General features: G+C 36.7%; 3 protein-coding genes across 4 annotated transcripts; 2 read left to right on the plus strand and 1 right to left on the minus strand.

Moving 5' to 3' along the window:
• Window positions 1-17,322: 17,322 nt before the first annotated feature.
• On the plus strand, window positions 17,323-22,445 carry LOC108681134. The gene is made up of 4 exons (XM_018170127.2): window positions 17,323-18,558; window positions 20,724-20,978; window positions 21,635-21,788; window positions 22,059-22,445. The coding sequence occupies exons 1-4, from the start codon at window positions 17,524-17,526 to the stop codon at window positions 22,181-22,183; spliced, it is 1,569 nt and encodes a 522-aa protein (XP_018025616.1). The 5' UTR covers window positions 17,323-17,523; the 3' UTR covers window positions 22,184-22,445.
• An 8,929-nt stretch (window positions 22,446-31,374) lies between these two features.
• Window positions 31,375-49,890, minus strand: LOC108681169. 2 transcript variants are annotated; one of them, XM_018170171.2, is made up of 12 exons: window positions 49,675-49,889; window positions 41,259-41,396; window positions 38,770-38,904; window positions 38,274-38,344; window positions 37,911-37,979; window positions 36,814-36,850; window positions 36,247-36,307; window positions 35,630-35,688; window positions 33,817-34,252; window positions 33,495-33,573; window positions 32,987-33,103; window positions 31,375-32,492 (listed from the first exon to the last, which is right to left on the minus strand). In XM_018170171.2, exons 1-12 carry the CDS (start codon window positions 49,676-49,678, stop codon window positions 32,013-32,015), a joined length of 1,686 nt encoding a protein of 561 aa, XP_018025660.1. In that variant the 5' UTR covers window positions 49,679-49,889; the 3' UTR covers window positions 31,375-32,012. The 2 variants fall into 2 exon arrangements, with proteins under 2 accessions (XP_018025660.1, XP_018025661.1); XM_018170172.2 differs by lacking the exons at window positions 37,911-37,979; window positions 38,274-38,344; window positions 38,770-38,904 and having other exon boundaries at window positions 49,675-49,890.
• A 601-nt stretch (window positions 49,891-50,491) lies between these two features.
• LOC108681158 lies at window positions 50,492-53,528 on the plus strand. Its single transcript, XM_018170156.2, has 5 exons — window positions 50,492-50,814; window positions 50,955-51,181; window positions 51,471-51,552; window positions 52,099-52,297; window positions 53,313-53,528. Exons 1-5 carry the CDS (start codon window positions 50,772-50,774, stop codon window positions 53,509-53,511), a joined length of 750 nt encoding a protein of 249 aa, XP_018025645.1. The 5' UTR covers window positions 50,492-50,771; the 3' UTR covers window positions 53,512-53,528.
• The last annotated feature ends 2,787 nt before the right edge of the window (window positions 53,529-56,315 follow it).

Consider the following 56,315-nt stretch of genomic DNA (forward strand, 5'->3'; position numbering starts at 1 on the left):
AGCCGCTATTATGTGTGTTTATGTCAATATATCATGTGAATAATTTACCTTCATTTACATTGAAGTTATTAGTTAGTTAGAAGGAAATTTGTAAATAATTTAGCTTGGGATACATTTTACCAAACTTCGTTCGTACCAGTAGTAATTTTTTCATGTGTGTTTATGTCAATATATCATTTGAATAATTTACCTTCATTTACATTGAAGGTATTAGTTAGTTTGAAGAAAAATTGTAAATATAATTTAGCTTTGGGATACACTTTACCGAACTTTTTATGTACCGAACTTTTTTATGTGACAGTAAAAATGTTTTGTTGCAAAGGTCATCAGTGTTTGCGTTTTCATTGTTCATTAATTTAATTATTAAGCGATGGTTCAGATAATCATGACTCTAAAATTAAGAAAATCGAAAAACATTCATGGAATGTGAATGCACAGTAAGAAGTATGACCGGTCTGTTAAAACAATCCGAGCATAAAATGATACGTTTACTCTAAAAACGTAAAAGTTAATAATCATAATTGCCTTAAAAAACTATTATTTTGAAACATAATATCTAAAGAACGAGAAGCTTGTAAAGTAATTTGTAGGTGATACATAAGCAGTTGTTTGTGCATAAATGACAAACAGAGAAAAATGCAGAATTTAACATAAAATTTGACCGAACAAATTAAAAGCTTTGGAATCCATCCTTGCCTTCTACTACCTGCCCTTATTGTAGCTTCAATAATTATCAAGAGGGCTCGGCTGATGACATTTTGAATTAATTGCGATCATCGAGAACAATTATGATTTTTGTGCCTTCCTCCATCGTTTTTAAAGCTCCACTGACATGTGTCACAGGGAAATTTTTGCCTAAGTTTGCGATCGATTTCGACGTGTGGTCGACCACAAGCGACGACTATACCGCGCGTGGTCCAAGACTCAAATGTCGACTACATCTTTTTCTTCCAATTCATCCTGTCCTCAAAACGCTCTTTCTGAATCGTTAAATAAGTATTTTATTTTTAAATCTTCCACTATGATTCAGAACTAAATAAGCATCAGAAAAATTGACCGAAGAATGTCAGTTCGTGCGACATTTTAGAGCGTCCATTAAAATTGTGACAGCCATTGTCAGCTGTGACCAACATTTGCTGGATTCATTGAAATAAATCAAAAGATTTTAATATTTTTTCGAGACGTATTTCGCTCGATCAAACCATCATATTTTTGAGAAGTGAAAAGTCATCGAGCATAACCAGTAAATATCAACTAGTCACTCATAATTTCACACAACAATCTCGTGAAATTTCAGAATAGATTTCGGAATCGAAAGGTTATGATACTAATAATCAGGGAGTACGTCCAACTAAAATACAACAAAGTCAAGTAATTATATAATTTTTCTTGTTTACAATCATTCTATAATAGACATCAGTTAGTTATTACTCACTCGCTTTATTTGTACTTCAGGTACACACGGCAGGACTCATTCAAGCAGTATTTGAGCTTCAAATGAAGAATTCATTGAGCACACAACAGTGGAGTACAAGGTTTCAATTATTCCTATTGAGGAGACGAAACAGACAAACGTTCATCCATATTTTATCGCAGGTAAATCACCACTGGTCACTGTGTCCACAATTTCTGGCACCGGAGATCTCGGTTTCAATCACGAGTCAGTTCAAAGATCACGAGTCTTAATCGGTGTCTTTGTTCCTTCACAATTAGATACCGGATGCGACCTTTGAAACGACCAAATTGAGGCTTTGCCACACCAATCGTTACTTCATCGTAAGTTTAGATGATGTTTATCGTAAGCAAAGTACAGACTTCGAGGAATAATGCGAGGAAAACATGAGCGAACACAAAAGTCAAGCTAGATAATCTGAAATTATAGCAAAATTATATGTATTTTTGTACTTTCATTCTCTATTTACATTTCAAGTATCATGGACGTGATCGGAAAATCACATTTTCAGCAGCATTGCATTATTAAAAAAGGAAATTATTCCTCTTTCCCTGGAACCCAATGAAAATCTCTTCCTCTACACTTGAGTGTTACTGAAGGAAATTTTGCTGCTGTTGTTCCTCAGTTTCCACTCCACCTCGCGAGGGCACACGTGCGTTAAGCAGTAAGCCTCTTACAAAGAGCGCTAGCAGCAACAGCGTTAAAAACCAATGATACGCCACTTAATATGTAAATAATAAAAACTCCCTCACCACTTATATTCGCTCCTCCTCTGGCTGGTGAACTGAAAACGGTGAAGAGAGAAGGGCCGAGGCGCTGCCTTCAATAGGATTGCTTATCGGTGAATTGTGTTCGTTGACTAATCCTCAGGCTTAGCTACCCGAGCTCCATGGGATGACTTACAGAAAGGAACGCATAGAAAGTTTGGTGCAGACAAACAATGAACGATGGATGTGTGAAAATATTTTGCAATGCAGTCCCTCTACCTTAATTTTTAAAAAAATCTTCGTTTTCAATTAATATGACCTCGCCCAAGACAAACACGCTAAAAATCATTTGAATGGGGCGTATTCAAGTTGAACTGTTAAAAATTCAACTTGAACTCTCTCTGAGTACGTACTGAGATTTATAATATAATATAATATAATATAATATAATATAATATAATATAATATAATATAATAGTCAGCTCTGATATGGCGCATTAATTGCAATAATACATAATCTTTGTCATATTAAATTTATAATCCTAGAAATTTTCGTGCCGTGGACATTTGTTCTCGAATGCTATCAAATTTCATCTCAGCACTGTTACGGTTTCAAGGAAAATGGTTTTGCAGAATCTCGGCCCTAACATTTAACCCTCGCGTGAGCTACCCTCACAATGCCGTGTTATTTCAAAGGTTTGAAAGGGCTTTAATTTATGTAAAGAAAAGCACAGGATTAGTGTTGCAGTGTGGAGACTTGTGTTGATAGGACCCAGGGGACGGATACAGTGAATTTTTTACGCTGATTTTTAAATACGGACCTAAATAAAGATATTCTGCTCAGAATTTTTCTACATTTACTCAATATTATAGTGATTTCGAACTCGTATGTCAAAAATACAACGAGAACCATTCTGTTATTTTTTAAACGAGATTCCCTCATACTTATAGACTTGTTTTTTATTCGAATAATCAGAGATGTAATTTTATATTCATTTTTTCATCAATCAATTATCGTGCGCATTTCATTCCATTTGAGTTTTATTTTATTATTGAACTTATAAGATCAGAGCTGTGATGATGATGTTAACATTTTTATCTTGCATTTTGGGGAGAAACTGTTTCTTTCGCTGAAATATCAAGTTTGTCACTTCGAGCAGCAGGCAAAAATCTTCCATTCTCAAAATGCATAAAGTAGTGCCATTTAACAATGGAATGGCTCGTTTCTATTTTCAGAAAATGGTGCTCTAACCAAAAACAATTTATTTATATATAGTCTCTGTATTTTAAGTTTAGGATGATACTTTTTTCTAGTTATTTAATTTAAGTTAACTTTATCTCCCTAGATCCAGTACTGAAGAGCTCATTTGATGAGGGTAGAGGACGCATCTGAAGTGCCGCAAGTGCAACCGTTTAGCTGCTGACGAGCGCTGTGTTCCAGTGTTGTTACAGCGCGCGGCAGCCGCACGTGTGCAAACATCGAGCCTGCGCCGCCCCTCTGCACCCGGCCTCTGCCTGGCCAGTGTTGGCCTTGGCTGACGAACTGGCCGACAGACGTTGGACTGACGCACACTGAACCGACGGACGTTTGACCGACGGATACTGTCCCGACAAACGTTTGGTCGGCCGACAATGCTACGACAGACGTTTGACCGACGTACGGACGCTACAGTTGCTAACGTTTGGCCGACGGACACTGCAGCGACAAACGTTTGGTCGGCCGACAATGCTACTACAGACGTTTGACCGTCGTACGAACACTGCAGTGGCTGACGCTTGGCCGACGGACAGTGCATCGATAGACGTTGGACTGACAAACACCGCCTTATCAGAAAATTCGTTCATCGGATGCAACATCAATAGAAGACAGCCAACAGATTTTACACCGACAGTCATTTCATTAAACTCCGATTTGAGCAGTACCTGTTATAAATGCAGTTGCAAAATAACCTTGACTTAATTCCGTATAATGGACAAAAATATTCTGTATAAGCAACACATACCGATGTGTAGCACATCGCAAAACATATTCTGTATACATCCTTGCAGCAAGCAACACGTATTCTGTATAAGCAACACATACCGATGCCATATGAAATTATTATTTGCTGAATTGTAAGTTATCTCATCAGTAAATGTTTAAAAATCTTTCCCATAATAATGTTCTTAATTTTAATGATGTTCAGCAAACTATAAAATAAATTTGCACTCGCATGAAAGTTGCGAGTAAGCGCCGAATTCAAAAAATAAAATCGTAAAAAATATTATAATTTCTATTTGACATTAATGTAAGACCATTTTTAGTAGCAATAAACAACGATGATTGGACAAACAAATTTTATGTCAGGTAACCTTAATTACCCTATAAGTAAAACTTCACGTATCAGCTCATACAAAAAAAAATCATCAGATCATACAAAATTAGAAAATGCACAAAAAATTTCAATTTTTTAAATCTCAAAAAGATCAAATTTCAAAACGTTCAGATTTCAAGAAATTTAAATTAAAAAAAAATTCAAATTTCAAAAAGCTCATATTTAAAAAAAAGTTCAAGTTTCAAAGTCGCTTACTTGAAAGCCGGTTGCAATACCATTTCAAAACTCTAAATTATAATCATTTTTAATCATTTAGAGAACTGCTACATTCAAGGTTTCGTCTGCAGCAGCCAGGATACTCTCATGGGCGCCTTGTAGCTGCCGCTGTTACATCTAACATTGAGTTGCTGCAACGACCTGTGCTTATCATTTACCCTTTAACTTTAAGTTATATTGATATGATCAGCCTTAAGCTAGGATATCTTTCCAGAAAGGCTCGAAGTTCTTCGTAGTTTTAAATATTGCTCGAAGCAGTTACAAAATTTTCTTTCTATTCACATACACAGTTCGAGCTAAAATCGTTTCTGATGCCTGAATTCTTCACTTTCTCATAGCTTTTGCTATTATAGCAGCGGAATATATTTTAGCAAAACATCGCCGGTTGGAATAACTCGTTTTCAATTTTTTTTGCTCATAAGGGGGAAGAAATAAAACTGTACTATAAAACTGTACTGTACATTTTGTAATGTTTAATTTTGAGAAATCTAGTATAGTTCACAGGACAATTAATTTAAATCTCGTGATAGCGTTCTCCTAGATGATCATAAAAGCAGAAACTTTGCAGAAAAAATTGCATGATAACATTAAAATTTTCAGAAACGGATGGGTAAGCGGACTTTGACGATGTGCTCTACTTCTTTTTTGCAACTATAGTTTTATTTCTGTCACAAAAACTTTGTGTCAACTGTGTAAAGTTTATATTACATTAGTATACTATATGCAGCTAGACAATGAGCACTAAGTCTCTCTGTCGGCGCTAATTTTCTATAAAACGCTATTTTTGTCCATAAAGTTATTAGTCAAATGTGTCAGTGATAAGGAATATTTTTATAGTTGTAAGATGGCATAAAAATTATACCTGGACAAACATATGATGAAGTCCAGTCAATATCAGTGTGACGAATTTGAGACAATATTCACATCAGACCTTATATAGAAATTTAAACGACATGGAATATGAACCTGACACGAAAAGATTGGGAGGATAACCTGTTCTAAATTGTGTTTACTGATATTTCATACTGATTTCACTGACAAAAATTTGTATTCAAATATACTCGTTGCAGCAGACACGAAAATGTGGAATTGAGATTGAGAGCTTTTATCGGATCTTAATACACTCTTCAGCTGCGAATATAAGATTAAAAATTCCCAACGATCTCTTTAGAATTATTGCAAAAGCTAATTAATGAATTATTTTGCAATTCAGAGGGCTCTCATCATCATAGGAACAGACTCCAGCAAAACTGATAAAATGTCGGACTTGACAAAAGTCTGACTATATTATTTTGAAAGTACTTCATATTCATTGAAATTTAAACCTAAAGCTCAATTTTATCGGTCATAACAACAAAAAATCTCATGCAAAGCTTATATATGAAATTGCAACCAAACATAGTATCTAACTCGGAAATCTGGGATAATGACATGAAAGTTTCAAATTCTTTATTCTTCTGCGAAACTTGCATGATTCCAAAATTTAGGATAAATATGTGAACATTAAGTAATAGTTATTGACAGTTTATGTCGTTATCGGAGCAGGTGCCACTATTAAGGCACTCGACGCACCATATCAAGAGGATGAACAGCTGCTGGCGCTGAAGCTCAAGTGTTCGAAGCATCGATCAGATCCCGATCTTGTAGTAACCTCTGATCTATTGAAGATCTTCCGTCTTTAACAAGATGATAACCTGACATGCGCACTCTAGTTTGTGATCGAATGACAAATGTTCTATTATATAAATTTAATACGGAATCATCCGATCTGTCATGATACGCTCGATCATTCCTGGAGATGTTGTTTTGAATATACTCAGCCGATGCTATTATGTCGATTTTCTAAACTGGGCATTACTTATTATTTAAACAGTAGCTGAATTATTTATTGCAACTTCCAGCTTGTGATTATTCCTAGAAAGAACCAGAAAGTAGGTTTAATATCGAAGTATATGTTTATTGTTTGGAAATATTCCTGAAAACCAAATATTCATTTGAAATAGTATATCCAAGTAAGGTAAGATGCCCCTGGGATTGGGCGCTTGATTCTTATTAGTAGAAAAAAATTATACGTCATTTTACATCAGTCCGTATATGTATTCACGTAGATAGTTGATAGTACACTTAGATAGTACATTAGTACTATAATATAGTAGTACTATATTGATAGGTATAATTCAAGTTTTCATGTAAATGAAACTTTGGGTATTGCGAAAAAAATTTCGTATGGATTATACTGTCGAGACGAAGAGAAGTCTTCAATTTATACAGGATGCCAAACTCGGTCAGCATGCATTTGCGAAGCGAATTAGCGCGTAATTGGAAAGAGAGAGTAAATTAAATCAGGCAAGTAGCCAACTGAAATAACTTAAATCTTAATAGAATCATAGCGTGTGCTACGCTAATTGAGTTCAAATGATACGCCAGTTTTACCTAGTAGTAAATGAATGATTAGTAAATTTTACACTTGGGCGTTTATCCTTAATGTTTGCCAATTACCAATTTGTTTTTTCGTCCCAATTTTTCCGTATAATAAATTGATCGAAATTGGTCACATAAATATTTGTGTCTGACATGAGGCTGCATTTTTAGGGCTATGATGTAACCGTATAATTGCGAGGAGGTATAAAGGCATAGATTTTTAGGAGAAGAGTTATTTATCAAAGGGCCTGGTGATGAACTTAGGAGATAATAATCACGTGATAACGACACTCATAAGCTCGCGATAAGGGAACGATGTAGCGATGCTCCTGGCCATCTTTATCGGCACACTTATTTGGCTTTGATAAGAATAAGCACGAGCGATGATACGACACGCTTCTGGCACGGGTTACTCCTCAATGGCACCAATTATGAATTGTTTATTTATTGTAAGACGTTACAACAGACAAAATTATTCGAAGCTGTAATTGATCTTGTTCTGAGCCTGATATGTTATTAATAATACGTTTAACATCCAGAAGAATTGTACTATAATTGTAATGTGGATTTTTACTAAGTCTATAATTGGTACGATTATTTTCTTCTTCATTTCTAACTTTAAGAAAACATATGATATTTATTCATTGTAGTGACGGTCTATGAAAAGTCCTTCCGATTAATATTAAGAACTATTATATGATAATTTGTATACAAATTTGATAATAACACAATCAAAATTTGGCTAAGAATGATATTTTATGAATTGTAATGACCTTTCACACTATGGCTGCTGATAATGAAAGTTTGCTATTTTCCCAAAAACTTTCTAATAATTTTGAATTTATATCTTAATAACGACGTTTTTTTTAATTTTAGCAACCATTTTCGACATTTATTTCAGTTTTGAAACAATAAGACAAATTTTAACCCTCGAGTTCGATAACACCCTTTAGATAATGTGAACGAAAGTTGTTCATGTAGTAAGACGAAGGAAAACTTCCACTCAATCGGAACGTTGTATAAAGTGATTTATATATAGGTATAGGATTGGCTAATTATTTATTGAATCCAATTTATCTAATATAGAGTGTCAGAGCGAGACTATACCCTGATTTGGTTAGGTTATTATAATTAATTATTTAATCATTTGAATAAATTATATATAAAAGAAAATTTGTCTGAGAACACGGAAAATTTCATTTGCCAGTTATTGGAGAAATTTTTTTAGCGAAGGAAATAATGAGAAATAAAAATAGAATTTTTTTAGGAAATAATGCACTAGGGCCAGTTTGGCTATAAGCCTCCATGAACTTATCAGCGAAACAAGTATTCGCATCAGGGAGTCATGGTCGGTAATCTCTACCGTCCGTCATAAAGCACTCATGGTCGTCAAAATCCTCCTCTCTCACTGAGTACCGTGACAGAATCTTCGAGCGTTCACAGTGTTCCGTTGTCTCTTCTGTCAGGACTTCTAATTTAAATATCTTGAGGACCATGCTTATCTTATCTTCCAATTATGGAAACTGCAAATCCATCGCATTGTTTTCCAGAGATAGCGCACCATAACTAAATTGGTTTAGATAAAACTGCTCTCGAAGCTGACAAAATCAGTCAGCCTCAAAATTTATTTCAGTTTTGAATGAAAAATAGAAACATGAGCGTAGTTATTGAAAAGCTCTCATTCAATAAATGGCTTGGCATTTGAAAATGAATAATATTACCCAGACACGTTGGGAGTCAAATCTGGAAAATGTTCTCCATGTTTTCGTTGTTTGGTGTGTCCTGCGTAATAATTTTAAAAGCCAAAACTTTTATTTTAATTCATATACCTTGCTCAATGTATACTGCTTACCTTGTAAATTAAATAAATGCCTTAATATAGCAGATAATTATTGGCTTTATACGCATATATGAGCCAGAACAACTGCACTAGTTTTGTGTCTGTGTAGCTTTCTTCCGTCCTACAGCTTGCATGTATAACGCAACTACACCGCGGGTCCCGTAATCATGCTCCGGGACAATAATGAGTTGAAAGCCCCTTCACCTCCAACAAAAGATTATTGGTTGTTCATAAGAATCTGATTGCGGTGGAGTAGAGGAGCTAGTCACGGCCATCGATTGTGTACTTCCTGTGGTACAAACACCTGCGCTGGGAAGGGTGCGTTTCTTGCTCGGCGGACGACGTACGGCATTGATTGCGTCGATTGCGTCGCCGTCGCGTAACTTCAATGACAAGCGCACCTGTGTTAGCCGAACCAATTATTTTGTACTGATATTATGTATTGAAATTTGCAATCTAGAAGATTTTAACGAGTGGTTTCTGTTCCTGATTAATTCAAGGGATTTATTATTGAAATGATGTTAAGCTGAGTTGTCTTGAATATTTCACTCTTTGATTACATCGACTGAATACTCGTATGTACAGACAGTTTTAAATTCATTCAACAAAATAGTTTCCATACAGGATAAGAGGTAATGGGTCATATACATCGTGACTATTAGACAATTTTACGACTTCTCAATGAGCTGCGTAATGTAACTGAGCTTCAGAGCGATGATCTACCACGATTGCTCTGATATACCATCAGAGCAAGGATCTTCTAACATGGATGTTAGCAGCACTGATCCGACCTACTCACATTATTCTGTTCTATCATAGTGGCTCTGATTTATCATCAGTGTAATAAACAACTATCAGAGCAATCTCTACTATGTCTGCAATATGATGCACCATTTTAGTAATAATCTACTATGGCTGTTCTGATCTACCATGGTAGTTTCAATCTACCATCATTATTCTGATCTACCACCAGAACAATAATGGTAAACGCTGCGTAGAATTAAGCACTTCCCGATCTCTTTGCGTAAGGATTGTAACATAATAATAATATTTCAAAATTCCTGGATACTTGAGAAAGAAGTCACATAAACTGATTGAAATCATGTACTACATGACATATTGTCCTGACATTGCAGCTCAATTATTTTTATATCAGAACATTATAGAGTGAAACTCATCAATTGATGTAATAAGCGATAAGGTATCCTGAATTATTTCGAGGGCTTAGATAGCACAGACCCGATGACTCTGATAAATTCAATATCAAATGACCACTGAACTCCCGTTTTGACACTCGGAAGTGGGGAAATCCCGCTTATAAAGCATGATGCGTTGTGGTGGGATTTTCCCCTCGACTTTATGGTGATAATTGTGAACGATCAATATTTAGACGGAAGTTTTATCTTTATGCTTACTGGGATAGAGTCGTTTTTGTAGCGGATCGAGATTTAAACATTTTGATGCGATAAATCTTATTTAGAGAGATCGTTTACCCTGCACAGATTAATTCGATTCAAGTTGGATTGTTTTAATATTTGGTTGGAGAAGTTAGTTCGGAGCTTCAATATGAAGACAAATTATTGAATGAAAATTAATTAAACTCGAGATCAGAATTATAAAATCTTAGGGAAGTAAAATCTAAAAGTTATTTATTTCGAGAAATTCGTCCATTTATCTCCAAATAATCTGAAGAAGTTAAGCCTTAATTGTTGGTTTATTTTGTTCGTATAATTGAGTGCTTTGATGCAATTTTTTCAAAATAAATGATAAAATCATAAAATCGTGTTTCGTATTGTCGTCCGTTTGAACAAAGATGTCCCCATCACATGCGGTTTGTTTCGTCACGCGCGGTCGTCACGCAAGCGCAACACGCACGCAGTGTTCACACCCGCCTGCCTCAATGGGGCGTAATTAACCGCGATGTGTCGTACATATGAACGGCCTAGGGAGATGGCATGTGCTCGCATGGATAAAGTATGAGAGGAAATTGGAAATATAAAGTATAACATGAAGAAGAAATGTAGAAGTGACCGAGGAAGAAGTAAAAGGAAGAAGAAGAAATGTAGAAGTGATCGAGGCAGAATCAAATAAATGTGTAAAATGATAATGAAAATTCAAAATTTATAGCGTTATTGGGAAAAATACACAGGAAAATATTTCATGAAGAAATTATTTATAAAAAAGAGTGAATTCTTTTAATAGTTAAAAGTATTAGGTATTTAAAATGAAGTAGTAATTTCTTTAATGACAAGATCACCAAGAAAAACTATTTTTTACTTGCAGATTTGAACTTAATGATTTAAAAAAGCGAGTTGCGATATTCTGGCATACTACTTTGCATTCAATTTTATGACATTTTATTTCAACAATTGAAATTATTTACGTTCATGTTACTGATGTCTCAGATATAAGTTCCATCTTCATGCTCAGTGATACTGAGTCCTTCATAAATGACCTCGAGTTAAATATTCAGATGCGCTAAATTAGAACCATTTAAGCCGAATAAGAAGAGATTCGACCATTCACGTCGAATCAGTTAATTTATTAGAGAATCTTCACGTTTTAAAGGTTAATGAAGATAATGTTAATGGTTGTGACTGCTATCTCAGACCCTGAGAATTTTCCAGCACAAAAAAGCCGTTCAGTTGTGCACCCTAATACAAGCTTCAATTGTATACTCCCTGGCTTTATATCCTCGTAGTGTTATGACTTCATAAAGAACCATCAGGGCTTTATATCCTCGTAGTGTTATGACTTCATAAAGAACCATCAGGGCTTTATATCCTCGTAGTGTTATGACTTCATAAAGAACCATCAAAAGTCGATGTTTGTATTCATGCCACTGACAGCAATTAGTCAGCGATTTCACGGTGGCAGGCTGACTTGCCACGTGCCTTATTCAATGCTTGCCTATATAGCGTCCCTATGTGGTCTCCATAATAAAGACGACCAATGATTTTCACTTAATTATGCATTAAATCAGTGTGAGCAGCTTAACTTCGTTCGAAAAAATTAATACCTGCCTTTATAGATAAACATTTATGCATTCACTTTTATGAGAAGAACTCGAATATTTTCATAGAATATCTCATGCACACTGGCTTGCATTCGGTTAGAGATGCGTTATGTACAACTTGTAATATACCTTTAATTTCAATGACCCCTATTGAAAAATATGTAATGCATGCAACGTAAAGGAAAACTATTCGGAGTATTGATAATGCTATAATAAACTACTATCCAAAATTGATTTAAAGAAGACTATTTCCCAGACAATTCCTTGGATAAATATACTTTAAAAATACCCTAAAAGAGCCTTTCGTCTTCTTAAATGTTTATGTGACGTTGCAAAAATGGCATTAAGTTCTTGCCGGGATAATTTTAAAATTACCTAATGTACTCACTTTTTGAATAACTCACTCATTTTACTCACAAATTATGAATATAATGAAACAAATTATAGTGATTAGTTGGATAGCTAAAGTGTCTATATAATAAGTAAATAACGTGGATATACAAATGCCTCCCACAAGAGTGCTTCTCAATTTCAAACACATCAACAACCCGCAGTAGACAATTTCAGCATCTCTGTTTTCAAGTTTTTACTCCCTTGAAGATCTAATGGGGTTATCATCATATTAATCAAAGGGCAGCAATAAATCATTGGCGAGGGCTCACCCCTACCCAGTTCTCGAGCGTGGAGAATGGCAAGGCAGCTTCCATTCTGCCGATTGCGGTGGAAAAAGGGACAGATCGTATCGCTGGAGTATTGAGAGCGTGCGGCTGAAGAGGTTTATCGCCGCTTGAGTATTGGGAGCGCGGGGCTGAAGAGATCTATCGCCACTTGAGTATTGAGAGCGCGCGGTTGAAGAGATCTATCGCCGCTTGAGTATTGAGAGCGCGGGACTGAAGAGATCTATCGCCGCTTGAGTATTGAGAGCGCGGGGCTGAAGAAATCTATCGCTGCTTGAGTATTGCGATCAAACGTTTCTGAGAAGAGAGAGTTGAGTTGCATGGGTATTGAGGTTCATAGCTGAAGTGATCGAGCACGTTTCGAGTCTGATCTGTGTGCGCAAATTTTTTTCATAAAAACTTGTATTGAGAGAATATTTAATTAAAATTGTTCACGTAATTCAGAGATGGCACGACGTTGGTTATGTGAAAAAAATAAATCCCAAGTATATTATAAAACATATGATGTTAATTGAGTGACGAGGCTTCTCTGAAAGTAAAGCTAAGATCAGGAATATAATTAACAGACTGCATTACTGTCTAAATATAGGGTTATGTTTATTGCGCTTTCGCAAAAACACGAAAACGCTCAGTTATTAAATTAATGTAACAAATCTAAGTTGATTGAGATTAATATAGGTTAAAAGTAAGAGACTTAAATGTTGAAATGATCGAGCTTCTCTCTATAAATCATACAGTGCCGTCAATCGAGTTGTAAATGTACTTCATCACGCAACTTCGGTAGCTCTTCAGAGATCGATTACGCTATTGAAGTTCATCTCAGCGGGATGAATTGAAAATTTCCGCGCTTGAAACCTGCCCCCGATGTTCACTTATAACCAGCACGTGTTCCCACTCATATCAATTGAAAAATTATCTTTACTCATACGCCTGAATATTTAGTTAGAAGAAATTGTTGTGGTTCTTGAGATTTGTGACAGAATTTAATTACTTCAGTTAGACAAAATTTGGTTCCTCACAGTGAAAAATATTATTTCAAATTAAGTTGTTATGAGATCTTCCCTTTAAAAGTATTTGTACCAATGTTTACGCTTCCACTCAGCTGCGGCTGCTTATAATTACTTTTAATTACGCCCGACTTTACCAAAATGCATCTTACAAAATTGACTGGGACTGACCAACGAGAATGTGAAACATCCGAGCTCGTCGAGTGCAAGTAAAAAAGGTTGCGCACGTCACCTGATGACGACATGCGGTCGGATGGGCAGAAAACGAAGCGCTTTTGTAGACCTCAAGCCGCGCCAAATGGGACACTTTGCTTTTGTCCGAGTGGTATTTGATCCTGTGAAGCGCTCACGCCACAATAAAACATGAAGGCGCAGATCTTCATGATAGGGAATTAAAATGTCATCAAGCCGCAAGGGGCCACAAATTCACGGCTAAAAAAGAACCCAACAGATGCTGGCCGCAGATATTGTGCCCTGACTTTGAAATCAATTCAACTTACGTTGATCATTAGGTAGCAGAGTTTTGGGTATGAAACGAGAGAAATTGGATATCCTAATGATTATATATTTATTTGCCTCTGAACTTTCACAGAAAAATGAAATTCGATAGTAGCCCAATAAATTAGGCTAATCACAATTAATTTATTTCTACGAAAAATTTGTAAAATTTAGACAAGTCGCCCCCTGTTTTGTAGAGAAGCTATTGGTAATAATAATTAATAATCGCAATAATCATTTCAACACTGAATGAGGAAATTTCGACCGTTTGAGAATATCTGTTAATTTATCTGGCACAAAATCTCCGCAGCTCAGCAAGAAACTAATTTAATATTTACCTCGACTGATATCGGTACATATTTTTATCACGTTATAAATTCATTGTAATGAAGAACCTGTATGTTATTATTATTCGCAATAAATAATAAATTTAACTCAAAATATTTGGTAGATTTCTATGCAATTTTCGGAGCTCAAACCGTCGCTCCGCCCTGGAATAACTGTGGGCGGAGTTTTCTTGAGGCAACGAAGAGTACTCTATGAAAGTTGCCGACCAACTAATGCTCACGAACGCTAACTTTAAATCATACGAAGTGAAAAGTAAAAGTTAAAATTAATGCGAAGAAAAATAAACAACTACAGTAGAAGAGAAGGAATTCTATATTAGTATTATCATCTGAACTGCCGTTATTCCATTTGCCTGCCTACATTGCCATGTGTCGCTTGCGTTCAAAAGTCGTTCACGGTACAAACAAAACCTGCACAGAACCAAAGAATGTTAATAAAATAAATTAGTCTGTGACGTTTTAATCAATCTAATTATTAATAATGACACTAACTCACCGAATTTTGTAGATGTTTCATTAATGCCAAGCCTCCAAACTGCATCAAAAACGCCGGTCGATAGACAACCTCCGCGGCGTACGGGGCGGCCGGAGGCTGCGGGCACAAACGTGTTGTTGTAGGTCCGTTGTTGAGCATTTGTGATTAGTGCGCGGTGCTGGGTGGACGTGTCCGAAGGAAGCTCCTGGATTGGCCACTACTGAAACGAACTCGTGTCTGGTCACATTTATTCATCCGGGAATAATATTTTATGAACAGTTCATGGTAGAGAATTAGAGTTTAATAGTTGCCATGGAACATCGTTCTTGTTCGAAATTTTCGCATTTTATCAATGCGTTTTACATTACGCACTAGAATTATTATTTTTCCAACCATTGAAATTCAACGCGTGTGTCTTACCCTATTTGGGTTCTTTCGTTGAACACGTACAAAAAAATTGCCATGTGCATGAGCTTCATGCATGCGATGCACTCGTATTATTGCTTTCAAAAATATACTCATACAAAAAGAATTAAATATTTGACAAATACGATATCTTGCTTGACCTCTGAGCATGAGTAAACTTTATCAATTTCTGTACTCGTGTTGAACAGTTCAATTTGATTCAACCAGCAGTTCAATTGAAACCTAAGCAGTATAATTCAAATCATCTATATTTTTTGCTGCAGACTAAAGCGAACTAAAGGACTCCAAATAGACGAATCCTGGGGATCTGTATTTGTACTTAATGGAACATTATCAATTTTATAAATAAATTTAATGACTTTTTTAAGCCACTTGATTGAAACATTCCATCACGATGATTTTATTACAGCAGGTCATTAGTTATTAAAAAAAATATTGTCTATATCTGTGCCATTGTACTGATGCATTCAAGTTAGACCATATTTTTGCAGCTGGCCATTTGCAATAAATAACTTGAAAAATAATTTTGTTTACAAAACTTGAGAAGTGTATGGGCTTTTCATTTCAGGGCTTTAATCAACCTGAGGCATTTGTGTGGAGTTAAACGTTTTTGCTTAATGTCCATTTAAATGAATCATAATTTCTTTGTGATGATATTTCAATAAAATGGATTTTTTTGTTCAAGTAAAATTGTGGTTGTTTATTCAATACAAGTTTTTATTGCTGTTATTTTCAAGGAGTTCACCTATGCCATTGCAAATCATATTTAAATTGTATTTCAATCATTTTTCCACATCAACACTGACCAGAATAAAAAAAATGTAACTCAGTACTCACTGCAGTGAGTGACAGAGAGCGCATTTTCTCGTCGACGAAAACTTGAGGTCACGGACGGACGGACGGACAGAAGGACAGACAGACGGACATGGCGAGCATAATAGTGCATTTTTTCCATAAATGAGAAAATGCACTAAAAAGGCAATCTTAATCTTGGATAATAGCTAAAGTGGCACCAAAGCTACCTTAAAATTATTTTTTATTTGCTGCTCCAGAGAACAATTAATTTTTAAATCGTAAGATTGAACAAGTATAAAAATGTTTTGTTGGCTGCTACAGAGAACGCCTCCCGTTCGACCGCTGCTCATCTACCGGAAACGACGACTGTTGGCGCGTGCCACGGAAGCATGCATGACATTCATCATCAAAGACGCATATATTATTTTTATTTAACATTTTTATTAGTCTACATTAGTACACAAAAAGGTTGAGATTGTTGAATTTGATATGTATAATGCATGTATAGATAACTGAAACAACAATTGAAGAAGTTTCCAAACTTACCTTGATTTGTTTTGCATGGTAATTAGATTATCAGTGGGGAGACTGATAGCAGTGCACTAATAGACCGTTTGACATCAATTATCTCACATTATATACAAATAAAAATCGCTCTATCGAGTCCCTCAATCTCTAAGGCTGAGAAATTAACATATGCGAGGCGGAGATAGTGACCCAGGGCTCTTCTGAGATATACTCGTGCGTCAGTATTGTAGCTCGAAAATGGCTCATGTTAATTGTATCGCCTTCTCTATATCATTTGTGACCCTTAAATTTTCGAAGGCTATATAGGTAATGTAGAGTGATGCAGCGAAATTGATTGATAATAAATAAACATTCTTTGCAGATTCCTGCAGGGGAGCATTTATGAAAATATTTTCATGACTCATCTTTTTAGATTAATAAATTTAAGGTTTTAGTTAACTCAAAGTTTGGCATTTTTTATTGTATTTTCATTATGCTATTTGTAATGAAATGTTATCAATAAATTCATATTTCCAGATCATATTAATGGTAAAGAATTTCAACAGATATCCTAAAATGATGTAATTCGTTTCAACAGAACGAATTGCCAAGTAGACTTTCATTTCGATGCAGTTGAAATTTTAAAGACATATTGAATGAAATTAAGTAGGCACTGAACGCTAACAACTTCAACGTCAGATTATTTTTAAAGATATTATTTCGTTTTACTGAAGAACTTTTCAATTGGAAATTCTGTGTTAAAATGAAAAGAGATTTACAACAAGTCTGGGTGAGCCCCACGAAGCAGTCCCCTGATAAAGCTGATAAATTCCTTAACCATGGAGACAATATCTCCCGCCATCACAACAGATTAGGCTCCAAGAATTCTCCAATAAAATCGAGCGAGGTTAAAAGTTCTGATGACCATATGACCTCAAATTTTCACAAGGAGTATGAGAAGCAAAATTTAACTTGGCAGGAAACGAGTCGACGATCGACGGCGTTGAGGATTAATTCAACGGATGACAATCTTATTCACGTTAGAGGCCAAGACCAACCGAGTAAACTACAAGAAAGGAATTGCTCGCGACCAGGGAACAATTCATTCAAATGTGGCCTTTACGACGACGATTACAACTGGAATGGAAGAAGACCTGACAGTCAAATCGAAGCTCGAACCACAGCGACAACTCCTCCAACGCCACCAACAGTCCTTGATCAATTCAACCACTCTGTTTCTCCTTACAAGTTTGACATCCAGCAAGTGCCTCAGTATCCATCGCCTTGCACTCCTCAACGTCAAAACAGCGGATCGTTCCAGCCATCCCAACAGATTGTTCCAAGTCTGGATAATGGCCTGGAAATACATGCCACTCCTCCGAGGCCTTCAACGCCAACACACTCAAATCCCAATGTTCCTCTCACGGTACCTCCAACTCCTCCATACCACAACGATATTCCACAAAATTCTAACATTTCATATCCACCGCTTTACTCCGAGTACAACAATTATTCTTGTGCGAGTGCTCAACCTCCAGCAGGTAATCAAAATCATTCACGGGAACCTGAGCCTCCAAGCCAGCATTCATACCACCCGAACAGCGAAGGCTATGTTTACTCGTCAACCCAAACAGCCTACCCCAGTGGCTGCACGGTCGTGCGGGACAACTTCAGACAAAACTCCATCCCCGAGGAAGATACCGGCACCTATGCCCAGATTATGGGTGGTGGTGGAAGTCTGGAGTCCGGCGTTGAATGGACGTGGAGCTACCCCATCAGAAATGCTACTACTGAGCAGGTCTGTTTCATATTTTATGGAAATCTCTAAGAGCTGTGTTTAGATTTGATCAATATTGTAGAATTTTATTCAGTTGACAACACGAAAAGGACAAAAATTTACGAACCGAAAAGAGATCAAGAATTTTGACAAACATATAAAGTGCGTCTGAGACTGTGGCCGTAAGAAAATCCTCCTTGAACCCTAATTGTTTGGCCAAAAGGTATTTAAAGAAGAAATTTCTCAAATTTTATTCCATTTGCATAGCAGCTCAGGTGACCCGAAACTCACTTAATTTTTCAAAATTCTTATTATCAACATCAGCCCAATCATTTTTCTGAGATATGCTTCCAATTTTATTTCTAGATCAAATTATGTATCTTAGCTGTAACCCAGCCCACTCGAAATTCAGTCCCCTCTCGGAAGCACTTGAACGCCACCCTCCATAACACAGTGTTCCCTAACTGCTCCTAATGTGTACTCAATTGACCCTCGCGCTCTCCTCCCCTCATACGAGTAGGGATCTCTTCGTTCCCAACGGCCCAATCGTCTCATAGTCCAGCAACAGCACCTAGTGAATTATACTGTGAATAAATTGCGGCTGAAACAGGGGCATATACAGAGATTTATAAAATAATTTCTAATAATTACTAATTGAAACTGAATCAATTTCATCATATTTATTTTGTTTAACTTAAAAAATAAGCATGACGCTAAATAAACTGAAACGCTCCAGACGCTAATTAACCTAACTCTTCATCGGCGAGTGATGCATATGGTATATAAATAAGCTTTACGGTTGTACCCATATTACCTTGAAATCTTAGTATGATAAAATATTTCATCAGTTTGAGGCAAATATTTATGAATTGCGACGATGTCAACACATAATTCACTGAATATTCTGGCCATGCAGCAACAATATGACCTTCTCATTGCTGTAATTTTGTTGTTGGAAAGTTGTTTTGGTGTTTTTTATAACAATTGATTAACTTTCAAATTATAAAATGTTAACTTACAAGACCGAAAATATTGGTTTTATACAAATGTAAAACTATTTTTGTGTGATCTAATAGTCATTATTAGATTTCAATAAACAGAAAATAATGCAAACTCCAGATTTTTCAATCAAAAAGAGTTGTTTATCTAGTTTTAACAAGCTTTGTATTCTATTCCTAGTTGTGAAGTCAATATTAAAAAAATACTTTGAAAATTCGAGCATCAAATTGTAGATGCAAAAGAGATGACGCGCTACATAAGTCTACGGTACCATATGGTCAGATTTCATTAACTCGACCCGGCTGAGTGAGTCGAATACGATATTGCCGAGTCATCAAACTCTTATTGGATATCTTGTAGGTTGAGAAAAGCCATAATAAATGAGGAGAGTAATTACTGTTGGATAAATTTCAATTGAAATTGATTCACTGCGTTTCAGTTATTTATTTACTCTGAAAAGCTTCTTGTCTTACCTATCACATTCATTTAACTGCCTCATTTTTTAGAGTGTTTCCTATGAATCTGCTGGAGTTTCTTCATGTTAATCACGAAGCATTCAAATTGGCCGGTCCAAAATCATCATATGATATCACCTCGCCAATAGTTTGATAATTCATCAGATTTATGCTCTGTGTGATGTCAAAAAATCTTTACAATAAAAAAATAAATATTTAAAAATATTGTAATTCAATTACAAAAGTAATGATGTATTCGTAACAAATAAAAGCAACAATATGATTCAGATAAAATAGTTTTTATTCGCCAAGAATACAAAAGCAAAGAAAATCCCAAGAGCATTCATCATATCTGCATAGGAAATTTTTGGAAACCGGCGCCATCATTAGTTTAGAAATTAAAGAGAATCCTTCTGGATACAACCACGAGGAAAAATCCCCAGAGTAAATTTTTTATTTGGTCACATACGAGATTTTAAAAGTATAAATATTATCTCACTATTTATACGTGAGATCTCAATTAACAGTCATGATGAATTCTAAAACAAATATGCAGCGCCATAAGAAATCAAAATTTTTTTCATATCGTCGTATATGAGTAGTGAATTCGAAAACAAATATGAAGCGCCATAAGAAATCAAAATTTTTTTCATATTGTAGTATATATGAGTAGAAATATATAAATATTATCGTGTACCACGGAATCATCATTATTTATTTAATTTCTGGCAGGCAATCACTTCGCAGAATTCAACGGGCGCCACCAGCAAAAGAAACAGCGGCCGCCTGAAGCGCAAGCGTCTGGATAACGGCTACGCTGGATCGTTCGGACTGAGCAGCGGCAGCGAGTCGCTGGGCGGCAGTACGGTGAGGCAGCGACATGCTGCCAACATGCGCGAGCGACGCCGTATGGCTAACATCAACGATGCCTTCGAGGGGCTCAGAGAACATATCCCCACCATGCCCTACGAGAAGCGTCTCAGCAAGGTGAGACGTTTTATTAGTTTTATTCAGCATTTATTGATGCTTAACAAATCAAATTTGAAGACCGTATCGAAGCAAGGTTGCTGTAACAGCAACGATGGATTTAACAGAAGCTCATCCCTGCTGTAGCTTCCTGGTCGCGTCGTCTATCAATTTGAGAAACAAGAGATGATGTTTTAGTTGTACGATAAATTTTAATTAAGTTTTTTAGTAAGCTTCTATTTAACGGCAATCAGCTCTGGACGATAAAAATCCCTTTATTACAACACTTCTCTATAACTTCACTTCTTGTTTGTTTGTCTGCTACAAATCTTATAATAAATATTTAACGCACTTCTACCTGTCAAATCAATCTGAAATTTTGCACAATTGCGTAAAGTTGCAAATAATGCTTGAATCAATTGGCAGAATAAATAATTTTACAAAAATTTGTACTTTAAATATAAATGAAAATTATTTAAATTTTTCATATTTAAAATTCAAACGGTCTTGACGGTCATTACTATTTAAAAGTAAAAAAAAATCATTGTTCATTAGTCACATCGGAGACACTGGCTTCTTTAGAAGTGTTGTCTTTAAAAAGTAATTTTTAAACGCATATTATTTTTCATTTTCTCTGGCAAAGTAATTCGAGCAAAAATGTTTACTGATGACTGCAGGTTGACACGCTGCGCCTAGCCATCAGCTACATTCAACACCTGAGCGGGCTGGTGACGGAGTGCGACGGCGGTCTCAGCGCCGGCAGCGACTGTGATGCCGGCGGCGCCCATCACTCAGTTAATAAAGTTTTCGTCAAGACCTCCAGTATTTTAGGTGGGTACTGAGCAGATGTCATACTGAGTTACTGGACGACTAAAAATGCACCTAAAGGATATATCTTTACTTACGTACTTGCCAACTTCATATGATCAGTTATGAAGTAAAACGATCAGACCGAGAACACCTCAAAATGAAACTGTCATATTAGAAAATCATTTGGGAGGTTGTATAAAAGCAAAGTTATCCTGATCAGATGAAAATCTGTCACAATCTTGTATTAAATATTTACCAGTAAAATTATCTCTTAATACTCTTGACCCTAAGGAGAGTGTGACGAAGATTTCGGAGGCAGTGGAGTGACGCAACTGTCGTGGGCTTGTCAGGACCAGTCGGTGGTGTCGGGCCGAGTGGCAGCTCCGGTGTGGACCCCCATGGACACGCCTTCATAGTCGCGCTATCCGATTGCACTTAGTTCGAAATTCTGCATAATTCTTTACTGCACAATTGACCGGATTTGCGTCTGATGGATCAAATTATGCACAATTTTTTACTGCATAATTGACCGGATTTGCGGCTGATGGATCAAAATTATGCACAATTTTTTACTGCATAATTGACCGGATTTGCGGCTAATGGATAACAGCCGAACGATGTCGATTGAAATAATCAATTGAATATGAAAAATGTATCAAAATTTCATTATTGTAGATTTTATGATCATTCTGTTTTTCGAAAATTAATTTTTCGAATCTAAGAATCGGATATAAATCGAGACAATTGATCTAAATATTAGATAACACCAATATAGTGACTTGAGATATCTGCCTTTTTGAAAATGTGCACGGAAATATTTGTTTCAAACCAAATACTTTAAAATGTTGAAGCATATATGAGATGTATAACAGAGTATCAAACACATAAATTTATCTTATATTAAAAGATGGCATTAAATATTGTTTAATGTTGTCATGAGGAGGTTTTCCATAAATTCACTTGTGCCTTCACGCCTACATGATCTGAACAACATTCACGTCGAGCTATCGCAATTCTTTAACAAGCTCCATTGAGTTCAAAATAATTTCCCTGAATATAAATTACTCATATGAAACTCCTAGATCAGAATCATACAGTATGAATATACTTAATTATTGTCGTTGATTTCACAGCTGCCTTGTTAAATTACTGTTGTGGCATGATCGTGTTCACCGACTGCTTGGCACGACTAACGATTATTGCGAATTACTTGCGAATTTGATCTCGATGTCATACAGCTTCTTCATCACTAACAATCAAATTTTTTTTGTGGATCATGAAATTGATATACCATGTAAAATCGTGCTGATCCCTTTCTTCCTAAGCGTACAGAATGCAGATGTCAGGCGCTATCATATTATGAAATCGAAAAATATAAATCGAAAGACAATTATATCATTAATTTAAATCACCGTCTTTCCAAAATAGAAATGATTTATACCAGGTGTACAAAAATTCTAACATGTGAATAGAATATTGTTCGTAACGCAGTTTGACCCAAAATAGATCATGAAAAGAGATATCTGTTCATCTTAAATTATTTAATGTGCCTTATAAACTCCGAGATTCTTTCATTCCCTCATTGAAAACGGAGCTTAGTCATGCACAAGTTCAAATGACATATAAAGCTAGAAATATGCAAAGACCAATCAGATTAGAAATATTTAATATGTAGTTAGGTTATCTTCATGCTCAAATAAATGTACCTCGTTAAGTGATCATTTCATGATGTGTAGGATTTCGATGACGGATACAAAAATCCAAATTGATAGCATTATTAGGCTGAGAGAATGTAAATAGTAAATACGCAAATGAAGTTTATATAAACTAGTCGGGAAGCTGCTCAAATATTGCCTCGCACGTAAGTTTTTTGTAGGTGTTGAGAATCTATTTTAAATATTAGCTTATTGATGAGCCTCCCACGCGGGCCGGGTCACCCATAATACACTTTTAATTAATTTTGTGTTTTTTATCCTTCACGTACGTTTGGGTGCCCATAGATACAAGTGTACATTTTTTCCATGTGTACACCGGTAACATTAATATGTTACCAGTCATATGTTACCTTTTGGGAAATGCACCTCTTACCAAATTTTTAGATTTTTTCATCTTCTTATAGCAAATGGACCGATTATCAGTACAGCAAAAGGGTTGTTTCAGAAACCACTTGAATGCGTGTTATCAAAAGATATAATGGTCATAGAAAAAAATAACCAATTTAAATTTAGGTTGACTTGATGTTCAATTTATTTGTTTGATAAAGGCATGCAATCAATCATTAAATTTGCGGATAAAGGAAGCTCAACCTGACACCACCGTAATGAAAGTGGAATTTCAAAAGTTGATCAGGACTTAAGCATACATTTCACACTTTATTGCGAATTTAAAGCTGAAGCCATTCTTAGTTTACCTGTACTAAAATGTGACCAATCTTCAATTGTCTATGCGTCAGGTAAATGTGAACTACTCCGAAAATATTATAGTCGATGAATAATTATTATTAGGAACAGATGGAACACTAAGATTATGTAGAATGCTATCCCAGACGAAAGAAAAATCGAATGATTTTAATTGATGTATCAGAGGCCAGCTGATGTTTTAAGGCCTCTCCATTAAAACTAATGATTTCAGCACCTACTAATAGCCAGCGGCATACATGTCCGTCCTAGTTTAAGTGCACGCACGTGCTACCCACTACTAGCCTCCGCGTGGTCATTATTCTCAAGAAAAGACAAGCAATCGATATTGAAGAAGAAACGCAGACAATTCATAACGCCCAGGGAAACCACGCAGGACGCACGCGAAGGCATGATTCGTTTACGCTTAGCGAGACTGCTAATGCTATTCCTACGGCGTTCCCGAAGCTGGTGAAAGTTCGGTCACGCTCTGGGTCTTGCTGGGAGGCAGGGGTGAAAAGTAACACGTCAGGTGTGAGCCAAGTACTATTCATGACGTCACGCTCGACGCCTCACGATGCTCCTCTATTAACGGATGCGCAGATCAATGGTAACGATTTATTGATCTTCTTCAACACCTAAGGATCTATATCATACTCTTATGGATTCCGATAAAAGAGAAAAATTACGCGGTAGATCGTCCCAAACCGCTAATTTGAAGGCCAATTCTAGGTAATTTTACTTGGGGGAAGGAGTGACATCCTGCATTTTCATTGTGGAGGTGTATCTTCGAACTAATATTTCTGTACAGAAAGATATTAATACACAGTTTCAATGTTATTCGTACATATGCTCTTCAAAATATGGTTAAATTCTAATCATTAATTTCCTTTCAATTTTACATAAAGATTGTAATTTACGACAATTCTTTTTCTAGCGCTTACGCTTGAATTACAAGGCATCACTTCGTTACGGAGGAGCATGGAGGTTGAGTTTATAACCCAATTAGTCAATGAGCTTTGGCTTTGTCAAGTCAAAAAGGTACCCAATCACACATATAATTTAACTACTAGCTTCTTTCGATTTTTGAATAGTATTTAGTCATGTTAGTTCCAGGTTCCAGGCGAAATTTCATGCCGGAGACTTGGACGTAAACTCGAAATATTTTTAAAAACACCCGAAAAAAGTTTGTAACAGGTAAGTCTAAATTTCGACCGTTGCAAAAATTAATCATATTAAAACAAATAACTGTTATGTATTAATGCTCAATTCCTAATTAATGTGAGCGTATATATCATTCGATAGTCTTCTGTGGGGATTCAGAAATAAGAACGATTGAAAGTGTTAAGTGATTAAAGAATTACAATGAAACTGACGGCAAAACGTAAACGATTTGCGAATATACACACCGAGTTAACAAAGTTTTATGATATAAGCATGAACGAAGAGACGGAAAATTAAACTGAAAAGCGAAAAGCGTTCCTGCCTTTGTTGGTATAGAAAATTTACCAAGGCCAGCAGATATTGAAGAAGCAAATATTATAGCACTCTTTCTCACATTTTTTGGGGGAAAATGTTGTTATTAACTCACATTCAATCCTGGACAAAAGGAATAATTCGCATGAGCTAGATTAGATGTAAGAATACCATCACGAAGTGTAATAAGTTAAAACTGGCGCCTCCGTTAATTAAGGCAGATGTTGCGGCCGGAGCTTCACTCGAGCAACCTCGCATGTGTCACATCACGCACTTTCAAAAACCCTTAACTCGTTCTCGAGCAAATGGTCGGCATTAATCGTACAAGACAGGCTTCTTCATGAGCTATTACGCCGAACTATCAATTTGACGCAGGAAACAAAAGGTCTAAGTGCATTAACAAGAAATTATAAGCTGGGTAGCACGGGCGTGGTGGAAGGGTTTCACGTCAGTGATGGACTGGGATCGGTATCGGTAAATTTCGGCCCAAAATGTGCGCTGGCGCGCGAAGAAACTAAATGTGCACGAGAGTTTCGTTTACCTGGAGGCTCATAACCACGTCCCAGCCGCTCGTGCTACCGTTTAATGGGCTTCTGTAACGCTCGTGCTGATTAATTGCATCCAGGATTCTCCAAAAATATTAAATCCTTGGGTGGCCTTTGATCGCAGAAATTACCCGAGTTATCAGGCAACGTTAATTGTGGAATAGTTGTTGGATACAAAGTGTATAATAGAAATTAAACTGATTTGGTTTTTGATTCGACTTTATAATTTGTGAATTGTCATCGTGAATTGAGAAACATTTTGGAAGTTTAAAAAATGCGAGCAAGCTTGACATAGTTAGACATTCATAGTTTTTTCCGATCATAAATCAAGTGACGGACCCAAATGCGCGATTTTCAGCCCTGCACGCTATTGTTACTACACTCAAATTTTGATAGTAGATTTCAAAATCTACTGCATTCAAATTTTATCGACTTTCATTGATAAGGGAGTTTTTGATACAATTTCTAGACTATTTCACTCCACTATTAACTTGAATGAAATCAACTTCTCCACTATCATATACAGTGGGGGGAAATATATATTCGTACACTTGAAAAATCGTATTTTAATGTATGTAAGTACACAAACTTAACAGGAAAAGTGATTTAAATTATGTATAGAGACGCATAGTATTCAAAAATACTATCTAAAGAAATTAAATCTCAATGCAACAAAAAACAATGCAACATGTTCACTTTTCGGGTGAAAAAAGTATTCGTACAAAACAATAAATCAATTAAAATAATGCGGATTTATTGTTTTGTACGAATACTTTTTTCACCCGAAAAGTGAACATGTTGCATTGTTTTTTGTTGCATTGAGATTTAATTTCTTTAGATAGTATTTTTGAATACTATGCGTCTCTATACATAATTTAAATCACTTTTCCTGTTAAGTTTGTGTACTTACATACATTAAAATACGATTTTTCAAGTGTACGAATATTTATTTCCCCCCACTGTAGAATAGAAGTGATAATGGACAAGTTTTTTAATGTTGTCACAAAACGCAATTTTACGTTCAAGTTGTTACAAATCAGGACTTTTGTTTTCAGTAGATAATTTTCTCACGAAAATATGATTAATGAATCCAGACAACGTTAATTCATACAATATCAGCGGACGGAATTCAATAATACGAAATATTACCATTTTTGGTGCGAATGAAATGAAACGCAAGCAACGGATTCCTTAGATTACTTTGGTTTTAGCTTATGGGTAAATTTTGTACGATTCGTACCTTCTTGGTTTTCAGAAAATTGGCAAATTAGTAAATTAGCCCCTTCCTCTATCAATAATTATGGCAAGGAATTACTGATTTTTAAAACTTTTTGAAGAATTTAGCAAAACCTAAGGGAGAAGGTGCCCTTCTGCTTAGAGCGAATAAATTATAAAAACATAATAATAATAATACATGATTGCATTAACAAATGAACAATAACTTTATTATTATTAATGTCATAAGTAAACATAAAATGTTCAGTTTACCCAAAAATAAATAAAAACAACACAACTGGCTCCGATAATGAGAAATGATAACTGGAAATGCAATTCATAATATTAAACAGTTTTAGAGCTCCTGACATCAGACGTACGCCTCGAATTTTAGCCTGCCATCTGACCAAGTGTCAAAACTCACTCACTCCCGGCCAGCTGTTCACGCACAAAGTTTTTATTAAGAGGACGATAATCTGGCAAAAAATTGACTCCCTGAAACAGTTAAGAAATTGAATCTTGTTTCTGAAAGAATAATGAAAGTGATATAAGCTAAAATCATTTTGAATTATTATTAATTGATTAATAATATAGTATCAACATATCTATCAATTATTATTTAATTATTCCATGCCTGAAATGTAAAATTAACGTATCTAATTTTATTCATCACTTGAGTATAGTCAATCAATTAATAATTCATCACAGTTTTGATGCATTAGAGTGACAAATATATGCAGGACAAGCATTACGGCTACGAACGTTCGCAAACAAGGGCATTGGTGGAAAACATTTGCTAAACAAGCATTCAGGCAGCGACAATATTAGCAAAACAATCATTCTGGCGTCGACTCTTTGCATTACAAATAAAATCGGTTCATATTTACCAACTTAATACTGCATAATTGTCGGGGTCCTCTTCCCACTAAAAGTGGAGCATACATGGTGGCTACCCAGTTCAAAGTCAAGCGGGCCAGAGTTTATCTGAACTGAGGAGGCAGCAAGGAATTGGTCCAATGCTGAGTGACTTGCAAATGGCGATAAAAAAAATACATACAAACGCGGCTTTGTTTGACAAGCGGATAGCTGCACAAGGAGTGATTTACATTTAAATCACGGCAGATGGAGTTCCGAGGATTAATGCATGAAAAATATTCATGAGGACGTAGAATAAAATAGAAGTGTCTGCACCGAATAAATAGGCCCATGGCCTGTTGCCTATTCTTGTACTTTTCGTGACTTGATTCACAAGGGATCCGGCCTTTGGAACACGATCTTTCCATAGCTGACGATTGATTGAGATATCTGCTGAACTTATTGCCTGGTCCGTAAGTTGCTAGGCATTTCATGACTGAACATATGCTCCTGCATAGCTTCGTCTAGTCTTTTCTTGAAGGCGTTCAGACTCGGAGCGTCAACGACGCTCTCAGGGATGCTATAACATGATCATGCTATAGAACAAACATGACCAAATAGATCATGTTAAAATGACCTCAAAGATTGCTTACAAAAAATTCTGGACCATGACCCAATTTCCGGCCATGCATTGCCTATATCTATCAGCACAAGATATTCTTTGTTGTAATTATGTACCTACAGGAGCATTCCTCTAAAGCCACCCGCTCTACACTATTTGTAGCTCATATATATATCATGGGAATTACCACTCTCGTAGTTCTGTTTCTGTGATGCGGATTACAGTATAAGTTGCAATGGACCAAAGCAGCGTCTGCGTTGAGAGTTTTTCATAAGTTCTAAGTTACAAGGAATTGCAGAGAGACGCACGTTTGGGCAGCATCAGGATGACCGATTCGAATCTGAAAAAATTCCCCCCGCAAAATACTGATATTATCTACTTATATTTCAAATTTGAATAAAATCTGTTCATAATTGAAGGAGTTATGAGTGCCACAGTTGAAAATGAAGTTAGGTTTTGCATTCGAGCTCGCAGGCGAGTTCGCTGAAGTGTCGAATCGGTATCAGGGTGGACGGCAACAAGCTAAGCAGCTATGTAAGCAGAGGTTCATGGGTGTGCTTCCAGACTTTCCAGTTTGCAACCGTTGCTTTTCAGAAGAGCGATGTCCTGTGATTACGTTTCCTTTAGTATTCCAAAAGAGGTTTTCCGATTTCACGAGCTGCACTTAAACTTCCGAGCAAAAACATTGAACGGATATATGCAGGCATTTATCACGTATCACGTTGACTGTCATATCATGACATGATGACATCAAGTGACAGATGTTTGTAAAACATTTAGGAGGAATATGGAGCTGTATGGAATATGGAGCTGTTGGGCAAAGTTGAGCCTGATGGTGTTGAATTGACAGATTTTGCATGGAATCTTCGTTTTTTAAATTTAATGTCATATAACAGACTATTACGCAGTAAAACCGGCAAATTAGTAGACTTTGGTAGTGGTTTTTGGTAAAAAGATCATTGACAAGCCAAACGAGCGACTTGCTTCAACTGCATACGTTTTCCATCAATTTTTCACCGCAGCTATGCGTGCTCGTTCATTGAACAAGATCTACACAGTACGCAAAACACTTCTTTCATATCATAAAACTGTTGGAGAGCTTGCAAAACCCATATTTAAACTATTAACGATCACAAAAACCTCCTATTACCTTTAGCAATCGAAATCTGACCATTTAAATAAAATTATGAGCAAATACCAAAAAATATAACTCAGTACTCACTGCAGTGAGTGACAGAGAGCGCATTTTCTCATGGACGAAAACGTGGTCACGGACGGACGGACATACAGACGGACGGACATGACGAGCACAATAGCGCCTTTTTTAGATGAAATATCAGAAATATCAGAGAAAGTAGTACAGCTTCTTCTGAAATGAATTAACCATATTGGCATTAGTTTTATGTTGGCATGGTTATTTTCATTTCACATGTAAAATTATTGAGCGTATTTTATTATTCATCCACTTGATAAAAATTCATCCAATTAAATTTGCGACTTTTATTGTAATCTCCGCCTGCCGAAAGTCTAACTTATCGTACAATTTAAGGATACCAAAGAAAAATATAAAAAATCATCTAGCTGTAGCTGAATGACTTCAAGCGTGCGGTTAAAATAAAATTGGCTAACTTTAATGTGATAAAATATTATCAAGCTAATGATCTTCCCCAATGATATAGTTACTCCAGCGATTAAAATATTGATAGACAGGCGAACATATTTTTTATTTGATGCGTTTTTCCATGGTTACATTATCGATTGCGATGCGAGGTAAGGGTGAGGATAAGATTGGCAGTGGATAACTCACCTCTCGAAGAAATGGGTCCACCAAAGGCTTACTCCTTGATAAAGCTGGTCTCAAGTGTTCATGTTCTATTAAAAAAGAATGGATTTCAAAACGTGTATTATCATCGAAGTGGAGCGAAGATTATTTGAACGCCGATTTCGCCTTAACAATAGTTGCACACGAAGACTCCATGAGGAGCCTGGCTAAGCTGATGGGTAGGATTTATTAACAAATAATGACAGGAATTGTTTCGAGCTCCAACAGTAGGCCTTAAAAAACCGCAAGTCCAGCGTTCAATTCTTCGGGATTTGTCAGCTGTGAGAATTTTAGCTCTGGATTTCAAACTAATGCATTTCGAAACTAATGCGCTTATTACTTGGCTCGTTATCATCCTTTTCAACGAATAAATTTGCGAGTTCTTCTGTCAGGGCGCTCATGTATGTTCTTTGAACCGGCGTTAGACAAGGAAATTTTATTTAATTGTTACCATGACCGTATTACCGTGTCGATGAACCATCATACACAAATTTTGAAATCAATCGAATGCTGAAGTCAGAATCTTCTTCAAAATGAACTCCGACGGTTATGACTTCTACAACGTACAATGAACGAATTCTCGGATTATCCAAAGGACTCTCGGATTATCAAAAGTGTAGCCCAGCGAAGATAGAATAGATATTATGGTACAATAAAGGATAATGAAAATTGCATCGATTACTTGAACTATAATGCAGCTATAAATAAGAGACAATGCTTCATCCTCCGATTCAAAGTATTATAACGGAAAATTATACGTCCTACAAGATATTAAACTGAGACTATCTATTCTCTTATTTTGAAGTGGCAACAGCAATCCTCATACTAATTAACTAAATACACTTATAGCTTCAATCATCTTCAGATCGCGATGAGGTCAGATAAATCAATCGAGTCAGTTGCACTGATATTTAGTTTCCAACAATGGTATTGAGCGATCAAACAATTTCTAACTGTCATTTTACAAAAAAAAAAAAACTTTGCAAGCAAATACCAGTGCCAGCTGTGAAATCGTCAATAACGTTACACATAAAACGGTGAAATTTTTTATCCACTGGGACATTCCTGAACAGAACTGTCTCGCATTGAAAGAAAGCCTTTCATAAAAGTTCTGGTTAATACAGGTCTATCTACTTTCAGCATTCTGCAACCGACGTGCAGGTGGATACGAGAGAAAGGATCAAACTTTTCCCAATGATGGGTAATGCATGTCCTAGGTACACCAAGATACACGCCAGTCTACGTTGAGATTGAATTTTAACTTTACTTATTACAACTAAGAAATTTCGCAAGAGGTGGTTGTATATTGGTATTTTAGCGAGCTGCATAAGGACCAGTTCCCTGGGCGGGGAAGCCGCGGTTCCGGTCAGCGTTGTAGTTCGAGGGATGATTCCATCCATGTGCTCCAAGCTCAGTGCCCCGCGCGTCGCTGGGATAAGGTTGATAGCCATGAGGAGTGTGAGCAGCAGGACCGACAGCATGTGCACGAGGATCATAATGAGGGCCTGGATCGCGAGTTGGGACAGGACCTGGACCCTGAGGGGGGTAACGCCCTAAGCCCCCAGCATAGGGATCAATAGGTGGTGCCAGTCCGTTCCTTTCTGTCTGCCAGGAAGGAGCTGTAGAATAGCCTGTAGTTGGCCGAGGAGTTTCGCCGCCGATTGGCCGGGGAGTTGCCACTGCGGCGGCTGCAGCAGCGGCAGAAGAACCAGGCGTTTGCTGGTTGTTCAGGAGCTTAAGGCCAACTTTTAGAGCCTTCAAAGTGTTCAGCTTCAACTCTGCTTCCATCAGCAACTGCACGAATATATAAATAATCTAATTAGATACCTGAGCGGACAATATAGCATCTGATAAGCACAGAAATTAAAGTTTTGCTACGCATTAGTTTTCAAGTTGTATAATAATACACGTATCGTCCTTACCTTACCTTTTAAAACAAGAATATTCAAGATGTGTTTATGTTATTGGCAACTTTCGATGTTTCGCACACATTTGATATAATCCACGCACAATGCAATACGTAAATATTGAAAAAAGCGTACATTACGAATTTTCCAGTTTTAATCGGGTAATTTTACACGAATTTAACGTACCGCAACCATCAAATAAATGAAGATGTTTAGATACAAGGAATTTTAGATCAGTTATCCCAAAAAAGTTTTGTCATAATTTCTGTCATAATAATTTTTTTGTCATAATTTTCCTACATAATTGCAGTGAGCAGCAGAACGCTCACAATAAAAACGAACTTCTATCCAACAAACGTGCGACAGGAGAGAGCATCTCACCTCAGCAATTTTCTTCTCGCCCTTCTTCATGTTGTACTCGCGCAAGGCGCTGGCGAGAGACGTGATCACGTTCAAGGCGAGGTCCGAGTCATCCTCGTCTTTGATGTAGCACGAGGCCTGCAAGCAGAAAACATTAAAAATAAACATTCTAGTCATGCATTACAATTAATACATTCGGGTGAATGCCGTAGAATAATAGATTAATGGTGAATCTGAACGTCCAATCTTCTGTACCGTATTCGTGAATATGGGAGAAAATGCTAATTAGTATTGAATAAAATAGAGATAATAGAATATAAGAATAAGTAAAATTGTCTGGAATAGTTGAACAATCCCTAGTTTCCGAAAATTTTTCTAACTGAGGTTACTTCAGAAACGCTTTCAATAAAAAAAGTATGATAAATCGTGAATAGTAGGCAAGCAGACAACAAGAAATTGAAGAAACCAACATTTATCAATGAAAACCATGAGCGGTATAAATAAAATTACATTTCATGAGAAAACTAACCAGTTTGGTGAGCAGGAGCCCTGCCGTGCCACCGCTCAGCTTATCGGTAGGAACTGCAATACGAGTGGATACCCCGGGACTGCAAACAAAGAAATACATGCAACATAAATCTTTTCTGAATGGTTGACGAGATAACATCCGACAGTAAACTGGTACGACGAAGATAAACAATAATATTTACCAAAAGTACAATAACGCGAAGGCGTGTAAGGTTTTGTGATTTATTTAAGTCACAGAAACTTCTACAGAGGTAGAATACTTATTGAAATACAAGGTCTACCGTTTATCATTGACAGCCAGCAACAAGAATATCACGCATCACCTTTGCTCACGGTGAACGGGGACATCTCGTCTCTCAACAGGTGCTCTGGGTGGCACGTGAGCCTCACGACGTGGCTCAACATCGTAGCCAGGTCCATTTCTCCCCATATATTCAGGGTCGGGACGACGAGGTTCAGCATCAAAGCCAGGACCATTTCTCTTGAAATGTTCTTCGTCAGGACGACGAGGCCCAGCATCATAACCAGGACCATTTCTTCGGAAATGCTCATTCTCTGGATAGCGTGGTGGGCTGTATCGTCTGTTTGGCGGACCAAAATCATCTCTATAATATCCATCCCGTTCATCAAAGACAGTCACCGGACCAGTGGGCAGGACGCAGCTGTCACGTGGATTACCTCGCCGCCGCGGGGCTCTGCCGCGGACTGGTCCTCGGAAACGTTCCCCACGACCTCGACGGCCGCCGTCCACAGGAGACCCTAAACAAATAAAATAAAGATGATGTTGACCAACAGAGCATACAAGTTCGTAACGAGCAACATCATAGATTTTCACTAATCCATCATCATACAACTTCATTGAAATTTCGGGTAAATTACGAGCATTAGCAGGGCGATGAACTCAGTCGGAAACAGCGAATTAACAAGTCTTACAATTAACATAGTCATATAAAAATATCGAAACAAAGAAAATTTCCTTTTGAAAATTTTCAGCTCAAGTATTGCGCAAAATAACGAAAAGCGCAGTAAAGACGAAGGCAGATAAGAGGCCGCTTTACCGCGATCCACCGTCTATGGGATTTATTCCCATATTCCCAAGTCTTCGAGCATTAACTTCCCGCATAAATAAGATAGAAGTCTGAAATTTCGTATACAATTGAAAGAAAAAATTTGCATTCGAAAAATTTTCATGGGAAATTAGTTTCGCACGTCGATGCTCGTGAAGAAATGCTTGCTGTTGCAAGTGCGAGGGTTTTACTATTTATCTCAAATTTACCGGTATACCATGCATTTCTAAATCAGAACCCATTTAGAAGAGAAATAAACCTGAACCTATCGTTAATTGAAATTCCCGTGTATTAATAAAAAAGATGGGATCAGTTTTCATTATTTAAAGGGGATCAGGGAATGTGCATATAGTCGGTCTAAAACCGTCTGCTGCCGGCCGATGGCCGATTTTTGAGGTGGACGGGAGCTTACTCACGGGGAAAAAGTGAAAATAGATGGCCAGCGGTTGGCTAGTACAAAAAAGCTCTACATGGTCGGTGGCTTTCCACCGGCCACCTGAAAACCGCCCGTTTCCTCAACAAATCTCAGCAAAAGAAATGTGGCTGTTATGGTTACGATATTACGGTGAGATAACTACTAAGATTGGCAGTTTATTTGGTTTTACAGCGTTGTCCCGTTAATGCTGTGTCACTGAGTTCATGCCTCGCTGATGCAGAGCATCAAGTCCCTACTACACAGCTGGAGCTTCAGGTTCTTCTGTAATTATTATCTACTACCAACTTCACGGAATAGGAAATCCCTGAGAATTGACAATTTGGTAATACCGAATCCCCTTACTGAGTTAATAGGAGGAAAACCCGTTTTAACAGACAATTAAGAAAGAATTCTCATTTAAATCCAAATCTGAAGCCAATCCATTATTTTTTAGAACCTTGATGATACCAAACGAATTTCGGATTCATAAAATGTCCCTATGCTATAGGTACGTATGTATAGGTAGTGGATACTAGGTATATGTACCTATTTACAATATGAGGCTTCATGCAAACGCACACAAAATTTTCATAAATGTACAATAGGTTTTATACATACGTGCAGGTACTTCATCAACATGAATAATATACTCACTTGATCGCATGCGATCCCTCCCAAAGGGGCTGCGATCACGACCAGCAGGTGTAAAGTTCCTGAAATAGAATGATAAAATTATTTCTCAATAAACCTAATAAACACTCTAAAGAAAAATGGCACAACCTGATCATGGATGTTCGTATAACTCCACAACAAAATTACGCGACAACTATATCTTCACAGATGGTCGAAGACCAGATTAATTTCCACCATCTAGTGGTGTTTCGACGAATAGAAACAGGAGCTACCGAGCATGGTTAAATTCATCATGTTTGCACATGTGACATTGATTAGGAAGAAACAACCCTTCAAATGGAAAAAAAATATTCAGTTAAAATAAACGTTTCCCGAATTTCCAACTGATACCAATGAGACAGAAAATTGGTCTAAAAACCACTATACAGAATGCAAAAACAAATATATATAAAAGATCACACACTTTAAAATACAAGCTAAATAAAAACAATGCAAGTGACAGAATAACCAATCATTGACACTAAAAGATCCAAGTTTTATGAAAACTATTATCATCAATCATCAAAGTTGTCAACACCAGTAAGAGACACAAGACTGAAATAGTACATATATAAACCGCAAAAAAAAAAAAAACATACCTGGGAGGACCATCCGACCATCCTCCTTGCTGGGCGTCACTGTCATCGCGTTTTCGGCCACCTGAACATGGAAGACATTATCAGAAATGGCAACTTGTTTAGATTGTTAACTAAAAACTTCTTTCTGACTATACACTTGACTCTTAACAGAAAATTAACAAAAAATTCTGGCGAAAGTTGGATGTCAAGGAATAAAGAATGCCCAAAGAGTTTTAAAAATACAACGCCTTTGAAGATCATTTGGTACGTACATGTCAAAACTATTGATGTTGATAAACTAGAGCAATATTTCAAAAACTATTTCGGCACGAGGCCTGCTTGGTTCTAACATACCCTACCTACATCTTGACCCAAAATTTACATGACCCAACACGACTAATTTTCAATGGTAAACTTCCAGAAATTGCAGCAAATGGGCAAATAGTAGACACTTTAGGACTCTTTTAGCTCAGGGAGTCATAACCCAGTTTGGAGCCTTTGCAAGGTAACCACAGGACCACTACCTGGTTAATATTCTACATAATGTTCTCAACATTTTCTACATTAACATCCGAGTATAATAATCACCTTTTTCTGCTTCATTCTTCTCCCACAAGGCTTTTTTCTGGAAGAAAGAAAAGGAAGATATCAAAATTCAAGCATATAATAGCATTTGAAGCTAATAAACACTTAGGATTGGTAGAAAAAACAATCCTTAAAAAATAATGTCTCTTTACACCCAGTGACTTCAAACCATGATTTTTTCTGTGTTTGATAGAAAGAGTTTGATTGGGTCATCATCTCATAAACTTGGCAACTCAACACTTATTTCTAATCAGAGCTTAAAGTTTTACTCTAACACTAGAGTGAAAAGAAAATCCAAAAATTGTCAGGAATTCCACCAAAAGCGAGTTGTATTGTAATGTAGTTATCTACATAGTAAATAATTATCAAAAGTAATCTCTGTATTTCATTAACTTATTCCCAATTGATGCAACACTGGAATGCCCAATAGTCCAATTTGTTTTCATGATCTATATGTATATGAAGAGCAATACAGCAGAGGTTCCACATGTGCTTAAACCTTTGAATCGTGTAGTAGTTGGTGTGCGAAGCAAATCAACCTCAGACTCTTGTTTCAAAGAACATGTCTTCAAACAGCAGAAAAGTAGATCATCATTGTTACATACCATGTGTACAGTTAATCTTTTAAGTAACCGGTTAAAATTGTAGTATGAATTTATACCTCATTAACAAAGAATTGGAAATTATGGTAAATCAAAATTGTGATGCAAAATGACTATCTTCATGAAAGGAGCCATTTTTCCATTTATTTGTTTTTGAGCACTTTGGCATTGAAACCTAAACTGTTTGTCCATTCCTTTACATTTGTGTCAATTATTACTACAAGCAACTCTTTACACTGGTAAAAGATCTGATGCCAGCAATTGAAGTAATCGAGTTCACCCAATACGCTTCAGTCAAATCCTACATTTGCCAACAGAAATCCAGATTGCTTCCTTTTTTGGAACCTTGACCGATGCATGGATTATGATGCATAAGGCAAGGTTACTCAGGGGAAAATACGTATCCACAGGCAAATAATTTCGAATTGCAGTAGATTAAATCCATCTTGGGAAGACTCGTAGCAGACAGAGTCGTGAAAAGACTCTAGCAGATATTACCTTCAGATGCTTCATGCCTTCACAGTGTGCTTCAAGAGACTTTTTTGCGTTCATCTCGGAGACACAAAGCTGCAATGGAAATTCAATGCGATCAACATAAGACACGTCAAGAGGACCAGAATAATTACCTAAATAAAAAAATTCACTATTATTGCTCTCCAATCACACTACACATTAAGGACATCCAAGAGTGTATCATGTCCACAATTATTTAAGAGCACAGCTGTTGAACACTTATGCCTTTCCATATAATAGCTTGTTTCAAACAGACCAGTCAATTTTTATTCCTGCACTTGGCAGAAAAATGTTGAGGCCACATATCTATTTCAGTTCAATGTACACAATCCAATCTGAGGCACCAACCTCACAGAAGTATCCAGGTCGGCCTTGTTCAGTGTATTTAACCTTGATGAAATGGCCGCCATACACGGCAGCTGGGAAAGAGTAGAGGCACAATACAGGTCAACCATATAGTATTGACAAAGCTCAACCTAAACTAAATGGTGCATTTATGGAATAACGTCTGATAAATGCTCAAAAGCAACATACAGTCAAACACACAAGCTAATAATACTGAGCAGGTTCAGTGCCATCAAAAAATAATCAATGTTGTTACTTCTGAAGAACCAAAAGGTGGTACCAGAAGGCTAGGAGCGGAATTAAAAACCAACATTAGATTGTCAACCTAGACATTAGCTCAAAATATTTTAGTTTAATTGCCATTCTGTCAATGGATTATTAGAGCAAGATGTAAAAAACTTTCTAAACTTCTCTTATGAAGTTGAAAACTGAATTGAGATTCTTTAACATTATTAGAATGTTGTCATCAAGTAATACATTGTGACTAGTCAGAACTCACCCAATCGTTTTTCCTCCTCTTCAAACCAGTCTGGGTCGTGATCATCATCGAACTGTTTCATATCGCTCCAGCCGTCAATGATATCTGGATCCAATTCAGGCTTTTTTCCTGCTTGATTGCTTTGGCTGGGCCCACCTGAACAGCAGTGAAGTACTTTAAGAACCTTTCCTAGAACTAAGCAAGTACCCAGTGAGGAATTCTGGTGCAAGGGATTCATTACAGACCAAACTTGACTCCTGCATGGATTATGATGCAGCAGTCAAGGTTGCCTTTAACATTTTTTAATATCCTTTCAATATTTTTTGCCTTTAATACATTTCAATACATGCAATTTCCCCACAGAAATTACATATATTGAGGATTTACTTGCCTACATGCAGTTCCTACAGACCTTACAGCTTTCTGTGCCATGCTTCACTTAAATAATTGCCTACCTATTAATTTGCACATTGAAGATGAATAGATGATTAACAGGTGAATCAGGACACTCATTATCAAGATATTAATTCAACTGCCATGTGCAATGAAATATAAACTGGAATATATTTTTAATGACTGTAGCTATAAGAAGAAATGTGTATACATTCATACACATTCTGTGTTGGCAAAGTCCACCTCTCTGCCACAATTGTCCATATGTTGAAAACCCAAAAGCATTTTCCAAAAATATTACACAATAAATCAAATTTGCAACACAGTTACAATTAGTCATATGAGTTAGCCATGATGCAATAGGATAATGAAAACACCATCTATGAATTTTTATTCATATTTGAAGAAATTGTCAACTGTGCAGCTCCTGAACCAATGTTGTGTTGATTCAAGATATCTGGAAGGGTTAGCTTAAAACTTTATCTATCTCGTGGTAAATAGTTTTAGAAATCCTTGAATCAAGATTTGAGGTCATAGTAAAACATTCATGAACATGAGATGGCAATTAATTTGATTTCAAATTACTGAAGGAATCAAACAATAAAATTCAAACTGAGGAAATATAGGTACTTTTTCAATTAGAAACTGTTTCACGATTTCTTGTCCCTATTAGCAAAATGAGAAATATGTCTAGGAGACATTTATTACATTAATTTTAAGAAAGCACTTCAATGGAGACAAAATTTCCCAAACTTTATGTTTCCATGACAAGCACTTGGAGAATCATAACCATTGATGATTCTGAGTACGGTACCTTGATATGGCACCATTGATAAGATAGGAGTTCAAGAGAAATTACAGAGAATAAAGGTATAGGGCAGAAACTGTAGGTCGTTTAGGGTAAAATCTTCAATGCCACATTGCGGGTATTTAAGCAGGATGGCGTCCTGCAGGAGTTGGTTGAGTACGGAGGCGGACACGAGGAGTTGTCTCGTGCAAGCTAGAAATTGGGTAGATGCTCGGCGGTTTGGGGATGTGCAGTGTGTGGTGTGCAACTTCACTATTCAATGGAACAGTGCAAATGAAGATGAGATTATTCAACAAGTGGGCCAATTTTTCCCCAAAAATTGAAACCCCAAGGCACAACGTCCCTTCAGATAACACCGTCCAGCTACAAAGCTAATCGAGGATCTGCACCAGCCTGCCGCATTAGGAATACCGTCATGGAGACACCAACACCAGTTCCAACTATGGTCTGGATTACGGTGGAGCAAGTCACGAAGAAGTCTTCCAATGCACGCCTCAGTCACATAGCCAGTGATGTACTCACTAGGTATATCACTGGCTATGTGACTACACATCACTAGGTACCATACCTTTTTTTGTAGGTTGTGCCATTTACCTAGGTTCGAGATTATGTCCTATGTATTGTCATTTGCCATGCCACTGATTATATATTCCATATGACAAGAAAAGTTGATTGATGAAAAATGTAACATCCCTGTAAAAGGATAGCTTGTTTCGTTTTGTACGTCTTCCAGAATGGTGCTACGCAGTGCTCAGATAATTAGGTTGGATCTTTTCACCATGTCACAGCTCTGTATTAGGATAGTTTATTTTTCTAGTATAGGAAGTGTTGAGATATTCACGTGTTGTCATTTTTTTTCCTTTTGTAAATTCATGTGCTACCAGTCATGTGAGAACCTATTCATGCGCTGCTAAAGTACCTAAGCCACTCGGCAACAACCTGGCATTAAGAGATTTAATAAATTAATGTTACGTAAACCCTGAGTGGATGAGGATATATATATTGTGATAAATCTTCCAATTTATCACACAAGAGGCACATTGTCCAAAATTGTACTAAATAGGAAAAAAAAGTATCAAGGAAGGTAATAAAATAGGACCTATCAAATCGTCTTTTCTAAACACCATGAATAGGCACTAAATTATTCAAGGCATAATTTAGACAATATACTTTCAGCAAATTTTCTAGCAATTTTCAAATGGCAAATAAAAAGATGAGAGTGATTAAATATGAGATTACACAATTCAACACAATATTTTTAAATGAATTATGTGAATTGCAAGAAGAATTCACATCAGAAAGACCTTACCTTCTTGCTTCTCCTCAGCACTGGGCTTAGGATCAGGGTCTTTCTTCTTAGTCTCTTTTTTCTCTTCACTGCTAACAGCTCCATCCATAATCTTACTCAAGTCACTCCAGTCCGTGACTTCATTGAGCTGACTCCAGTCTGCACTCAAGATAAATTGTAATCAATATCTTGTATGACATCATTCATAACATTCAATTGATCTATGGTAGTAGGTTATATTTGCTTACAATAAGAACTGGTTCAATGTAATTTTGGTTTTAAGCAGTTTGATAAAAGGATGCACTTATCACGGTAATTAAAAACATTTTTATCAAATACTGGTACTACTACATGTGATTTTCATCAACAGACACAACTTTAGTAGTCCATGTTGAATCTTGCTTATGGATAGTTGGTACAAGCTAACTTGCACCCAACCTAGTGGGAAAATAACCTCTCTGAGCCATGAATGGATTTTTGGAGCCATAGATTTGTTTATTTTAAACCATGAGCCCTTTTCCTAAGCTGCAGATAACATTTATCAGACTGCAACAATGAAATCCTCACTGAAAATGTTTTGGATGTAGTTACCGTACAGGATATTTTAATGGAAGTTATAATTTTATTGAACAGAACATTCATTGAGCCACAGTATTTTTGATGAAGCCAAAATATTGTACACAACTTGAGAGCAGCAATATTTTGTATCAACCAGTCATTTATACAAATTTGGAGATTTTGTCAACCCAAATTTTGTCACTTAATGCGCCTTTTAACTTGATAATGAATGATTAAAACATTCAAAAACATTAAAGAAATAAAAATGTCCATCGGTACCCTGATTATTGATTTACCTGTGCCAACAAAATATATATTTTCTTGGACACATTGACAGCCTGACACACAGCAGGTCTACAAGTTACAGTGAACCTTAAATACATATCTCCTAAATTAAGGAATGCATCTTGATGAAACTTTGCAAACATGTGCAATAGGGCCTAACAGTGAATTTTATATCATTTATATATCATTTATATCATTTTTTTTTTGCTTTTGCCTTCATTTTAGCACATTTTTTCATTTATTGAAAAAATTCCTATTGTGCTCGTCATGCCCATCTGTCTGTCCATGACTTCACGTTTTCATTGACGAGGAAATGCACTCTCTGTCCCTTACTGCAGTGAGTACCTACGGAGTTACATTTTTCTAGAATACTAAGAAACCTGTGTTAGGATCGGATATACATTAGGCTCACTGCAAATTTAGGATCGTACAAAGGGAAGCAAAATTGAAAAAAATGACTACAGCCTAAACATCACCATTAGGTCTTGCTGAAAGCAATATGCAAATTTTAATCAAGCTGCATTGATCAAGTTGATATACTTAAGCTCACTGGAACTTGGAAACTGGCCGAAAGCTCTGCCATGAAAGTGCTCAAGAGGTTTTAGATACATATATTGCCCTAAGCACTTGCAGTAGTATAATAAAAATAGAAAGAAATTGGATGTTGACCCACTTTCTGCACCCTGGATCCATGGGTCAACATTCAATTTCTGTACATAAATCAAGGATGTGCATTGCAGCATAAATTTATAATTATATGATCGCCAATGGTAAATAATCAAAGTACCACTCGGTTTACAAATAAATGTGTAGAAAAAATACAAGTTTTTATGCACTGCTGCTCCAAAGGCAATGAGGCCCAGGGCACTCAGTAGGCATACAACTGTAGGAGTTCAATAAGTGCAGGCATTGATAACCAGAAGTGATGCCAGTTAAAAACATGCTGCCATCCTGCCGATACTGATGCTGCCATCCTGCAGCATCAGCATCCTCATGGTGCCATCCTGCATCATACTGATTAGTACAATACCTGGTACAACACATTCAAAGATCAGATTTAGATATTGAACTCATTTTTTCCTTCTAAATAGATGCTCTTTTTTGCCATAGAGATGTTCATTTGTTTCCTATCCTCTCTACTACTCCAGATTTTGCTTTAGATTTAATTCGTGATTTAAGGTAAAACTGCAATAAGGGATTTTTGCAATTGTGTGAGCATTCCAGGTATTCCGGTCATGCGGTGTTTGCTTTAATTTTAATGTAAGTGCTAAATGATAATTTTTGCACTTCTTTCCCCACATAACATAAGTTCTTTACATCTTAACCAATCTTGACCTAGCCCTTTGTCCTATGTAAATACGTACATCATCATGCAGGATGGAATTCTAATTTTGAAGGTTCATATATTATTTTGATCCACCAAGACCACTTTTTCAACCCAACATCGTTATTTGAGGCAAAAAAAAAATGAACTTCTTAAAGGCTAAAAATACGTAAGCTAACTAGCTCAGTTTTTATAAAGTAATCACTTGGAAGTTGTATGCCTGCACCTTTCAGTCTACAATTAAAATTAGACTTATAAAAAGTACCATAAAATGGGGTTACTTTGACTGGCGGGGAAACTTTGACCACTTTTTGTTTTTTCAACAAAAACCCCCAAAACTCAAAAACGATTTGACATAGAAAAATTTTGTTGATGGCCATCAAAGGCCTAATACTGATGCTACGTAACACAATAGAGAGATTTAAAAAGTTTGCATATCTAATAAGTTAAAAAATTAATAATGTGACCCACGAAAAAGAGCTATTATTTAAAGCCTGTCGGAGTACCCCCTCCAATTTTTTTATTTTTTGGTAAAATAACTTCAGGTTTTGATGCATTGTAGTAGAACTCTTCTAGATACATATGCAAAAGACAAATTTTAGGAAAGTGTCATAGTTTGCAAATGGGGGGCGCTGCCCCCCAATGGGGGAACTTTGACCACCTAATGGTAGCCATGAAGGGGTAACATTGACCGGCTTGGAAATTAAGTTAAAATTACCATAGGTACCTATATAACATTTTATGTTTGATACACCTATCAATGTTTTTTTATTTATGTTTCAGACTCTACAGAGTCTCATATATATATATGGTAATTTCAACTTAATTTCCAAACCGGTCAATGTTACCCCGTCACGGCTGCCATTAGGTGGTCACATTTTGCCCATTGAGGGGCGGCGCCCCCCATTTGCATACTATGACACTTTCCTAAAATTTGTCTTTTGCATATGTAACTAGAAGAGTTCTACTACAATGCACCACAACCTGGAGTTATTTGGAGTTGTTCAACCAAAAAATAAAATTGATTTTACCACCCGGTCAAAGAAACCCCAAGAGCTGGGTTAACAAAGACCATCACTTATTTTGAAATTACATCAAAACTATGAGAGGCAGGAGCCAGCAATTTATGGTGAGTAAAGCTAGAGTATAGACCTGTATTTTGCATGTTTCAATTTAAGTTTAACTTATCTAGTAAAAAAATGGCATTTTGAAAAAAAAGTGGTCAAAGTTACCCCATTTTACGGTATTAGTTGAAAATTTGTCTCTTAACTTGACCGCAATGAACTAAACTTCATTAAGTAATTACAACAATACTGCAAAGCAGAGATTTCCATCATGCACACTAAACATGCAATTCAGAGTTCAGACGAGCAGAACTACATATCATGTGAGCGGCAGCGTGCAACTGAATTTTAGTGTGCTCTATATTTTATATAATGAAATAGTTTCCCCTTTTAAACAATGAACATTTCTAGATGACACAAAACATTATAAAATTTGCAATGGCAGACAAAATCATTCATAATTTGAAGTGAAGTTATTAAGATAAATCCAACGTAATAGGGCAAAAAATGGAAAAAATTCAAATCTGGAACCTATCAATGTGTTTTTATAATTTAAAACAACTTTCAATCATTTAAATCTCAGTATGGAATGTGGATCAAGTTTATTTATTGTGAAATCAAACTTGACATGACCAAAAGAAATGTGTGACACTGCCATGTCAAATGTAATCATAGAAGCACGATGTGAACGTACGCCTTGACAAAGTTGCAGTTGATCTCATAATTTTGTGTGATATCAAAAACTTTGTTGGTATTGTCCAATCGTGATATTTTTTTGTGAATGTGTATTTTTTTTTATTTTAGAACATATTCATTGCAAAAATTTGTCAACTAGCCTACAGATAAACAACTAGTTAACTTGATTGAGGAAGGCGTTGCCAACACGGGATTGGATTTCAAACCACGCGCAATTTCAGAAGCGCGGCAGTTTCTAATGAGCTCTGTGTATCAATTTTCACTGCAGTGGAAGGTGGTGTAACATGGTTGGGTAGGTTTTTCAATACATTTTCTTATGTTAACATGAGAATATATTACCTATACAGAATTCCACACTGCGATACACCCATAATTTCTCAGTAAACAATAAGAAAAACAGCCCCATATTACTCATGTTTATCAAAAATCAGCACTTGCAGTTGCATGATCATTTTTAGCCACAAACAAAGGAAACTTCTGCCCATATTTCAAATCAGATGGATTCATGGACAATCGTGAGTAGAAACTTCAAATAAGATCATTAAGATGACACCTTATATATAAAACATCAGAATGTATTGATAAGAGAATAGAGAGAATTTATGTCTATTTTACCACATTTTTCTTAGCTCACTTTTGTGTCCGTCTGTCTGTCTGTTTGTGATGATCAAATTTTGCAATCGATATTTCACCAACTTTCCCGCTAGCTAGCGCTCTCAAACTTTTAGGGAAGCTCAGCTCCCGATGACAATACAATAATCAATTTGTTGCACATTTCCTTCCAGGCATATTTATTCAATGAAATGTCAACCGAGAAATTGTGGACGCTGCTGCCGCGGTAACGCAGTGCGCCGCTGTTGTGATGGCGAGCAAAGCCTGGCTTAAATACAAGACCATTTCAGGACCCGCTTGCCTAACTAATATTACTATTGATCACTTAGCGCCGTTCATTCATTGCTTCTTCTATCATATTTTAATGTCTTTCATTACCAAACCTTTCCTTTATTACAGCCACGCACCCAGATAAATACGGGAACAACAATGTATCCCCTCGAATACAATTTTCTACAGAACTTTGCAAAGAATTTTCTTTTGTGCATTTGCGTGGCCAACTGAAATAAAATGAATATTATGTAGGATGGCTGACCTTTGTGCAGTAGTTATAAACTCTAAAGGAACTCACAAGCAGGGGCTGGGAACCTTTAATGCACGTCATCCTCAAGAGGATATTTGTGTTTAGTCTGCGTATATTGATGATACACTGCGTATCATCGATACGTACGTCAAGTCATAGTGGCAATAAAGAATACGTTTTTTTAGGGTAAACATCCCATTTCTGAACGCAAATTAAGCCTATGCATTGCAGACTAAATTTATGAACGCGAATGTTAAACAATCATAATTCAATTCATTAAAATCAGTTAACAAAAAATCTTAGTTTTTACGCACCAGACACCTCTGACTCATACGCTAGTAGAATCGAGGCAGACGACAGTGCATGACTGGAAGCACATGCATCGACAACCATACGCGGCGCCACTTCAAAATGCACTGCTGGCTGGCTGCAGGCTGCAGCTGGCAACACGTATATCGACAACACGCATCAAGCTACAATTGGCCGTTCGGACTAGTTCATATTTAGCTTACGTTCTCTTGTTCAGAAAAGAAATAACTGGCGCGTTTGTCATAGGAGGAGACAGACGTTCAAGTGCTTGCCTATCCGGATTTCCCTTCCGGATTCTGCTTTCGATTTAATTCCTGATTTAGAGCAAACACTGTGTTGAGGGGATTTTTGCAAATGATATATCGATCCGACAGACACTTTGTGAACAAATTTTTAAGATAAACTAACATGACAAATTTAATAATCTTTACCAAATTACAAACAAAACTATTCATTCGCAATGCCCTCAAGCAAATGAACATGATAAATGATCATTTTTTTCACTTCTTCCCCGCATCAATTAATTTTCCTCATTAAGCCTAAAATATCTCCCAAACTAATGAACTTAGCAAATGTTCAAAAAACGGTTATGTTTAGGTCATGATCATTTTTTTCAATTTCACCTTTGGTGCACCTTGTACGGTTCTAAATTCACAGTGAGCCTAACATCTCCTATCCTCTTGCACAGGCTTTTTGTGTACCTTTAATTAAAGGCACAATTAAAAAATACTCACGACCTAAACATCAACGTTAGTGAAGAAGTGTGCAAAGTTTCATCAAGCTGCGTTCATTAGTTTGGGAGATATTTTAGGCTCACGGAAACTTGTAGATTACGAGCACGGTCATAAAGTGTCTGAGAGGTCTTATATATGCATATATATAATTCTCTCAACACTTGCAGTAGTGTATTTTGAATAATTAGCTTTGTTGTTGGAAAGGTTAAGCTCGGTTTCGATTATAAAAACTTATGTGCATGAAACATGCTACAAATTTGCTTTTATCGCGCTAGGTAAAATTGAAACGAATTTTGACAGCGCTCGCAAAAAATATTGTTTGTATATAGCTTTTTTCTTAGCTTTATCATCATTGAAATTACATAATTATGCTTATTATACCCGCTATGAAAATTTTTTCCAAAAAATTCATCCTAAAATTGTCGACGCGACTGGTCTGACAGAAGCGTGTGGGCCATCCCATAAGCGTGACATAGCGTAGCCATCTTGACGCCACTTCGGCACAATTTTTTTCTCCATTTGTTAGCAATAGATATGAAATTTAATGCAGACGTGTAAATACTCATTGAGCAGTATCGATGTTTTTTTTATATTCACGTCCTCTTGTCTTCACTTAATACGGCAAAAGAGTGGAACCTAACCTAGCCAAACTTAACCAAAACTGTTTAAATTGGGAGTAGAGGAATGAGGAAATATGAAAAAATATCCATGCCACAAAGCAATTGGCATCAAAAACTGTGTATTTAATTTCATAAATATTGACTACGAATAGAATGAATGGGCAGTGTCAAAACGGGATGGCAATACTGCAAGCTAACGCACAAGCAATTTTTTCGATGCTGTCATTTTTATTACCTATATTCAGGAAAATTTTTACAAGTAATATCACGTTTGAATAAGCGAACAGTTGTGAATGATTAGAAGGCATGATTATGCTGCCGGAGGTTAGTGCTTATGCTGCAATTAATTTCGTACTTTCTTCCGCAGCGCGGGAAAATAACATTCTAATCCGCGATCACTATGTAACGGCTAATTTCACGTCGAAATGCGTACCACGCACAGTCACGCACTGGTATACATTTTGCAGTAATTCGATATAGACCAGGTCATGAATTTGTAGTCGTATAGTGTATCATTTAATAATGAACTTTTAATAAGGAGCGATTCCATTCGTCGTGCAAATTTTTGTACTAACAGATTACAAGACTTACAGAGGTGGTATTTCAAATGATGAAAAGTGAACGAGTGAAATGATTAAAAGTGAACGAGTCCAAATAGAGGTTTCCCCAATTCCTAGATTGCCACCATGCGTCAAGTCAAGTAAATTGGCTCGCAACAATGTTTTTCATGTGCAGCAACGGACTAAAATGAATAAAATAAAATACTTAAAAAAAAACTTTTTAAAAAACTACCTTTTTCTTGTGGACTAAATAGTAGAAAATAAATTATGGCTCGCCCCAAAAAACGTGGGTTGGGCTGTACGTTCACCATCAAATTTCCAAAATTCGTGTGTTGTGTGCTTTTCGCTTTAATCATAAATCTGCCTGACACACGTTTTTTGGGGCGAGCCATACCTAATTTAATTTTCTACTTTTTAGTCCACAAGAAAAACATGGTTTTTTAAAAAGTTTTTTTAAAGTATTTTATTACCGTAAAATGGGGTAACTTAGACCGGCGGGGTAACTTAGACCACTTTTTGTTTTTTTAACAAAAACCCCCACAACTCAAAAACTATTTGAATAGAAAAATTTTGTCAATGGGCATTAAAGGCCTAATACTGAGGCTACATAACACAATAGAAAGATTTGAAAAGTTTGCATATCTAATAGGTTAAAAAATTTAAAATGTGACCCACAAAAAAAAGCTATTATTTAAAGCCTGTCAGAGTACCCCACCACGCCCCACGGCCAGTGTAGCTGTCAGCTGACTTTCTTCAGAAGTGCAAAAGCTTTTGCCGGTGAAGGTGTTTTACGATCGGTCCGTAAAGAAGCGTTGATCGGTTCAAAATGACATAAGAACAGGTTCTTTTGAATAACCTATGGATTGCCACCATGACTGGTCATAAAAAATCCATCATATCACTGATCACTCTTAGTCTTAGGAATAAGATAGAGTTATGGAAAGTGGAAGGAATGAAACGTTGAAACCAATCATATGAAACTCACAACCTTAATAATTTTGTGTTAGTTCATTCATGAAATACAAAATGTATTCATATAATATCAAATAGGTAGGTAGGGCTGGTAGGCCTAGGTAACTTAGGAATAGGAAATACAACTGTTGATGACCTCGAAGTCGAAGGTAAGTCAATAATAATTTGATTTAAACTTACCCATTATTCTTGTCTGAAATTTTGATGCGAATTGTCAATCAGTCTTGTTTGTTAAAATTCTTATTTTAGGCCGAATCAACGAACAAAGTAATCAAAAAGAGCTACGGAGCTATTCGTCGTAGACTGCAAAAAAATCAGATCTGAAAATCTAGGAAAACTGCGTATGCGTTAGCAGTAGCACGGCCGTTGCTATAACTATAAGCGTCGGTTACTCGGTTTACCAATAGACGCAAAGGCCGCAAAGCCCGCAATACAGCCGCAGCCCGCATGTGCGACTAAAGAGAAGTTAATACCTTTCAAGGACTTTATTGCTAGATAAGAAACAAAAAATATTACGAGAAATAAATTCTAAATCCTAATTTATGAAACATTTAGTTAAAAAGCTTAGAATAGATGAAACGATTACAAGCTTTTCAAAGATTGACGGAATATCTAATGAATAGTTAACAAAAAAGGCCTATAAATGCTAAAAATTTACGCACCATTGTTTGCAAAATATATAGCGAATAAAAATAGCAGGACGTATTCATATGGTAGATATATTACATTATAAATTTTCTCATTTGTAATTCGATCATCCGAATATCTCTATCCATCGGCGTGACCATTGATTGTTTCATGTGCCAAAACTTTCTTGCAGTTGAGCACCACACAACCGGCTGGGCTGTACCATTTCGTTTCTCCTCCATTTGAAAGCCTTCATCCTTTAATGAATATCTTTTGAATCTTAGTAACCGCGAACAAATAGTTGTGAAATTTTATACAAAATTTGGATTTGATATAAAAAGTAATGATACCCGCATTGGGGTGAAGTTAACCACAATCCGAAATTTCGCAAAAAATAACCACAATGTGCTGTAACTATGCTTTGTTTAACTTTAAGTACTATTCAGGACACATTAGAGTACATTAATAACTAAATGTCTTGCAAGCTGACCAGCTTAAAATTTTTTTTTACTCTGCTGTGGAATTAATTACTATTTATTCGAGATTTTTTTTCAGCAGTTTCAATACGAACCTTTTAACATGGATTGGTTTACTTGACGGGAACAAATAGTACGTGATCTCAGTATTTATAATTCTATCTATTGTCAAAAATGGACTCGTTTAGAGTGAGTTTGAAAGAAATTTACAAGATGGGTGAGTGATTTTTTCAATATCTATGGAGGCTCTTTTAATTTCAGTGAGAATCGTGCTCATACAGTTGCGCAAATCGAATAGATGAGTTACTACGTAAACAATAATTTTACGTTAATCACTTTCCGAAGACCCCTCCACAGATTCGGTGGCAATCATGTTGCAATTTCTGGATCAGTGCTGGCGGAGCAAAGAATCTCGAGCGCAAGAATTAACTGCAAAGAATGATAACGACGTCTCTGTTATCTCAGCCGCCATAAGCGCTCTGGGGCCCGAGGCTTCAGAAGGTTATCCGACGAAGATGTCTTGGGACCCGCTCCTGCTCTGGGTGTGTCCAACTCAAGATCTGCTCGACCGCATCGCGTTTCACGTCTGTGGAATTATATTTAACTTTTGAAGCTTGTTGTCACATAACTCGGAGAACTATCAGACTAAATGGGCGAACTCTAAGTTTACTGTATTATATGAATCGATTTGACGTTTGCTATAATAGAAAAACAACACCCCGATATCCTTCGCACTCTTTCAGGCATAACAAATTATGATAACAAAATTATGCTAAAATTTGGGTCTCAATGTAACAATATATTGGGTAAAATTTTACGTGTACTGTCTCCATATGCAGTATTGTATTACATGTCAGGCTCACAATATATCAGGTCAGCTCAATAGGCCTGGAGGCATTGACGTCAGTCGGCAGTGGGACCGGACTCCTGGAGTGGCTTTTACACAAGTCATCAGGCAAGAAGCAGTTCTAAGGCCTCCCAATATTTATTAAGCGAGCAATAATGGGTCTATAAGACTATAGCTAATTTCAGTGCTGCTCTATTGCCTGCGAAAAATCCTGTATCTTCGAACAATAATTATAGGTAACATACGTGACCCAAGCCAAGCCTAATTATTAACTAAAAAAAGTAAAAACTCTTGCAGTGAGCACACAGAATTACCCCATACAAATTAAGCGGGATTAATTACAAATCAACAATGTCAATGAGTCTAAGCCCGTCCCACCAAGGCATTATATTATATTATATTATATTATATTATATTATATTATATTATATTATATTATATTATATTATATTATATTATATTATATTATATTATATTATATTATATTATATTATATATGCTCCTAATATCATGCTGCTCGGGAATACCGATTGTATTGAGGGCATTAATAAGGTCATATATTTTTATTTTACGTAGAACAACGTTAAATCAAGACCATCGTAACCTTGCATTGTCATTACACTAAAATTCGTTAACAGATATTTTGCAAATCAGGTCTTGATGTGACATCGCTGGAAGTCAACAGAAGTTGGTGGCAGAGCAAATACGCTCCCCCGCGTTTTATGTCTCACGTTTACGTTGACGAACTTCAACCAAACGACACCGGAGAAGACAACGAAATACAGCCTACCTACGCAGTCCCATCATCCCACGCACTCATGACTTGTTATTTCAACAATATTCAAGCCTTCAGGTAATCGTGTGGCATAGTTAATAATCGTACCACAGCTGAAACGTTGCAGACGCCAGAAAATGGTGGACTGCTGACTGCACGATATAACGTACTGGAAAGAGTCCATATCTCGTCTTAAAATATGTTTTTTATCAAGTTTTCTAGACTGTAAGTCAAGAGCATTAAATAACTACTAGACTTCCACCAGGTTCGACATATGTTTTGTTATTTATATTATATTAGTTACCTAACTCGCTCAAGTAGGTCGAAAGTACCCACTCAACTTTGTTTATATTATACGAAGAATTAAGATTACCCTTACTTTAGTTATTAATCCCTAAAACTCAGATAAATTTGACTGTTGCTAACTTATTAGCAGATGGCAGGGAGATAATATAACCGATAATGATAACAAAACGAATTTATGACTTCATAACTTCTTTCATTTATGTCGGGCTTTCGCTCTTTGGAGTGAGTCACCGCTGTTCACACTTGATGAATGACAATACAACAAGTGAATCAAATTTATGGTGTACGATGAATTAAATGAAGAAAAAATTAGCTTGGTTATTGACGGTGAACACGAACGACACTTGCCGACGATGTTGTGGTTTTTCTTCTTTAGATGACACAATAAATCACTGATCAATATTATGTGCATGAAAACTGAATGATGTAAATCGTCGAATGTTGTGAGCAAGAAAACCTAACATCAGTTGAAGCACGAAGCATAATAATATATTTTCAGAAGGTATTTGGAGATCTTATTAGGCAAATAATCGAATATTGTGTGCAAGATAACCTAACATCAGCTGAAGTTTGGAGCTAATTAATAAGTTTTCAGAAGGTATTTGGAGATCTAATGACACAAATCATCGAATATTGTGTGCAAAATTACCAAACATCAGTTGAAGCTCGAAGCTAATTAATAAGTTTTCAGGAGGTATTTGGAGATCTAATGAGGCAAATCATCGATTATTGTGTGCAAAATAACCTAACATCAGTTGAAGTTCGAAGGTAATTAATATATTTTCAGGAGATATTTGGAGATGTACAGCGGGCCTCTGCTGCTGATCATCGGCTCTGAGAGCAGCGCCACCAAGACAGAGCCGTCGCCCCTGCAGTTCCGGGACAGCGACGCCTGGTGCTTGTGTGACACCCTGGCCCTGGGCGGCCCATCTCGACACGACCTCCTCGCTGTCTACAAGCGCAGACCAGCTGGGGCCATACTTTGAAAAAAAAAAACGTAGCTCAGTACTCAGTGCAGTGCCAGTGAGTGACAGAGAGCGCATTTTCTCGTCGACCAAAACTGGAGGTCACGGACAGACGGACGGACAGGCAGACAGACGGACATGCCGAGCACAATAGTACATTTTTCCATAAATGAGAAAATGCGCTAACAATCTAAGAGACCGTAAGTTTATCAGCCAATCATTGACGGCCGTTCAAGCAAAATCCACCAATCATGGACAAGAAAATAGGTCGTAAGTACTTACGTTCACTTAGCGAATTTTGAAAGTACTGGTCATGGGCCATACTTTAAAAACATTCAATAGACCGTAAGTTTATCAGCCAATCATTGACGGCCTGTCAAGTAGACTCCTGCGTTTGGCATTTTGTTTATTCCGAGACGAGACGAGACGAGACAACAGGCTCTGTCCCGGTTCGCAATAAAAACCGGGACAATTTTCAGCCCTCCGTAGGAATTCCGGGACGATACCGACAGCTCAATCACAGAATCAGATTCATCGATCTTGCCTTAAGCAATCTCCTTCAACAAAAAGTTTGGAAAGAAATATCAACAACATTTTAAAATACAACAAAGTTTAAGTTGGGAAAAATATAATAGTTTGATCTTCAAAAAAGAACTCGAAATATCCATGTGGATCCTTTCTAAATAACGTTAAACAAGCTCAAGTGTTTGATAACAATTTAGGAAACTGCGCAATTGTGAAGATTTCCTGGAGGCGTAGCACAAAATTTTACTAAAGGCAGAGATAATCTAAAACTAGCTTTAGTATTATTATGAATATCTTACCAGGACTCCACTCCACTGTCTACTAATTGACCGACTAATCTAGCCCTTTACGCCCTGAATTTCTGGGACAAAAATCGTAAAATTCCCTTTTTCGGTTTTAAGTCTCACTTCGAAGCTGACATTCTGACCTATCCAAATGGTACCAAAATCATCTCTGTACGTTGATTTATGCCTTGACGACAGTTCGTGAAAGTGTTAGGGGTGGGGGAGTTCTTTCACATTTAATATAGGCGAAAATTACTGGTTGGGCACATAAATACGCAACCTGAAGACGCTGATCTTTAGTTACCCGGCTGCGTCGTGTGGGATGGTGCTCATGCAGTCGTTCCCACTATCCTTGACTGAATTTCGGCTCCAGGAATGTCTAGTCTTGCATCCATGTCACCTTGAATGCCTATTTCGAGGCGCTTGGGACTTTGTCGCGCTCTACTGAACATTCACACTTATTGTCACTGCAAACCTATTTCCTCCCAGAGTTTTTAAGCTACAGCAATGAGTAATAAACCGTTCGATTCGCAAATAAAATATCTAGAGATTGGTCAAAGCTTTTTTTCAATTTCGTTAAAGTTTTGAAAATATTTTGAAAAAAAGGGAGGGGAAATTCGAAAGGGTGGGGGGATAAATAATTTTTTTTAAATGCCCACCCCACCCACAAAAATTAGAATTTCGAAAAACAGCAAGGACCAATCGATAGATATGGTCCTTACGCATCGAATGATATGCGTCTCGATGTTGTAGCTTGAAAATCATAGGAGGAGATAGATTTCTACAGTACCCCCTTTTTGGCGGTTTTCTAAGAATTTCACGTTTTCTTTCACTTTTTTCGAAAAATTTCTACGAACAAAAAAGTCTTCGATTTATCTTTTACATATGTGTACCAAGTTTCAAAGTTATCTGTTAGTAAATAACCGAAATAGAATTTCCATAAGAAATTGGACATTGCCATTGGAAATTGGAAATTATATTTCGGTTATTTACTGACAGATAACTTTGAAACTTGGTACACATATGTAAAAAATAAATCTAAGACTTATTTTATTCATGTGAAATTTTTCGAAAAAATGACAGAAAACGTGAAATTGTTGGAAAAGGTAGCTAGTCCCTGGTGTGACGAATTCGTCACGCCAGGGCGTAAAGGGCTAGAGTTCTAGACACTGCGTCTCTACTCATATGCGCTCCACGGCGCCTGAACTCGTTCCGAACGCATAATAAACTCGACTCATATTCGTACGATTCCCATAAGTGCCATCGAAGCCTTAGTTAAGACTTACGAGTAACATTTTTTACTCAATACTCAGCCATGCATACATCGACAGGTTTGCGGTGTTTGTCGGACCACTAATTAACTGCCATGTCAGTTAGTCAGACAAATTTTGCTAAATTTGCAATTAACTCAATTTAACTGGTAACCGTCTATACGGCCCTATTAGCAATAAAGGGCTAACTTGTCATTCTTTACCCATGTCATTGAAATAATTCGTATCGGAATCGAAAAACTTATTTTGTCTTAAATAATTAAGACAAATCTCGTCTCGTCTCGTTATGTCTCGTTTCAAATCGTCCCGGTTCATAATTTACCGGGACACAAGTTTTAAAGTCCGGGACAGAAGTCTTGTCTCGGTTCATACGTTTATTCCGGGACAAATTTTACCCTCTGTCCCGTTATTTTTTTCCCGGAATTTTCTCGTCTCGTTTCGTCTGTCCCGGTTCATTTCGAGAAAATTATTTCGAGACGCAGGAGTCTACTGTCAAGCAAAATCCAACAATCATAGACAAGAAAACGGATCGTAAGAACTTACGTTCACTTGGCGAGTTTTGAAATTATGGCCCCAGGCATCTGATGTTGAAATAACGTCGATTGAACGTTGTTTCAACGAAATCAGTCCGTAATCAACGATGTTTCAGCGTCATTTAAAAGGAAGGGCGAGGCCGAGACGGTCGATGCAAGTGACACTGTACCAGCTGGCATTTTTAATCATTATGTTTTATTTTAAATGACGG

Source organism: Hyalella azteca, unplaced genomic scaffold, assembly GCF_000764305.2.
Source record: "Hyalella azteca isolate HAZT.00-mixed unplaced genomic scaffold, Hazt_2.0.2 contig5366, whole genome shotgun sequence".
NCBI lineage: Eukaryota > Metazoa > Arthropoda > Malacostraca > Amphipoda > Hyalellidae > Hyalella > Hyalella azteca.

Excerpts from the sequence above, each read along its gene's own strand:
- LOC108681158 (XM_018170156.2), top strand. The coding sequence starts at position 50,772 with ATGGACTCGTTTAGAGTGAGTTTGAAAGAAATTTACAAGATGG. Across the intron at positions 50,815-50,954 it reads GAAAGAAATTTACAAGATGG|ATTCGGTGGCAATCATGTTG; the intron begins GTGAGTGATTTT and ends ACCCCTCCACAG. Across the intron at positions 52,298-53,312 it reads AACAATATTCAAGCCTTCAG|GAGATATTTGGAGATGTACA; the intron begins GTAATCGTGTGG and ends ATATATTTTCAG.
- LOC108681134 (XM_018170127.2), top strand. The coding sequence starts at position 17,524 with ATGAAAAGAGATTTACAACAAGTCTGGGTGAGCCCCACGAAGCAGTCC. Across the intron at positions 18,559-20,723 it reads GAAATGCTACTACTGAGCAG|GCAATCACTTCGCAGAATTC; the intron begins GTCTGTTTCATA and ends AATTTCTGGCAG. Across the intron at positions 21,789-22,058 it reads CAAGACCTCCAGTATTTTAG|GAGAGTGTGACGAAGATTTC; the intron begins GTGGGTACTGAG and ends CTTGACCCTAAG.
- LOC108681169 (XM_018170171.2), bottom strand. Across the intron at positions 34,253-35,629 it reads GAGGGATCGCATGCGATCAA|GGTCTCCTGTGGACGGCGGC; the intron begins GTGAGTATATTA and ends TTATTTGTTTAG. Across the intron at positions 32,493-32,986 it reads GCGAGAAGAAAATTGCTGAG|TTGCTGATGGAAGCAGAGTT; the intron begins GTGAGATGCTCT and ends ATATTCGTGCAG.